The sequence below is a fragment of the Hippoglossus stenolepis genome, chromosome 4 (assembly GCF_022539355.2).
Source record: "Hippoglossus stenolepis isolate QCI-W04-F060 chromosome 4, HSTE1.2, whole genome shotgun sequence".
Taxonomy (NCBI): domain Eukaryota; kingdom Metazoa; phylum Chordata; class Actinopteri; order Pleuronectiformes; family Pleuronectidae; genus Hippoglossus; species Hippoglossus stenolepis.
In genome coordinates this window covers 20,901,138-20,973,226 of record NC_061486.1, presented here as the reverse complement: position 1 = coordinate 20,973,226, position 72,089 = coordinate 20,901,138, and the positions used below count along the sequence as shown (strand labels likewise).

At 40.1% G+C, this 72,089-nt stretch overlaps 3 protein-coding genes across 4 annotated transcripts; 1 reads left to right on the top strand and 2 right to left on the bottom strand.

Annotated features, from left to right (window-relative positions):
- Positions 1 to 11,764: 11,764 nt before the first annotated feature.
- Positions 11,765 to 25,791, top strand: LOC118105701 (POU domain class 2-associating factor 1). The gene is given in 6 exon segments (XM_035153487.2): positions 11,765 to 11,854; positions 17,765 to 17,892; positions 22,782 to 22,821; positions 22,916 to 23,205; positions 24,996 to 25,062; positions 25,065 to 25,791. Coding segments are annotated over 6 exon segments (900 nt in total). The 5' UTR covers positions 11,765 to 11,838; the 3' UTR covers positions 25,424 to 25,791.
- A 16,797-nt stretch (positions 25,792 to 42,588) lies between these two features.
- On the bottom strand, positions 42,589 to 45,335 carry linc.pou2af1 (lnc RNA pou2af1). The gene is made up of 5 exons (XM_047339658.1): positions 45,299 to 45,335; positions 45,010 to 45,134; positions 44,657 to 44,717; positions 43,793 to 44,157; positions 42,589 to 43,147 (listed from the first exon to the last, which is right to left on the bottom strand). Exons 1-5 carry the CDS (start codon positions 45,333 to 45,335, stop codon positions 42,806 to 42,808), a joined length of 930 nt encoding a protein of 309 aa, XP_047195614.1. The 3' UTR covers positions 42,589 to 42,805.
- A 3,680-nt stretch (positions 45,336 to 49,015) lies between these two features.
- Positions 49,016 to 68,650, bottom strand: si:ch211-213d14.1 (uncharacterized protein C11orf53 homolog). Of its 2 annotated transcripts, XM_035153440.1 has the most exons (6): positions 68,563 to 68,650; positions 65,657 to 65,930; positions 60,880 to 60,980; positions 53,222 to 53,261; positions 52,707 to 52,999; positions 49,016 to 50,769 (listed from the first exon to the last, which is right to left on the bottom strand). In XM_035153440.1, exons 4-6 carry the CDS (start codon positions 53,226 to 53,228, stop codon positions 50,338 to 50,340), a joined length of 732 nt encoding a protein of 243 aa, XP_035009331.1. In that variant the 5' UTR covers positions 53,229 to 53,261; positions 60,880 to 60,980; positions 65,657 to 65,930; positions 68,563 to 68,650; the 3' UTR covers positions 49,016 to 50,337. The 2 variants fall into 2 exon arrangements, with proteins under 2 accessions (XP_035009331.1, XP_035009330.1); XM_035153439.1 differs by lacking the exons at positions 65,657 to 65,930; positions 68,563 to 68,650 and adding an exon at positions 61,834 to 62,041.
- Positions 68,651 to 72,089: the final 3,439 nt, after the last annotated feature.

Here is a 72,089-nt window from a genome sequence, read left to right as displayed (position 1 = left end):
TGTGGGTAAAATGTCATTTTACAAATTATTTACAGGCCAGCAGTTATTTTTGTACTTGATGTGGTTGTCTGCTAATTAAGTTAGCATTTTATGGGTGTTGTTGCTCAGTGAATTAAGATATTATAATTGGCTGAGATGTAAAATAAAGTTTAAAAAAGCCCTAACCAGTTTGTTATACATTTCTTTATTCAAACACCGTATTTGTAAATAGTAGTATTTTAATTGTATGATTAATCATGATTAATCACAGCCTATTGACGTGATTAACTTGATTCATTTTTTTAATCGATTAACAGCACTAATTTAAACCCAAGACGAGTGAACAGTTCCTCACAATCTAACTCAGGGAGAAACACGTGTCCTGCTTTTGCAACCTGTAACACTGGTGACTTTGAACGCCTTGCCCCAGGTCTGCCTCAGTATCCTCATATCTCTCCTCAAACCACTGTCTGTCGCAGACTTTCAGGTTCCTCTGCTGGTCTAAAGCTCTGAATGGCCTGTTGTTATGGATGTGTGCTAGTCCTTCTTAAATGTCTACGAGACAGTCAGACCTCGCAGCTCGCCTGCTTGTAATATATATGATATCTGAATTGAGTATTTATGCCTTTGGATGATGGAATACCCTCATTGGGCCAGTATTTCATTTCCAAAGCAGCCCCTTTTCTGCCTTTCACATGTACAACACATCCTTTGTGAAAGAGTCATTTCATGTATGTGTTGTGCTGTAAGCCTGTTATCTTCACCCTTCTACCTTCTTTTCATTTGAATCTTCACGTAGAGCTCGGTAGACTTTACCCCGGGTTTGAGATATACTGTATTTATAGAGCTTGCCTTGTGTTGCCTAAAGGACAGCTCTACCTTCTGCCCTTCTGCCCTTCTGCCCTTCTGCACTTCTACACAAAAAATATGATATAACCTGATCCAAAGGAGCTGAACAGCAAACACAGACTTCTCAGCACCTAATGATGAAGTCTGGCTTTTATTTGGGGAATATTCAAACTTTGGCTTCTAATCCATCCCCCGATTTTTCATTAAAATCCTCTCAATGCAGTTTGCGAGTACGTGTTTGGCTGATCAGGACCGTGAAACCACGTCTCCAATGGCTGCTACAACCAAACCTACAGCCTCTCTTGCATCATCCTCCCATCAAGCTGCATTTTAAGTGAGGTGTGGTGCTTTGAGGGCAGTGGTGAACAGCTTTTGTCAAGCTCTCTGGCGCCATCGAGTGTTTCTGAATATTCCTACAAGGTCGTTATTTGCTCAGGTTGTAGTCATGAGGTTTTACCACCAGGGGACAGTAGTGTATATGAATTTGAAAAGTGTCTGTCCCTTTATTGTTTGGGACACTCATGGAAGTTCTGTTGAAATTCTTTTATTTACTCTTTATTCTTAATCAGTCTGCTTTACTATTGTGACGTTTAACTTGTCAAGGCTGTTGGCAACAGTTTAAGTAGTGGGTTTGCCTCTATACACACATACACACAATGAAACACAGGTTCTGACCGATGATAGACAAACGAAACACTGTGTGCACCACTATGTCTTGATAGAATATGAAACAGGTTGTACAGCGTGTGCAGAGTGTTAAGTCATGGTGTACTTTGTCAGTAGCTTTACAAGTCCTCACTTGTTTAGAGGTGCAGGTTATGTTCATGAAATGAGTTTTTGTGTTGCTGTTGAATACTTTCACTGCAGCCCAGGGCAATGTTTTTGAGTCACGGGTGGTTGTAACGCACCTTGCTGCTCTGTTACTGAAGCGATCCAACAACACACTGCTTCCTCATACCTGACTTAACTATCCAACCCCTTTAACGTTCTCAATTAATAAATACCTAATAACACTGTTCTGACATATAAGGACATTTAAAGTTCAAAGCGTGTGTCCAGTACATACCTAACCTTCTGTTACACAGTCACATACTAATGATAAACCACCCACCATTAAAATATGAGTCACTCTTTCACACAAACTTATTCTCACTTGCATAACAACCACAAACGTTTTTGATAAACTACTCAGGCTTTTTAACTTCAAAGCTTCACGCTGCCTCCTGACCTAATCTGGCCTATGACTCATCTGCGGGTAGAATGCTGAAGTTTCATAAAAATCTGTTTTCGCCCTTGTTCGGTGTTCCTCTGTAATAATAGGATAGTGGGACAAGTCCGTGCAGCATGTGAGCAACCTGTGTACCTGCCCTGTGCATGTGGTAACGTGGCCTGGGCAGTTCTGTGGGAAGCTGATGTTTAACCAAGATAAATTGTGAAAACACCTGGCACAGTTACTCACACTCTTACTCAGAAACCAAAAAGGGAAGTTCCATAACTTCCTGAATATGGCTGCCACCCTGGGGGATGTCTTAAAGGATTCAAGATATTACATTTAATTTTTGAACTATGAAACCTAAAGCTATTACTATGTTTTGTGTCTTGTCATTTCAGGCCATGTGTTTGTTTATATTTTATACATTTGCAGTGCTTTTGCTTGCACTGCAGGACTGCAGCATCCTCTGTGTCAAAGGATGAGATGAGTTTAGCTTGAAGACACGTGTTGATCCTGCTGCTGCAGATCCTGCTTGAGGTGGTTTCGACACAGAGGACCCCAAACACTGGTCAGAAACAAACCAAGGCCATAAGGTGGGGAATATGCCATTTGTTTAATTCAGTAAAAAAATACTGCCAAAATGTCCTGAAAACAAAATGTTACTTAAGTAAAAGTTGTGATGGAAATTCATCTTGAGATTTGAAATAATGAAATTCTCAGACTGGAGTTGCCTTTGAGTCTTTATAATAGTAAGCTCTGCAGAGGGAACTGGCCGCAAGTTCACAAAAGCCAGAACTTATTCAAAGAGGCGTTTCATAAAACATAATAGTATAAACTCTACATTATATTTTATGAGATGATTTTATGATTTCAAGATTGTAACTTAACTAGAATGTGAAGCAGTCTAATGAATTTAAAGTAGTAAAAAGGACAAACGTTTCCCTGTCAAATGTAGTGAAGTTGAAGTGTATATAGTCGAATAAAAATAAAAATAATCTGTTAGTGTGTTCTTCCTTTATTCTCTCTTACTGTACTATCAACTAAAAATGCCTTAAGAAATCATTTAAATGTTCATTTTAAATACCTAATAACTGCACTAGAGTAAATGTGCTTGGCTTCATTACACCACGACTCAGAGCAGAGGGTATTACTCACTTTGTTACTATTGCTATCATTATTAGGTTGGCTTGTAAATTCTTATTCAGCACAAAAGTTGAATCTTAAGGGCCCGGTGTGTAGGTTTTAGGAAGATCCTAGAGAAGAGAGATAAGATATTCATAATATTGTTGTCTGTAGTCTGCATCCTGTAAGTCATGACGCATCACCATGTTTCTACAGTAGCCCAGAATGGACAAACCAAACACTGGCTCTAGAGGCTCTAAAGAAAGCCATTTCTGTTTTTACGTTATTTTAAGGCCACCATTGATTCTCCTACACACTTGGGTTGGGATGGTGAGGCGATTGGGGTTACAGCTGCTCACAATATACAATTTCACCACTAGATGCCACTAAATCCTACACACTGAACCTTTAGATAATCATTTTAAGCATTGATAGACTTTTATGGCACTTTTCAGGTTGTAATTGTGTCCACTCATTTCCAAACATGAAGGAATCAGAATATTTTAAGCAAAGCTCAATATAACCCAGACCAATACAACAACACCAAATAACTTTGACTTCACCCACAAAGGTAATGTTGAAATGGAGGGAAAGCTGAACATTAAATGGCCTGAACGGCCTGTACTGCATCCAATCTGAAGGTAGAAGTATTTCTAATAAAGTGGCCAGGGAGTGTGCTTGACCATGGCCTGGTGAGCAGGGAGACAGATGGGTTGATGCTCTTTCATTTGTTTCTCTTGGATTTTCAGTTATTAGTAGCAGGTGAATATACACCGTGAATTATAATCTTTCTTTGGTTTGTCTTCATTTTCTTTCTGTTTCCATCACTATGTGCTGCTCCTTGTTGTGCTACATATAAAACAAACACTGTTCATGAAAGATTGAAGGACCTTCAATCAAAGATGAGTGATTTTAACATCTCTCTGCGCACAAGTCATTTCATTGTGTGTGAGATAAATATTAACATAGGCAATTGTCTCAGGGGACTTTCCGGGTGTGTTTCATACTTCTTTCAGCTGTTATGATTATATTTTTACATTTTGTTAAGCATTGAGTGAGGGCTAACTATTCATTTCACTGTCTCATTAGTTTAATGAACTTGTGAACTTCCAAGCTTAGCCTCTCAGAGTGTCACAAGTAACACTAGCTGCTGGATTTTCTTTTGTCTTCACTCTGTTTGACCAGTTATTTTACAGCAGCAGCTGTGCAAGCACTTTCTCTCCTCTGAGTGTTTCTGTCAGGACGGCTGAGCTCATGTCTGGATCCTCTGCACAGGTGGAGTGCCAACCAGCACTGTCATCTCACGGTTCGGCATGACTTGCACAACGTGCACATGATTGCTAAGGCTACTATGTATGCACTAGAGAGAGAGAGAGAGAGAGAGAGAGAGAGAGAGAGAGAGAGAGAGAGAGAGAGAGAGAGAGAGAGAGAGAGAGAGAGAGAGAGAGAGAGAGAGAGAGAGAGAGAGAGAGAGAGAGAGAGAGGGAGGGAGGGAGGGAGAGAGAGAGAGAGAGAGAGAGAGAGAGAGAGAGAGAGAGAGAGAGAGAGAGAGAGAGAGAGAGAGAGAGAGAGAGAGAGAGAGAGAGAGAGAGAGAGAGAGAGAGAGAGAGAGAGAGAGAGAGAGGCACATGTTGAGTCAGTCGGTAAAAGATTAAAGTGAAGCCATAGCCCCCAGAGAAGATTTGTTTGCCCTGCAGGTTGAAGCGTGTTTGTAGGTCCTGTAAGGCCTGGCATGTACTCACAGGCCAACCATGAGAGCCTGGCATGCAAACACACACACACACACACAATTAATCAAATGAATGAGCGACACTAATCTGGGTACTTAATGCATTCCATAGACCCTTACCTCAACCATCACAACTAAATATCTAACCTTACTTTACCTAAACTGACCTTATCTGCTCTGTGTAGAAGAACCTATGCAGCCTTCAAGAAATGTAAAAAAAAAGTTCTTTATTTGTTGGAGTCCATTCTCTGTTGGCCATTTGTAGGAAGTGAAACAAGCTGTATGTACAGCAACAATGACATTTAATCACCATATTATCAAAATGTCCTATATACACATTCAGCTGACATGGCATTAAAGTGGAGTCATGTTTCTAGACCAACGTTTGATTTCCTTATTCTCCACTGTCTTACATTTGTTTATATCATCATCCCTCCACTGTGTTCATCATAGCTGCTGACTGTGTGTGTCTGCTGTTTGGGGCTGAGCAGGAAAAACTGGTGCCCACCGAAAGGGAGTTTGTAAAACATTAAAGTTTCCCTCTCTAAAGCCAAAACCATAAACTGAGCGACACTACAAGTCCCTGAAGTGATGAGTGGAACTGCACAGTTGGTGCAGGTTTCTCACTATGCGACAACTGTCACATTGCACCTAGTAATTTGACCTTTGTGTTATATATATTATATATTATTATATTATAAAATTAGTTAGTGCAGCTTTTAATCGACTTTCTTTAGTTGTACTCCTATTTGCCTGAAGAATGATTAGATACTATTATTACTGTTATGATTATTGGTTCTATAAAGTATTCCTCCAAGCCTTAACTATAACGTACTGTATAGGGCTGGGGGTAAGACAGGAGCAGGAGAATACAATATGTATACTATATTCCGTATATAATTACCATTAATTTGATTAAATAAATTCTCAAATATAAAACTGACTAAAATCTACTTATAAATCTCCACCAAGAATAAATCTCACCTTACATCCTTCCATTTTTCAGATAGAATGTTCTCATTTCAAAGTTTTTAAAATCTAATCTTACATAACCATCATGAGAATCTCAGATTTTAATTGTCTGTTTTCAATAGGAGTCACTTGCTATTAAAATTATTATAAGTGACTACTGGACTCACCAGCCTTCACTTAGTCTGCTGTGTTTCCCTCTGCCTCATTAACCAATTTACATTTTTTAAGAACACCCCCAGATTCAACATGATGATATTCAACCCTGAATCTATAGTGAATCTGAATGGACACATAAACTGTTGCACTTCTATATACACAACTTATTTTTTTCAAAACTGACCACATGTCAGCAGGACAGCTCTTGGAGGACCTCTAGAGGAATGTGTGTGCACTGTTGTGTCCTCTGCAAAAAGGCCTCAAGCAGCTTCTCCTTTATGCATCACAAGATGTTATCTGATTTGATATGTTTACCTTTGACAGTGTTAAGCTGTCTTTTGTCTTTGCCATTGTAATTCATTTTTTTAAACGAGTCAGTGCTGACAAAGTGTTTGAACGCGGGGTTACACTTCTGAAGGAGTCACCTCACATGTCTTTTTAAATATCAGGTAGTCAGTATTGGAGTTATTCATGACCCACAGTGCCGTTGCAGGCGCTTGCAGTTGGCATGAGGCTGAGATAGGGATCCTGTGTCTGTGGGTCAGTAGATGAAGATAGGGGCCCAGGTCCTCAACGTCTACTGAAAGCAGCAGAGATACAATCAGTGCTAAGACCCAGCCCACAGGCCAAACTGTCAAATGAGCCTCACACTGAGAGACAACTGTTGCTCACTTTTCATGTTTCAGTCGTTCTCTTTCTACGCCTCCACTCTCTCTTTCACACACTCCTCCAGGCCGGTTATCTACACTCTGACAGACGCACACTGCCGAAGCAAACCTATACAACTGTTACATGAACACAGTTATGAACAATCACAAAGCAGAGCTCTCACATCTTCAAAAACCGCTTTGCCTCTGCTGTCTACACTGAGCCACACTCACTGCATCACTCCCAAAACGTTCGAGTGACATTGTGGAGTGATGGACTTGCTGCCATTAAGCTTGAAATTGCAATTCATATTCTTTTCTCTCTGTCTTTTGAAGATCAGAAAGGGATGGTGGCAGAGTTATGGATGTGGCAGAGTAATTTTAGCCTCCGTGCATTATCAGGAATAGGCTCACACTAACCTGCGTTACATCTTTACATCTTCAAACTGATGTAATGCATTGCTTTCTTATCATTAATGACTGTAAGGATCAGTCAAAGATATATAACATATTCATCTGTATATCACAGACGAAATAAGTGTAATTTACTTAAAACCTACAATTCAAAATATGATTCAAACTCGGCAAATCAGTTCGAGCTTATCATTCAGTTTGGCACTGAAAACAAACAGACGTATCAAGGCCAATCTCATCAAAGTGTCTGCATGTGTTTTTGGAGCGTTGCTGTTCAGTGAACCTTGAAGAACATGCAGGTGTTTCCCTCCTGCACCGCTACTGAACGTAGACCAACCCATGCGGGCCAGTTTCAGAACCCAGCATTAGCCCAAGACTGAATTTAGTCACCAGATTTTTGCAGCTGTCGTCTGTGTTGATGGTGACAATACATTTTTGAAAAGAGAAAAAAAAGGCACACAGCTTATGATGATGATGCCCTCCAGAAATGTTCTACATCGGAAAAAGTTTGAATAATTACTTATAAATCCTTAAAATTACACACCAGAGCGTTCATCTATGAATATGGAAAGATTTTTCATTTCTAATGTTAAAATGCCAGATCCAACATTTCTATGTTTACACACTGGACATGTGTAAGTTGCATATTGAGTCACCACTGCCTTCCAAACGACTTGTGACCTCACACTTGTGTGTTCACATTTAAACTCAGATTTACGGTGAGCAAGTAAAAAACTATTCATGACCAGTGAAGATAAAACTCCAGAGGACGGAGGAAAAATTTGAAAAACACATTTCCGAGTGGAGGAGGAGGGGAGTGTGAATAGATCCTGCTCAGCTTCCTCGTGTCATCGGGTGACATACAGTAGTTCTCAACCTGTCGACATGAAATAATTTTCCCCCCTCTCTTGTTTGACTAGGTTTAACTCCGGATAAAGAGATTAGACATAAAGCAGTGTCATTTTACTGTTTGAACTGAGGAAAATACTTTGTTTCTGTAATGGAGTTTGTGTAAGAGTTTGGACAGATTATAATCTAAAATGCTTGTTTTTTTCTATGATGGCCTTTACACAAATAATTACTAATTATTTTGACCTCCATAATTATCTTTTTTGAGTGATAAACATAAAATATAAATCTGGAATTTTCAATATTCAATTCACAATATAATTTCTTGTATTGCAGAGGAATCTTTGATCTTGAGCTAACTGTTTTCCAAGCCTCAGAAAGAGGAAGTTGACCACAATTAAATGACTGTAAAGACAACTGCCTGTTGCCATCTAAAAACATGGGCTGTATAAAGTTATTCTTTCCAGGGGGTACAGGGGGATAATTTTTATAGACACATCATGTATTAATGTTATGTGTGAACCATGGTCTATAGGAGACATTACAATGCATATACACATATATAGATTTACCTACAGGCAATAACTTGAACTTGAACTGCTTGAACCAAACACTTTAAATGAAAAGGAAGTTTAGTTTACTTTTGACAGCAATTGTTTTTATACCTCAACACCATATGGATTCCAATAATATAGAATGGTTTAAACTGCAAACTAATTTTACAATTATTGTTTTCTCATTTAATACATTTTTTTTCATCATCTTTTTCTGTTCAGATTTGTCCACATCACAGTGACCATCAGTTCTTCTTAGTCTAGTTTGGTCTTAATAGGTGAGCTGCAATAACCCCAGTCGTCTCTCTCTTGCAGTGGCTACATGGATGCTTGTTGAATGGATTCTGTCATCAGAATCCTCAGAGCCAGTGTCGAGTCCTCTGTTGATATGTGTTTCATCTTACTGCAACCTGTTCCTCCCTGTAACCATAACCAGTCCACGTTTGTGATCCTTACCCGAACCTCAAACATATTCTATGCATGCAACCTAAACATATAGCCGCCATAAAACCCCAACAAAACACTTTTCTTCTGCCCTCTAATTGGCTGATTTTTTTTTTTTTATCAGGCAGGCGGTCAGAGGTCTGAGTGTGTGTGAGTGTGTCTGTTTGAGACCTGGGGAGAGGTTTTAGTTTGGTGTGGTGCCTGGGGGGCCGCTGCCCATTCTAGACCCCACTACATGGAACTTGGAGAGGATCTGTGTCACCTTGTCCTCTCACTACTGGGGTCCCTCAAGGTTCCGTCCTGGGTCCTCTCCTCATCTCTACACCAACTCTCTCGTCATTCACTCACATGGCTTTTCCTACCACAGCTACATTGATGACACCCAACTAATCCTCTCTTTTCCCCAATCTGAAATACAGGTAGCAGCACGAGTCTCTGCCTGTCTGACTGACATCTCTCAGTGGATGAAAATAAATGAAAATTCATAATTTTATTGAAATTTCATGAATGAAATGTAATGTGAGCTTGGTTGCCCCAGTGGTTCCCCTTGAAGAGCATATACTACATATAGTTGGGTGAGTGGGCAGTGTGCTGCATGCCAGACACACTCTCCTCTGACTCATTAAAGAAAGCTGAAAAAATAAAATAAAATATTTATAGTGTTTAAAAAAATCTGATTAAATCATCATGTTTACATTAATCTTTGTAAAGTAAGAAAATAAAACATTTTACTCTTAATCAAAGTTAAACTTTCTTGTTTCTGGCACGATCAGTGTCTGAGTCATCCTTTGTTGGATTATACTGGCTTCTCCATGGTATAATTTTTGACCAGGTCGTGAACCTTAATGAGCACATTGACGTTGATTCACTTCTTATTTTCAACCAGAGATATTTTGCTCAACTAAAGCTTGTTGTCTCTTATCAAGATCTACTGATTGTGTAGCACGCACACAAAAGCTGGACTCATTCTCCATTCACATTCCTAAACAGGTCAGTGTGGGCAAACTCCCACAGCCAGGTAGATTCGCTGCAGGGCTCATAGCTCCCCCACGTTGGCTCCTCTCCAGTGGTGAACTCATAAATTCAGGAGTAGTTTTAAAAAGGTGCCGATTATGAACAGTGCTTCCTGAACAAGCCCCAACTTATATTAGCAAGTTCACCTTTTTGCCTTTCAAGCAGGAGTGTCTTGAGTTTTCATGTTGCACCGTAGTACCTTAGCAACACATTAGCAACCTTAGACAAATATTTCAAATGACTCAGTAATGCATGAACGGTGTTCTGCATGTGAAGCGTATCTTGCACATTCAGTCACTGAATAAATCAATGGTTTTAGAGACTTACTTTTTGACTAACAACAGTTCTTTCCTCAGCAATTCTGTGCAGTATAGGGTTAGGGTTAGGGTTATCAGTTTATTTTCCCAGATTTTGATACACATAGGCTTAATATTAACATTGCATTAAACTAAGGTAATGAATAATCCACTTATATGCAGGGATAGACCCAGTGGGGCACTGGCCCCTGCCCATTTACTAAGCTAGTTGGCCCCTGAAGTGCCCCTGACCTGTCAGTAGTCATCAAAAAAAAGAAAATAGTCACTTACAAACAATACATACAATATATTCACATTTTCTATGGCTTTTTAAATTAAACATTGTGCTTGAACAAAGATCCATTTTCAAGTAATATTCAGTGATGTGTGGCTTTGCTCAAAGCTATAGAGCTAAGAGTAAACAAGGAATGAGTTGAATGTGCACTTTACTTAATCAGGAACTGTGCATAGATGTTGGACATATAATTGGCTCCTCTGTGTTAATTCTGGCCCATTCATGGCCCCTGATATAGAAAAATCCAACATCCACTGATTTAATGTTTCCCCATGGTTCCCATCTTTATGCTAACCGGGCTAACCATGTCTTGACTCCAGCTCGACACATAGACCTGAATTGGTATCATGTTTCTAATCTTACTCTGAAAAAAGCATTCAAGCCTATTCCCCACAAATGGCAGATCAGGTATCAGTAGTTTATTACTTCCATATAAGCTATTTACAATGTCAGGTTAATGAGTTTTTTTCTTTCACACATTAGTCTTTCTAGTCAAAACATGGCACTTATATTTCCCACAATGCTACTCAACTGTTCGGTTGGACGTGTTGGGACGCTCACATCTTTTTGACTCTGCACACCCAGATTTTTTTCATTTTCAGATCCGATGGATGATTCAAAGGACGTGACTGGATGATATTTACTTCATGCAATGACACAATGCATGCTATGCTATGCCATACAATTACAAATTCTATTGAATTGAACTGAATTACCTCTAGAGCCGCACCAAAAGAAAGGCTTTACTTTTACGTAGGTATGCAATCATGTTCCTCAGGACCTGTGTACAGATCTTGATTAGCAAAATTGGTTGAGTCTCTACTCAGGTGACAAAATCAAATTAGTTCTTGATTCTTATTCACATATAAATGTTATGTTGTTTGCAACCATGAACCACTGGGTGAATTTTGTTTAACTTTGAGTTTTGAAGATGGACGGCCTGGAAAGGAAGTTGGTCTCCCAAACAAAACAACAATATTTGCACCAGGGATATTGTAATTGATTATTCTTTTTTGATCTGTCATGTATTTGAATGAATTCACACCATTTTCCATAATTCTCCATCATCTTCAGCTCTGTTTAATTTTGGCATCCCATTACTCTTTTTAAAATGTTTTATCTCTCGTACTTATGATTCAACTTAAATAGCACCAGCTGTGAAACTAGATACATCAGGGAGATTTGTGGTTGAAGAAACTGTGACATCCCAAGGGGACTGTTCGCCAGTTGTTATAAAGAACGTCAGTCAACCCGCCACTTTGATTTTCTTCAGTTTGACTATACCGCATTAGCACGATCAGCAGAATGCACTGGGACAAATGTAAGTACATCACATCATTTGTTGTTTACATGAGATACACAAACCCTAATGTTGATTGTCATTGATATAACATTTACTGATGTAAAGTGTAGGATTTGAGTGTCTAAACTAACTTTGACTTATGGGAAGATGGTAAAAAAGTTTCTAAAATCTTGTTAAGCCAGATGTTTCACCTAAACCTTTGTACGGTGTGTTAAATTCAGTTTTCAATTTGAGGTCTACATGAACTTATGATTCCTGCTGTTCTGGGTTTGTATACTCATGGTTGAATGCAGTTATTGGAAGTCGCTTTGGATAAAAGCTTCAGCTAAATGATATGTAATGTAATTTTGAGAAGCTTACATTTAATTTAAATTAATTTCTGCAATTTTATGTAATCATTTGTAGATAATGATCTGGTTGATTACTACAGGTGATGAGTTGTTACTGGGATGAAAACATTTGATTTTGCTGAACTTAATTTATTTCCATAGTTATAACTTAATCAGTTGAAACTGATTCGTTCAACACAAGTTTTTGCTTATCAGACAAATGTTGTTTGTAAAGCCATAACCTTAACACACCATAACCTTAACACACCATAACCTTAACAAACCCTACCCTACCTAACTGAATGATCTGGGGATTTCTGGAACACTAACGATAATCCTTACTGTGTTGAACCGTGTCAGGATCACTTTTGAAGCTAGTGTGTCAGACTCTTTTGGAAAGAGGAAGATGGTATTTTGAAAGTTGGCTCCATGCTGCTATTGGCTTGTAATCTTGATATGCAAAATGGTGACAGACCTCTGCCACAAAGAGGCACAGCTGTGGAGCTTCCTCTTTTGCGTTGTCCCCGTGCATGTGCCATGGGGATTTTGTCTGTGTGCTCATGTGTAAGTTTTACTTAAAATGGAGGGGTATGAAAGACAACAACAGCTTCTGTTAAAATTTCAATTCAGAGATCATATACTATCAACCTAACTTTGCTTTTGTACCATTTATCTATGGGGTGAGGGGTTGCACTGTTTGTCGATATAAATCAGTTGTCATCATAAGAACCACACCCCTGTTTGCAGTACACTCCTTCAGTCATTTGCCAAAAATCTTTACAAATCTGTTGTTAACGTTGGCTATGTGACAGCCTTATTTCCTGACTTCACTAGAGTTGGTCTTGTACCTCCACAGTGAGCAATTTTAAAATTCCACACCAGCTTCACTCTGTACCAGTCCTAAGGTGGTCAAGACTGTTCTCCTGTGAAAAGCAACACCACAGGGGATTTGTGCAGCTGCTTATTACAAACATCTTATTGTTAGGTAATCTCTAGGGGTCATAATTATGTCAGGAGCAATAGGGGGAAGTCTGGTGACCTACTATATACAGTCACAAAGTCTGCATTAGGAGGAGGTTGGTTTGGACGAATGGGTCTACAAAACATATGTTTTCACCATGTCAACAAATGTCTAATGATTAAGGAATCATCAACTGACCTTCTCCCCTGGCCTTAGTCGCATACAAAATGTCATGTGCAGTATGAAGCATTCAAGTGCTTGTTGAAGGCACTTTAACCTTCTTTTGAAAATGGGTGGGCATATCAGTATAAATAAACCAACAAAAATGTAAACAAGTAAAAGTATCATATACATTTTCTACTTTCCACTTGATAAAGTTAGTACTTGCTTTTAAATATACTTAAAGTATTAACAGTAAAAGTACTTTCTGAGTGTAGCCTATTCCCTGATACAATGGTTTACTACATCCGTATGGCTGAGTTTTGATGGAGGTCTCTTTTGAATCCATTTAAGGTGTTTCTTCATCAGTGAAGTACATTGTAAAAATGTAGTTGAGTAGAAAGTACAGATATTTGCTGTCTTATGGAGCGGAGTTAAATTGAAAAGTCCCTGAAAATAAATCTACTGAAGTAAAGTACAGATACATGTTAAATGTACTTAAGTCCAGTAACAAAGTAAATGTACTTCGTAACATCCAACCACTGTAAGGTAGCTTGCTAAAGTTGATTAAATCAGCAAAAATGACAGTCAGCACCAGACTGCTGCTTTTCTCTACCTCGTCTAAGTAGTATAAGTATACAAGTATAAACAAGTATAATTAAAGGACTGGAAAGTATTACTCTGGTTTACTCTGACTATTTGGCTTGACCTATGCACTGAACCTCTATATCCTAGGCAGCTGAAATATACTTTCAAGGCATTCCACAAACTTGTCTTAACAGCTGTCAAACACTCAAGTCCCTCGAGATCAAACCTGAGCCCGCATTCTATATTGTTTCTCATGTTTTGTTCTTTAATGGGATGCCAATATCATCGATCTCTTTCATTTTATATAACTTGGTAATTAAGGTTACTCATTGACACCTACCCACATACTTGTCCATTTTATGGTTTGGTTGAACAAACAACATACATTTTGGCTGTAAATACATTTTAAGATCATGTTGGCAACATTTAAAATAAAGTTTTTAATTAATTCTCAAGTTTATCGTTCATAAGAAAGAAGAATATTTGGAATTAATTGGCGTCATTAAATACATCCAAATTTATGCTTGATCAATTTCCTTGTTAATCATTACTCAGTTGTATAGAATTGGTAGAATTAAACAGATTTTTCTATCCACATAATTAAAAGTTACTTTTAGTTTATCATATATCTCAATATTTTTAAATTAATAAATATAAATGCTGTCAGTTTATATCTCAGCTATCTTAATATTTTTATGTAATAATTTTAATAATCTGTTGTCTTATTTTTGTGAATTGATATGTTTTTTACAGTGTAGGAGTCTGGACATGATCAGGTCAACTTGTTCTAAAGCCAGGGTATAGAGGACAGAAACAGCAGCAGTCGGGACCACAGGTCTCCCCCTCTGTCACAGGGAGAGATGGAAACAACAGTAACAGGATGAAGGTCAGAGGAGCAGGCAGGGAACTGTCATTTCAGTGAAAGTTAACAAAACACTCTGGAATTCATTCTGAGCTGATGATTGTCGGCCATATGTGTGCAATCACTGAAACAGAGTAAAAAAAAAGCTTGAATAACATTTGATCAATTCAGCGACAAAAAACATCAGATATGACAAAACAATTAATTCCACAAACGTCTGTCTGTCTCGCTGTTAGCTGTTAGTCTTTCTGTTTGTCCAGCTATTTATGGAAAGCATTTTATCAGCTTCATATTTGCATGTCTATTGTTCATTTACCAGGAAAGTGTAGTACCGAGTTTGGTGCGATTTGGACACATGCTACTTTCAACATGAGTCCAATTTGAAAATACAGGCGACCAACGTGCTGTAGCAGTCGGTGGGGCGGGGCAGTGTGGCTTCTGAATTTGGGTCTGAAGATTGAATTGATTGCTAAACTCTGAAATAGCCAACATGTGATGTCAAAAGAGAACTCCTGTCAACTTATATAGAAAAAAAAAACATGTGAAAAGAAGAAAACAGATCAGTCCAAACAGGCAGGTTTAGAACAGATGCTGCACTAGATCTGTACAATTGTAAATATGCCAAGGGGAAGGGCCTGGTTACTTATTACGTCTACGAGTAGCTGATTATTTGTACTGTAGTATGTAGTAGTACAATAGCTATATGTATTCTTGCCATTTGTTTGGGACATTTTCCGGGGCAATGCATTGTAACAAAAACACCACATTAATCTTTTCAAATTGTAATAATGCCTGACTTTACACTTGTTCAATCCGACAGCATCCGTGGTCCTGAATTCTCTCAAATATTTTGCATTTTCTTCAGCCGTTTCGACTTACTGTACTGAAATCCAACTGAAACCAACTTTATCCACAATTGCACAATCCACACAGGAGTGGAAAAGCTCATGATTAATGATTTTTGCGAGGGGAATGGTAATGGTTGAGTCAGGGGTCAGGCAGACGAGCAGAGGGAGGAATGGAGAGTCCTGGAAGCAGATTGTAGTGAGGGGAGGAAGCAGGCACGGTAGCTGGTGGTACTGGCAACAAAGTCCTGGCCAAAAGAAAGAGTATTATGAACACTAGAAGTTTGCAAGATTAACTAGACTATAGCAGTTTGTACAAAGCAGCTTATACCACCTGAGCTGGTATAGTCTGGCAAGGAATGGCAGGAGACCAGGGTATTTGCATTGCAGGGTTGATGAGCAGATGGAAGGTGTGCAGATTGACCAGGTGCAGCAGAAGGCCGCGCCCACAGGTCACACACACACACACACACACATACACACACACACACACACACACACACACACACACACACACACACACACACACACACACACACACACACAGAGACACAGACACAGGGAACACACAGGGGAGGAGGGGACACCGGGAGAACACAGAAAAACACAGGAGAAACCAACTTCCTTCTAAACTGCTTGTAATTGGTGCATCTTGGCCGGTGTGTCACTATATTCTATAATCAAAACTAAAAGCTCAGGGGAGGATGACAGCTCTTTTTAAAATTCCTAAAACAACCATATTCCTGTGCGTGCATGCCACAACATTTGTGCTGGCTTAAGTGTTTATATTTACATATTTAGAATTAAATCACATTTTGACATAATTTCCACAGGATGCTCTATCAATCTTTCATTTTCTGCTGGGAGTGAGTTCACATCAGCGATCATAGAAAATACCAAGGTAAATCTAAATAAGACAGTAGGCTGTCATATGGAAAGTTCGGTCTTTTTCAAAGACATTTTTTGCAGCTCAGCCTCAGAGAAACCGAGCCACAGGGCTCATAGTTGACCTGTAGATGGTTGGATAGCCGAGCATTTGCATATGACTGCTTATGAATTATGTTTCTTTTGGGTTCAAGTTAAATTTAGCTTGGATCTCTCTCTCTCTCTCTCTCTCTCTCTCTCTCTCTCTCTCTCTCTCTCTCTCTCTCTCTCTCTCTCTCTCTCCACAATATGGAAAAAGAGAAAAACAAGACAGGGTCAGGAAGATTAAGAAGTGGAAGCAATCAAATGATGTCCTGTAGACTGTTAATCTATTTGCTGGTCATTGGGGCTGTTTAGGCTCACATCCATCACCCTCCATCTACTGCGTGTGTGTGGGGAGGAAGACGTCATTTCTCCCATTGATTTGTATCCCTGGGCCGTACTGACCGGTGACATTGTCTGCAGGTTCACAGCTTCAGTGCTGTCGGATCTGATTTCCCCTCATGCTTATACTTGCAGGAACTAACAGGTTGTAAGCTTTGTGTGTTCTGGTGCAGGGGGACCATTTAGCCTCAGGTCTCCGTCAGTGTGGCTCCACCCGCAACTGTTGGTGTTTCCTGGAAAAGAAACTGTCAGCTCTAAAGACCGCAGGGTTCACAAATAAGCAACAACCACAGCCGATTCCTCCACAGACTAGAATACAACCAACAAAATGTTATGTAAATATTTTGTTGAGTCTGATGAAAGTGACTTTGAATAATTGTTTTGTCTCTTCTGTGACCAAGTGCTCATTGTGGGAACTGTAGGGTTTTCCTCTATATTATTTGAAGCCCCTATTGTAAGAGCCTATTGTACTTGGAACACTTTTGCAATACATATAGATATATGTATTTTGACATAGCCCCACAATGATGTCTATTAGAAGCTGATGACTGTATCATTTTATCTTCATTAGTTAATAGAGTTATGATGAAATTGTGCTTGTTAAGGTTTTCAGGTTTCAGAGGAGGCTCTTCATTTTAGCTGATGTGGCAACAAAATGAAAACCTTTTCCAACATTTTTGGCTTAGCAGCGTCTAAAAGTGACTTCTTGTCAAGTATTCCGTTTTTGGATAAAGAAGTGGAAGGTTGGGATGTTGTGGTTCATGCTCATGAACTCAATGAACCCAGAACACAGATTGGCTCAAAACAGCAGACGATAATTGGAGCCATGAACCGCCATTGTAATTCCACACTGGTCTCTTTCTGTTCCTTCTCCAGCACCAACACCAGCACTGACCAGGTCCAGACCATATCAAGGTGTAAGAGTAAGGGACCCGGTCAAAGAGCTGCTGAGGAGGAAGAGGAGTCTGGAGCCGCACAGCACCAAGACACCACTCTCTGCTGTGGTGAGGGCACTGTGACACATGACATTATACAGAGTTTCTTAAAAAGTCTATACAGTCATCAAAATGTTAAGCCTCAATTAGATTTTGACAAAGTAATGTTGCTTTTATGAAGTGATATTGACTTTAGCCTCACTTTGAGATCAGAAATACTTTATTGATCACACAGTAACAAAACAGGAACCACTGACTGTGAAACCCGGTCTGAAATGGAGCAAACTCAGGAAGGGTTTCGCAATTAGATGTGAGACCTAATGTGGTGTCTCCTCTCACAAAAAAGGAGTAAATCTAGGAGTAAATTCATTATTTCTATTTCATCTATTCTAAATTAGTTCAAGTTCAACACAATCTGTGTTGTCACAGCCTTGGATGGTCAATTCAATTATCATGTTAAATGGAATTCAATTAATATATTTTGGAGGTAATTCTGTGACTTCTTATTTCCTTCATATCCTTTTTCCAATTTTCAATATTTAAATATTCAATGTTTTGGGCCTGTATGGACTTGAAATAGGCCTACATCAGATTCATAAAGGTCTTAAATTGACCTCATAGAAACCTGTAGAGAATTACATTATTATCACAAAAACACATTAAGTGAAGTTCAAGTAAAAATGAATGATTCATATATTGTTCCTCATTCATTTTCATACTGACACACTTTTATGTAACAGCACCTCCACCTTTTCCAAAGAACCTGGACTGTTAAACGACGTTCTGTCCTGCAATATGATGAGTCATTAAGCAAATTTGCAGTGGGTGGTTTATTGTAACTATTTGAATATAGAGCAATGGTTACTTAGGGTCATGAACTGATGGACTAATCTGACACTGCAAATCAATGCTGTGTGAGATTTTCTGTGTTTGGAAAGAGCAGAGGATACAGAAAATACACTAAGAACGAGAGTTTATGAAATCAAAAAGAAGAGTTATCCTACTAAGTAAAGCAAAGCTGCAGGATTTACTTTGTCAGGTTTCTGTCTGGGAAAGCTTTGTCTTGAATTTTTTCTGGCGGGGGGGTTGTTACAACAGTCTCCATGGCAATCAACATCTTTGCCAATTTTCTGTTCAAGGGGCCCCCTGGATATTATCTGACAATGCTTCACTTCTGATAACGTTTCCTTGATTACGTTGTGATGATTTATCAACCTCATTCTCCAGGCTGACATTCTTCACTCATCTGAACCATCATGACGAAAAATAGACCCGATGATCTTTACGCTCTCTCTCTCTCTCTCTGTCGCAGACATCAAAAGATCTGCACCAGATGCAGGTTGTTGGTTGTGGAGGTGAACTCTGTTGAGTTGCTGTTGCAGAGTTGTTGTGTGGGGAGTTCTTTTACCGAATGGAACAAAATGGCATTCTGAATAACTGGAAAATCGGTCTGCGTCGGGAGAGGAGCAGTCAGGACCCCATGATTGTCCCAGAGCTGGGAGGGGGGATTTTAACCTTATATAATCCAGGTGTTTTTCCATGACAGTTACAACCATTCCCTGTATGGCTCCAGGGCTGGGCACACAGCCCTATGCAAAATAACTTGCAGCCTTGCCAGAGAGCCCTCCCACATGCTATGTATTACTCCTCCACACCAGTAGAGGACTGACACAGCACGTTCACACAAACATGCACATGCACATGCACATGCACAAACTGCCCTCATACACACCCTGCCATGAGAGAGAGAGAGAAAATCATGAAACTGGACTTGATGCTACGCCTGAAGTATGCTATGTTCCAATAGGCTCCAACACTCAACACTCAAATTTCCCTGTGAGTGCATTTCTGTGGAGCATGAAAATACCTTTGGATATTTGGACATCAGCCAAAAGGCTCCTTAACTTCAGTATATGAGCAGAATAGTAGAATTATGTCTCTGCGATTTTTTTCCATCTTGTGAAGAGGTAGATGAGAAACTGAACACCACCCGGCCAAAAAAAGCTATTGCTTTATGTCTGATTGTACATGTCACTGTGAGGCAAGTGGGAGAAACTCCAGGAATTCACTGAGCCCAGCCAAGAAAAACAATAGCTACAGCACATAACCCTCTGTAAATCTGCAAGTGGTTGTTTTTTACACCTACGCTCAAACCAATAATGTATGACATATAACAACTTAATTGAAGAGCTTTAAGGTGCCTGCAGACAATTTTTTTCCCTGAGCCTTAACACGTTGTTTTTGTGCTTAAACCTTCACCATAGGATTGTCACATCACAAAAGGCTCAGTTATTTACTTTTCATCTCTGAAGTTTAACAGTTCTATGGCATGGGCCATCTGTGGTAGTATTTGAGGAGACAGAGGACAAACAGTCCTCTTATAACTAGTGCATATGTCTGCCAAGGCTGGTTGGCCACTTGATTTTCTTGAGATGGGGTCCAATCCCAGCTGACATTGGGTGAGACACAAGTAACTGTAATACTCACCATGATAAAGAAAAGAAAATCCTGGAGCCACCCTTTCTGCTCCCCGGATCTGCTTCAAAATGTAATAGCTTCTTCCCTGGCTCATGCTCCACCCCTCCACAACATTTTATGGAAATGGATGCTGCAGATAGTTATAATCCCGCTGACAGACAGATAAAAGGCAATGAAAACAAAAACCTCTTGGGGAAGGTTAAAAGAATCAGTTTATAAAAGCAACCAATTCATTGTGCTTAAGATGATGAAATTAGCACTATTAGCTATATTTATTAAAGGGAGAATATAAAAATACCTCTTGTGGTTTCTACCTGTCCAGGTTTGACATGTGACCCCATTGCTCTGGATAATTCACAAACCTGTCATCAGTTTTCAGTTTTGGAACAACTCTTCTACTAAAGAAATACATCAACAGTAGAGTCTGCAGAATATCCATAGTAATGGGGACACTCATTTTGAAAATAAAGATGATGTTGGTTGTTTCTTTTTTTTGGTGGTTATTGTTGTTTTTATGTAATTTCTCAATGCTGTGAGAAATGCAAGCAGAACTAGGAGCATGCTCAGGGGTAGTGCATGCCCCTGCCAAGACTAACATCTTATCTTAACTTACCACAGTGCGTGTCAGGTTTCACGAACGTCTAGAGATTTTATTTACCTTGGCCTAATCTAACCAAAAGTACTTTTCGTGGATGCCAGTAATCCGCCTGGGGTGTAATGACTGAGTTTCCGCCTGCTGTCAAAGCTGTTACCCAGCTCCCCTGTACGTCTGCAGCCCTGCAGGCACCGGGACGCACATGCCCTGCTGGATGACTGCAGGTGGCTTGATGCAGTCTTTCACTGCAGCTCATGTAAAGCACCGCCCGAACACTGACACAAGTTGTCAGTACGTTGTCAGTACACTGCTGCCACTGCCTCCCTCATTACCTCCTACAGTTTTCTCACTACAGATTCTGTATTTCACTGAACCGCCACCTGTTATTCACTCACCATTATAGCGACAATACAGAACAAATACATTTTTTTCAACCATGCACACACGTGTCTTTCAGAAAGAGATTATCTGCACGTGGTTCTGCATGATGAACTTCCTGATGGGCAGGTTCAGCACAGGGAGGAAACACAGAAAGAGAGGGATTTACAGCACAGAGTCATTGAGCTTGAGGATAAATTGTGGCTTCTTCGGGATCAAAGTGTGAAATGTGCCTAACCCTAACCCATCAGTCACAGAAGCATGAAGAAAAAAAAAAAAGACTTGCCAGTGAATGACATGTACATGGGAACACAGTTGCATGATGAATGAAAATTAAATATATGGGTCAGGAAATGTAAATAACCTTCTCACAGAGTTGAACAATCTGGTGCATTCGGTCAAGATAAATGATTAAAAACAGTGGTGACATCTTTTACAAGTGTATTTTTACAAATAGCATGTTGGCAACCAACCAACAACCAACCAACCAATCAAATAATATTTGTACAGCCTATGTTCACAAATCACAATTGGCCTGATATGGCAAGGTGTGTTATCCTCTGATCTTATACCTCAACAAGAGTAAGGTACAAAATTTCCATTAAAAAACAACAAGAGACTTAGGGGGCCCCAGGCAAAACGGATCAACAGGGACCTGGCATTGAACCAAACCCGTCAGCTTTGTCGTTGCATCCCTGTTCTTAGTGAATAGAGTTTGCCCAGTTGTCATGGAATTGTTGTTGTTGAAAACCCTTAGTATCTGGGATCACTTGTCCAACCATTTCTGTAGACAATTGTGTGATCAGAAGAAAAAAAACACTTTATTAGTCCCAATATGGGATATGACTTTATACACAAGAACAGCTACTACTAAACCATTTTGCACAGTGATATTTCCTAAGCTTTAGAAGCTTTAGAAGAGATACAGACCTCTGCTTAACCTTCTCCTCAACAGACCATAATGCACCTCATCAAAAACTATGTTGTGGCAAAAAAGAACCTAAACTGAAGGTTCTCTGACTACTTTTTTCCTGAGCTTTTAACTACACCAAGTGGTCTCCATCAGAATAAGTAAGTAAGTTTGCAAAATGCAAGATTTTATTTCTATTAAATATATCGTTCAGGGTTGATGCACAGTCAACATGAATTTTAGATTATAAGCTTTACTTCCCACCTGCAGGTCGACACAGACACTTAAAACATAAATCATGTTCAAAACGCAATATACAGTATACTAACTGCAACAACGTACAATGAATCTTATAATCACACCTCCAATAATATACCCAGCCCTGCGGTATATACAATTCTTTCCCCACTCAGCCCACACACCAATTGTAATCTCTTCTGCTGCTCACACCTGGACTTGATCGGTACAAGTGTAAATAGTGCATATTTACATATCAACATGCACTCTGCAGCAGCAACATGTGATAATTGTTCCCCTGCAGTTATTGACAGGCTCAACACACTTTTTTTAGAATTGATGTCATATTTTCTTTTTTAGGATGAGGTTGCACGCAACAACCCGGCATCATACACACAAGGTATTTGATCACATATTTACCTGAACTGATTCCTGTAAGTGAAGCATGTGCATGTTTCTCAAAGACTCACACTCAGCCTCTGTTTGTAATCCAGTCACCTTTGGCTCTGACAGTACCAGTGGCACCACAGCTGAGCCCTCAGTTGCAGCTGGAGATGGTCGGCCGCAGTGCACAGGAGGGAAACCTTCATTCCTGGCCAGTGGCGCTGGCCTGCAGCCTGCCATAACACCGTGGTCCTCACCTGAATACAGCCAGCAGGAACCCTCAGTTCAGACTCTGGCCTACCCAGCCACCACACTGACGGCTGACCTGTACATGCAAACTCTGTGCCCCAGCTACACCATGCTGACCTACACACACACACCGCTGCTCACTAACTTTGGGGTGAGTAGATTCAATTTTGAAAGTGAGGAGCAGCCCTGTCTCCTACAATAGTGGTTTTGAAATGGGGGTCTGCACCTCTGTAGATCTATGGCACTCAGCCAGGGGGTCTGTGAATAGTATATGAGTATTCTGTGTTAACATGGTGAAAATATTTGAATACATGTATTATATGTGCCGTTCTCACAGAAAAAAAGTGCTGCACATATGAATGTGAATGTGAATGAGTGAATGGCCAAAAAGTACTGTAAAGCACTTTGAGAAGTCATCAGGACAAGAGACGCGCTATATAAGTACAGAGCATTTACCATATAATATAAATGAATTTTTCTCTGCATTTGTAGGAAATATAATTGCTCAGAGTTTTAAGAAATAAATGACCAAGTTTTCTAACAGTGGGAGAGTTTATAGGAGCCAGTAGGGGTGGATGACGGTAAAGACTTCATAGGAGGGATTGAAGCTCACGCCTAGACTCTGTGATTAGGTTCAGGCAACAAAAGAGCTGTGGTTAAACTCAAAGAAAGACAGTTGTTTTTGTTGGAAGCAAATAAAGACGTTACTTTTTCTGTATTAAACCAAACTGCAATCTTTCTCCTAACCGCAACACCAACACTATTTGTTGAACCATAGCCATGAAAACATTTAATAGTGCTGAACCAACAATAACTGGGTATTGTACAGTAGGATCAGATATTTTAGGGAAAACAAATGTGTTGTCTGTGATGTTTCACAGATGTGATCACAATCAACAAATTGGGGACTTGGAAAACATGTTCATGCACGTTAACAACATAACCTCATTATGTTTTGAGAATAACATCATCCGGGTGCAATCATGTTTCCTGCATTTGCTGTTGCAGTTGAGTTGTATAGAAATGTAATTTCAAGGAGACAAGGTTGAAAGTCAACAGCTACGAACACTTCTTATGTTCAGTTTCCTTTGCGACCTTTGTGCCACTTTTCACGTAAATTACACCTCGGCACGTCTCAATTTACTCCTGACCTAAATGTCATACTCAACTTTTTCAGCTTTTTGTGTCAAACACCCCCGGTGACCTTAAAAAGGTTGAAGCAAAAGTGATTCATTTGACTTCTAATTTCAAAGAGTTAGGGATTCCAATGTTCTAATGTTGTTTTTAGAAACAAAAAAAAATCATCAACGTCTCAACCACTCCAGTTGCATTAATCGGAAAATTTGACACAATACAATTCCACTTGGGACTAGCTTGCTACACAAACTGCAGACAAGTTGAGTACATGTGGTGATATAAAACAATCACCATCTTTCAATAGAAAGGGGAACTCTCAGTTTTACATATCCAAATTTAAATTTACAGATCTTTGAAAGTACAAAAAAGTAGTGTAAAGCTTTTTGTGGCTGCAGAGGGAGCGAAGTGAAACATAAACACTACATTAGATGCAGCTGAAAAAATACACCTGAATCTCTAATCTGTCTTGAGTCAAATTGAAGGTTTTGAGAAGAGAGAGGAATACATGAAATAAAAAACAGAAATAACTCTGGTTGTGCTGCACAGCTTTTGATCCTTTATAATGGTGTTATTACAGTGCAGTGTTAAATCAGTGCAGTATAGCTTCAGTAGCTCTCACTCTCTGCTCTGGAAAGTTTGAGGGAGTTGAGACACGTCGTCCATGTTTGTATACAGCCTATGGTTATCTTGTTGGGTGCACAGTATAGTCACTCACAACAATGTATATATAAAGTTTTAAGCGTGTTTGCATCTTTGCAAGTTCAACAGTAACATTTCTAGTTGCATTTGCTGATCTGTCTGCAGACCATACCGGTGGCCCAAGCACCAGGCTCCTTCCCTCAGATGGAGCTCCCAGACTCAGGGTTGACCTACCTCCCTGGACCCAGCCCCTCACCACCATATCTACTATGCCCAACCCAGGGGTGCAGTTCGCTCCATGCTCAGCAGCCCTGTCCGGCCCACCTCTGGTGCACATGCCCTTGTCCATGTCTGTGACCACCATGATCCCTCAGCTGGAGGCGCATGGTGCAGACCCTCAGCTCCAGATCCTTGACCTCCCTCAGCGTTCAGAGCTGAACCCTGAACATCAAGGCCAGTCTCTGGATGAAGATCCGGGGATGGAGCCGGGATCACCAAACCTACTGGATAAACTTCTAGAGGATCCCAAGGAGGATGGTGAAGAAGAAGACAAAGACTCATACAGCAATTCACTCTTCATACCCAATGTCTAAAAAAAATTGTCTTCATGTTGTGTGTAGAGAGCTGTATTTCTGCTCTTTGTGTTTTTTAGCAATTTCTTACATAAACTTTCTTTTATACACAGGTGTGATTTCTGATCTTAATAATGGAATGCGAGTTGTTTCAGCATTCCAGTGCTAGTGTCATTCTCATTTCAGTTTATTTCAACTTTGATCTTGATGTTGTAGCTGTGGCCAAAGTAATTTACAAAATCAATTCTGAAATACCAAATGGACAAACCGGGCAAAACTCCCGGAGCCCCCGGCTGTGTGTGTGAAACTTCCCTTGTGGTAGTTTGGTTCATTATAGATTAATTTGATTATAGATGCCATCACAGTACAATAAAAAAAGTGAACCTTGAGGTCTTTTCTTTTAAAGGAAACCAATCTTACAATCTAGTCTTAATCTATTGACTTTTGTTGAAATTATGTTTTTTTTCCCTCTGGTGCGTCATGTTTGATGACACAAACGCACTGAAAACTGGGAGCTCTCTAACCTCGCTGTTTTGCCAAATTAATGTGTTCATCCGGGTGAACAGAGTGCAGAAGACAGCCAGATGTTCAAGAGCGATTGTGGGTTTTTTGGTGGAAAAGAGGCTTAATTGACCTGGGATAGGTTGATGTGGGGGCAGTAATACTGGTTGGTTTCTGGTTGGGGAAGATGCATGTAGGAGCCAAGTCAACAAGTGCCCTCTGTTCAGCTCTTCCCACGCAGCTTAGTTTGGCACTGGCACGGATTTGGGAACACAGCAACATTGCTACAATAGGTGTTTTCAGAGGGGATGACCCATTCAAAACATTTATTTCCATTCAGTATGTTTTTGCGTAAATGACGTGGGGATGTCGTGTTCCAAATCTTTAGCCAACTGTCCGGGTTGTTGCGACTTGTGAGGGTAGAGTTTCCTACCAGAAACCAAACACTAGATGAATGCACTAAAAATTTACATATCTCCTTTCCAACTCATTTATTATCCAGAAACCCAGGTCATACAACAGCCACTTGAATTTGTTCCCACCCGAGGTGTGTGAAGAGCCATCCCTACCCTGCCTCTGATTGGCTTACTCTGAGTTATTTTGATCGTAACCCTTACCAATAATCACTCTTCATGTCTAAACCTCATCAAACATTATGGGCAGCTCTTCAAACAACTTGGATAGAAATAAAACTGTAGAATTCCAACCGTCGGCCAGCTAATTTCCCTTAAGCTTTACTATTGGCCGTGTGAAAGCAAACAGGAAGAAGCCCTTGGAGATATGTCGCGTTGATCCTCAGTGGACAATGCCTCCCAGGAAACCTGTGTGCAAACAATCAGACAATTTGCCAAATAATCTAAATTAAAAATAAATAAATAAAATTAAAATTAAAACACAGAAAGAAGTGGGTGATAAGCATTTCACAGGGAAACTGTCTACTAACTATGCCAAGAGGTAGGTCAAATTTAACCTAATAGTCGCTCTACAAAGTATGCTGGCGGTTTATAAGGGCCAGTTTGGGTAATGATTAATAGATGAACCTAATTTTCTGGTTGACCAGTTTTGTTCCTTTTTAAACCCTGGTTACACTAAATATCAGCATTTATAAGCAGTCATCTGTTTCCAAAACATGTCTCATGATCTAGTTTAGTGATTCATCACATTGAAAGATCAAAAGATCAGTTCATTTTAATCTTTGTTTTCCACAGCCAATAGACATGATGACCAAAAACAACTTTTATTAAACCATGTTCATAGTTGCACCTTGTCAATTTATTTACAATTACAGCAAAAATACTTTCTGCTCTTATTGTTTTTATAAAACATTTTTATATGCATATGAGGTGTAACAAAAAGAAAAGCCAGCAACTATTTTTAAAGTATATTTTTATGCAATGTTAACAAATCACATCCCTGTGAATGCAAAATCTCAGGGAATTTCTTAAAATTTAGTATAAATGTTTATTGGATTCAAAAAGAATGGATTAGATTGGAGTGGTTGAAGGTAAATGTCAGGGACCTCTTGTTCTTGTGAATGTGATTATCAGGAACACCCATAGTGACTTTCATTACATCTAGCACAGACATTCACTTAGACTCATGGATTTATTGATTATATTTGGGTGGTCTAAGGTCAAAGGTCATGTTATCTGACACTTCACAAAACATGTTTTTGGTGTCTTGAACATGATATCTCAAGTCAGCCTTCAAGAAGTTGACGTATGGAATCAAAGATTAACTGATTAGAGTGACCTTTTGAGTCTGGAAAACATATGTAGACTAAAATGGCTCTAATTCTATTTTGCTTTTGCTTTTCTTAAGCTTAATTCAATTTATTCACTTGATGAAGAAGAAGTTGCTGTATTCTTGATAAATATAAATTATGTCAAAGACTGGGGACCTGATAATATTAGTGCTGCCTTCATAGCCTTGAGGTATTTGCTTTGGTTAATAAATCTGTCATCATTACTGTCAGTTCACAATACTGAGCGGATGATATGAATCAAATCAAAAGAGCTTAAAGGTCCAGTGTGTAAGATTTAGGTGAAAGGGATCTATTGGCAGAAATCTAAAATAATCCTTGTGATATTTTCACTAGTGTGTTTCATCTAAATCAGGGGTATTCAACTAAAATTTAAAGAGGTCCAGTTAGAGAAAATTTCTTGAAGCAAAGGTCCAGAAGATCATAATGTCTAACTATTTAGTGTGATATATATTTAAGTAGCCTAGTAGTTGTATCAACATCTGCATGTACTAAATGCCTGACTGTCAAATCAAATGAATTCAGTACGATTCAAAAAGGTTTGGCAATATTTATTGTCACGTAACATAAGAACTGAACATATATGTATGATTGCAGATATGTATAATGTTCTCTCATTAACTAAATAAAAGTAGGGCTGCATTTCAAAATAAGAGAAAATAAATAAAATGGGAAAATTGTGCATGTTCAAATAAAGGGCTTAACTTCAGAAAAATAAAATAAAGGGAGCAAAAGCTTGAATTTCCCTTTTTCTGTTTCACATCTTGACTCAAAAGTCTCAACCAATTTTACAGATAATAAATCTCAACACATCTTAACAATTGAACAGTTTTAGAATCACTTTCTTCCCCTCTTATATCCCACTCCCCCACTTTGTTCGTCTGTTTCTCTCCCTTTCTCCGTCTCACTCCTCTGTTTCTCTCCCTTTCTCCGTCTCACTCCTGTTTCCTCCTCTCCCTCTCCTATTTCTCTCCCTTTCTCCGTCTCACTCCTGTTTCTCCCTCTCACTCCTCTGTTTCTCTCCCTTTCTCCGTCTCACTCCTGTTTCTCCCTCTCACTCCTCTGTTTCTCTCCCTTTCTCCGTCTCACTCTCCTGTTTCTCTCCCTTTCTCCGTCTCACTCCTCTGTTTCTCTCCCTTTCTCCGTCTCACTCCTCTGTATCTCTCCCTTTCTCCGTCTCACTCCTCTGTTTCTCTCCCTTTCTCCGTCTCACTCCTCTGTTTCTCTCCCTTTCTCCGTCTCACTCCTCTGTTTCTCTCCCTTTCTCCGTCTCACTCCTCTGTTTCTCTCCCTTTCTCCGTCTCACTCCTGTTTCTCTCCCTTTCTCCGGCTCACTCCTCTGTATCTCTCCCTTTGTTTTCTCTACCTGTATCTCTATCTGTCTTTTTCTTTCTACCGTCTTTTCACGTGTAACTCTCATCTGCCTGCACTGTCACAATGTTTACCGCCTGGAATGCACAGACTTGATTGGCTGAGTAGTATCACGTGGGATGGCTTAACTCGCATGCAATTGGTCTGTGCATTTCCTCATCCGCTAAACCACTACCGTAAAGACTACAAAAGCTGCGCCGGTTACAAATAGAAGCGCCCCGTCAGGTTTTAAATCATAACCTTCTGTTTTGGCTGTAGGTCAGGGTCCGTACGGGACGGCTTCTGGGTCCGGACTCGGACCGCGGTCCGCCTGTTAGTGACCTCTGATCTAAATTGTAAAAAATGTTGTTTTCTTTACCCTAGAATGGGCCCTTTATATTTAAATAATTTACATTTACATTGGGAGCGGATCCTCTCTAATGAAGGCCACCATGTTATTTGGGGATGCTTTATTAATCCTGTGAAAATGTTTTACAAAAAAGGTCATGGGCTGATAATCATTAAATAAAATAATAGTAAATAAACAAATGTGAATAAATAACAAATTAATAATAAAATGCAATGTATTACATTTCCCTAAGAATAGATCCAGCAGCACTGTCACTGGTGGAGACGGGTTCAGTGAAGCAAAGATAAGTTACCCCTGAGAGATAAAAAGTTATAGAGAAAAATAATTCTTAAAAGATCAACAAATACTTTCATATTCTTCGTGTTGTTCTGTGGAAAACATTGTGCTGCATGCTTTCATGGCACTGAACATCATATTGTTCAACTGCAGCTACATCTCTCTGCTGTATCAAGCTGCTCAACACTAACCTGCTTGGTGCAGCTTTAAACTTTGGGAAATGTTTCTGCTTAAATGAACCTTGTTGTTTCAAGCAAACCTCATTATGTCCATTTTGAACACACAGCAGAGCACAGTGAACCTGAGGTGAGGATCTTCACTCAGGTGCTCGTGCTTGCTCGTGGCAGTAAAGGCCTCTGGAGTTTTCTTCCCACCAAGGGGAAACTGACATGTTGATTGGGGCTGCAACCTATCTGTCAAATTCCACTCCTGTAAATACCTGAGATTGTATCACAGGAGAGAAAGTATTCTACTGTATGACAAGAAGTTGGGTTTGGTTCTTTTTTTTTCGTGCAGAGCTACAAATTCTGAAAACAACAAAACAAATGCTTATAGTAGCTATATGCTGAACTAATCCTGGGATGGACAGCATGAGTTCTAGGAGTGCAACCGTCTGAGTTCATGGACAGAGTGACACACAACATGAAAGTGTGTGAAAGTGAACTGGAACTGAAAGATGTCTGACATAACCAAGTGTGCTGAACAACAGAGTCCCTTTAAAACTGTCTATTTCTGGCCAGGAGGCATTGTGGAAACATGCCTGTGCAGCCCATTTGATAACATGCAGGGGCAGGAGACTTGTAGCCTTTGCACCAGGATGCCGCAAATCTTGCACCCAGGAGGGTTAAAAATGCACTGTGCAACGAGACTTTGCCACTGGGGTCTCCCAAACACAGCCAGAGACGAACCATTCACTTCCCAACATATTTTATTAACCATAAATTCAAAACTATCTACATAAATTTCATAAAACTAAACATAAATTGCCTGATTAGAGGCTCCACTCAGCCTTGTTTCTCTCCCTCTGTGGCAGCTTTCTCTGCTGCCCTTTTAAAGCTCTCTCGGGTAACTCCACGGCCACATGCACATTTCAGAATGTTCCCCTTTTACTCTGCTGTCCCCTCCTGGCAGCACCTCTTGATCAAAACTATAAAAATGATAAATGGAGTGACGCTTGCGAGCTAGTTCAGGCAGCCAACTCGTGCTGCGCTGCTCCAATCATGTGACATGCCTCACTCCCCCAGTGGTGGCTCCTGCCATATTTCTCAGGGAACATTGTTGCAATGATGGCTAAGGTTACCTGTTTAATGGGTAAATAAACTCAAGTCAGCAGACGTTGTCTCCTTGCATTACCTACATTTGCATAAATTTTGTTTTTTCCTGGTCAGCTCACATAGCAATACCCAGTGTTGTGCCAGTTCACACTTAAAATGAACTAGTTCAAAGTTCAGTTCATGCAGATGAAATGAACTAGTTCATGTTCACAGATCATTAAAAAAAATGTTTACAATATTTTGATGACAAACTTACGATCATGTGTTTAGTTATTAATCGATGGTGTCGGATCATGAATTCTTGTCACTCCGGTCACTTTAACACTGAGTCCTGCTGTGTCTCAGGGTTCCCATGGGTTCGAGGCTCCTGCCTCCTGCAGCAACAATTCCTGATTCCCATTGGAATCAAATTCTAGCAGGTAATAGGTATCGTTATTCTGGAAACCTTCAAATATATGAATATAATATATATATGTATACTTATATATATAAGTAAATATGCATATATCAAAATGAAGGATTTTACCATTTGAACAACAGAGAGTTAAAGTCGTCAGAGTTTGTTGTCCGTTTGGAGGCATTTGCCCAGAGAGATGTGTGTTAGTGTGGAGGTGGTGGAGCTCTTTTTTATATCCTTCTGAGGACTTCAAACTGGATACCCACTAACTCATATTACCTCAACTTTATTTTTCCCTATAGTGACATGAGCCCCATTTAGTTGTGATGGTTTAATTTATTGTACAGAGCTAGGGAATGCATTATGTCATTAAGTGTCCCCCAGGAGGACAGCGTGTATGTGTGTGTATGTGTGTGTGTCAGGTCAGGGATATAAAGAATTATGCAATTCAAGTTGTTTTCATGTTAAGGTAAGGTTTAAGGTTTAAGTATAATGTTAGTCTCCAGGAAATTGGCAGTAGTTTGGCCTTTTGGAAAATAAAAGCTCACAGGGATTCTACGTTGAGTAAAATGTGCAACATCTGCCATCGTGGCTGCTCACACATCAGATTTATCTTGGTTTTTGATCTTTGAAGAAATGCAGCTCTTAGGAGGAGGCCCAACATCAACAGGAGTGGTACTGGAACCAGCACAGTCATGCCAAGGCCCGTTTATCCTGCTCAGCTTTCAGACACGCTAAGTGTGAAGGTTGTTCTTCAGCAGCGCAAGAGCAAGATAGCGAGTTACAAATAAGCATGCATGTTATGTTTTCTGACATTTTGTCGTTTTCTCACCTGTTCTTGTGGACAGATATCTCTACGGTTATCTAATGAGAAGGGTAATGCCGGCAGCCCCTCAAAGCCAGGAATGTTTTGGTTAAATAAAGAAACGGTTAACAATTGTCTGCCTGTGGTGTTTTTTTTATTAAACCTATGTTCATTTGGAAACACCTGGCAGGTATAACTCTGCCCCCAGACCTTCCCCAGAATTTCACTGGGAATTTTCATATAAACGTGTCCAGCTGGTCTGCCTACCTCTGTCTGTGCAAGCAGCTATCACGTGAATAAACATCACTTACTTTAGAAAGTGGTACCGGACTCCAAACAGAAGACCCAAAGGAGTTTTGATTAACTGAGCACAGGTTGATTCAAGCTCTTTAGTATTATTAATAAATTATTTGATTTAGATGGTAACTATGACTTTACCAGTGTTGACTATCCTACTTCCCAAACAGAAAACAACACTATCTCAGGTGTGTTCACCCTCCACTTCCCGCCTGTTTGATGTGTAAATAGAACTTTCCTGTCACTTTGTCAGTGCAGCTGTACAGTGTGTTTCCTGTCGACACACACTTACTCTTATCAGGCCTAGGTGCGGTTCGCTCTTATATGCAGAATACTTGCACAGCCCTTGATTTACTCTATAAAGAAAAACCCTTCTGATATGATAACACAAAAGTGAAGGGCTCACTTATCAGATGTTGCGAAATACATTGTGATGTTATTTTCACTGTACACCATCTACTTTTTCTTCAACCGTGATGAGGCTCCATTCGAAACACCGCCAAGGTCTAATGACCGGAAATGTTTTCTTATCTTTCAGTTGTTACCTGGCACCCATTGTTGAGATTCAGTGGGAAAGTTCAGATTCGGTTGTTTAAATATTAACAAGGATGAAAGACGCACTGTGTCTAGACACAAAAGAAATTGCTGCAATTAATCTAATCATAAAACTTCAAAGGGTTAGGGTTAGTGTGAATGGTGAAACTGTACAGTAAAGCACTTTGAGTGGTCATCAAGAGTAGAATAGCTCTATACAAAATCGGACCATTTACCATTTAGGTTTGCGCAACAGAAGTGGTTCGGGTTAAGAACAGATTTTGACTCTTTGGTTAAACGTATGTAAACATGCAGTGTCTGAAGTCTGTGTTAACTTTTTCTGCATTAATAACGCTGACGTCACTCCGATATTGTTCTGCACCATCGGACAATTGTGCAGACAGCCAATGTCTGTGAAAGTTTCACTGTTGCATTCAGAATAAAGGCATCTGTGACTATAGGCCAATGTAAAGGTGGACAACACGACAGCTTCCCAAAAGTGAAGCCAAAGCATCTTGATCCCCACCTGTAGTACGCTCCCCTGTGTCTCACTCCACACCCCCAATCTTTTTCATCTTTTGTTATGGTTTCATCCATGACATATTTAAGCCTTGTAATCTTGTTTTAAGAAGCTTAGTGTGTTTTTGAGTCATTCACTTGTATTTTTATATCATTTTGACAAGGTATCACTGTGTCTTTATTGGCCCTATGTTACACAATAAAAATACTATACACTCACACAGACACTTCTTGCAGATCAATAACTAAGTGAACAGTGCTCTGTTGTAATGTTTCCTATAAATGAATAAACACAGTTTTTATAGAGATGAAAAACTGCAATGAAGAAAAAGGATGTTTTCTTTGTCGGCATGCTCAAACATTGAAATCAGCAAATAAAAGCTGATTGAGGTGCGCTGCTGACGCCTGAATGTGGGAGTTTCCTCACACTGATCTGATCTGGGGGATTTCCACAAGCACTGGTTCAGCAGGCGCATTAGGGGAGCTCGCCAACAGGATCTGTGAATATACACACACACACACACACACACACACACACACACACACACACACACACACACACACACACACACACACACACACACACACACACACACACACACACACACACACACACACACACACACACACACACACAGGAGTGAGGGTAAGTTGTAAAATGCTGCCAGGAAGGAAAACACAAAGCCCAGTTCAAGTTTCTAGTTTTCATTTTGTGTGTTTTGTTTAGACTTAGGTGAAACACTCAAGTCAGTCTTTACAGTGCACCGAGCCCGTCAGGCTCCAGAGGTCAAGGACAAATTGTTGCAGAAACTATTCATGGTTCAGCTTTCATAACTAGATAAAACTTGCCATTTTAATGATATACGACACCAGCAGAAAAAAATATATTTGACATACTTTTCCTGCTGCTTCATCAATCTGATGACAAGTCATGACACTGAGCGAAAGCCTAACGGGCCAAGTTTCAGAGTGAAACATGCCCAGAAAGAAAAAAAACCTTGATTGTAAAAGGTATCTCTGAGTTCATTTTGATGTTTTGTGGTTTTGTGTATGACTGGTCTAAATAGGACATTTTCATATCATCCACTTTGATATGAAATAGAAGTGTGTTACTAATCACATTCACTATAATGCGGCGTGCCAAAATCAAACAGAACCTCTATTAAACATTGACAACACCTGTGTTTACCTACCCCACTATTTCATGTCAAAATAGCTGCTGCTGTATTCAAATTATGTGACCCTTAACTGTCATAAAAGTCATCTACATCTCCAAACCAGCATCAAAGGTCCAATGTCAGACTTAGGCGTTGGTACAAAAACGTATTGGAGGGAGCTTCCTGTTGTTTAAAGTGAGATTTGTTCAGATAGAGTGGTTTGAGGAAGTATTCAGGGTTGTAGATTTAATTTTAAATCTTTAATACAGTCTATACTCAATAACTCATCTACCTACTTATTCCACAAACATCTGCCTGTCTGTCTGTCAGTCTGTATGTCTGTATTTGGGAGGTGCAGTGCCGAGTTTGGTCTTATTTGGACATGCGACACGCTCAATATTAATATAATAGTGAGCCCTCTCCCATTCAGTTAGATTGGCCTCTGACTTGTGAAAGGTTGTGTCAATCACAACCATTCCCCCAAAGCATTTTTGTGAACAACCAAGATTTCTCTGGAATCCACTTTCCTGACAGAATTTAAAGAACTCCACGCAAGATTTTATCTCAAAAGAAATAACAACTGTGCACACAGATGCTACATCCCATTGGTCCTTGCTCCGATTGTCGTCAGCCTAACTAACCTGCGTCTGGAGGCATTTTAGTCTGAGATGGTTAGATACGCATTCTTTGAAATCTAAAATGAACTAAAAGGTTCCACATTGATTTACTTTAACAGAGCCTCAGAAATCCTCTGTGGAGAAGGAAAAACCTGCCATAAGGACGACCATTCCAGCACCACATCAATCAAGACTTAATGCCCTTATTATAAAACACCAATGACAGCCTGCTTAGAGTTTGTTAAATAGCATTTAAAGGTCACTAATTAGATACAAATTGAAACCTATGTGCATCATCTGGTCAATACCATCCCAATGGTGAAGCATGGAGATAGCAGCATCATGCTATAGGGGACTGTTTAGTGCTGTGGTAAGGATGAATGCAGAGAGGACAAAAGCTGCTCTGACCTGGGACTGAAGTGATGCCGAAAACAATGACCGGAAGAAAACTGCCAAGACAAAACTCAAGTGACTTCAGGACAAATGTCTGACAGTCTGAGTGACTCAAAGCCAAGACATTTGAGGAGGAGGTTGGAGCGGAGAAGGAAACTGCTGCACATGAAGCTTCCAGCACAGTGACAGTCAGAAGAATGAGGTTATAATAGCTGCATTGTTTATTTGCATGAGCACGACTGGACTACTACAACGATTTTACCTGTTGCAGATGTGCAGACGTCATTTTCTGCAGCAAGAGAAGCTGCTCCAACTTTCAGTTTTACTGCCAATGAAAGTGGTTCAGATAATAAGGTTAAAACTGTTATCTTGTCACGACAATTAAGGCAGGATTACCATTCATGCAAAGCAGGCAGCTTTCCTGGGGGTCCGGGACCCTCGGGCGACAGAAACGCTGCAGGGCCATCACGTTTCAATCAGTTTGTGGTCATATAGGTATAGATGGTAGATGACTAGGAATAGTCAGGTGTATGCACTTTCTAATTGGATTTACTTGCTGTAATAAATCGTACTATTTATAAGTCCATTACTGCCCGTTCAGTCTATTTGATTGAGGGAAAAAATCCTTCTTTTGTGATAAAAAAAACCCTTCTGATCTGAAGTTATTATGAGGCTTTGGCAGACTGAGTTATGTTAATCAAGGTATGTTTAAAAGCTACATCTGTTCAAGATTCCCTCTGAAATCAGTCATTTGCTTTTCCCTGCACAATGTGGTACACATGCATGAATTCTGTTCTGGTTTCTGGATCAGTGATCACCCTCCACTAAAATCAGGGTTTATCTTTGCCCCACGCCCTTAAAAGCGAACTGATAAGGAGATGGTGTTTTGATACATTGACTTAAACTTCACAATAGGCTAGACGGTGTGAGCCACTAATTCCCTGCTTTCTCATAAGACTATCAGAGTCCTATCAAACACCTGAGGGGATGAAACATGTTAACAACAACACACACACACACACACACACACACACACACACACACACACACACACACACACACACACACACACACACACACACACACACACACACACACACACACACACACAAGGCAAGGCAGTTTTATTTATAGGACATTTATAAGGACATTTCATACACAGAGGTAGATTGAAGGTGCTAGATGGAAAATATGTAATTGACTGAGAAAAATAATAAATAAAAACAAATGAAGTAGATAGGACTGTGTAAAATAATAATATCTAAAAAATAGAGTAAAATACAATGATAGCTTGACCTTTTAAAATAGTTTAGTTGAAGGCACTAAAAATGGCAATGGATGTATCATTCCCAAGACCACCAGGCAGTTATTTCCAACACACACACACATAGCTCTGCCAGTCTCGACAATGCTGAAGGAGTGAACGTGGTCCTCAGCAGAATGCAGGCTTGTTTACAGTACGAGATCAGAGTGAGAAGCTGCAGACAGATCAGGTTTGGGTGGATCATATCTTGATCTGTTTGAACTATCCTGGTGTCAGTTAGGAGCCCCACATTCCCCATGGCTTTTAACTTGAATGCCCGAGAGCCCTGAACTCACCCCTGTCTGCAGCAGCTCGCTGTGTGCCTCTCTCGCAGGGGATTACATCTCTCACATTCAGCTTTCGGTTAGGCTCAGGGGTGAAAACTAAAATGATGCTGAAAGATGCTGTTGTCAGCGCTTTATGAGGTTAAAGGGCCACATACAGCAACACTGCAACAGGTTTAGACTGAAAACGATTATGCTGTCAACTCAACTTATGCTACCACTTTCTGGGACAAAACTTGCCTTTAGGAATTCCGTGTTGCATGGAATCTCCAACCAATGTGAGAGCACATTTGGGGTGAAAATTGAGAGCTAATACACTCACTGTATTCATCACACTCTAATTACTCAGTATTCTACCTGAGTCACAACATGAAGATTAACGACTGGCCTATGATGGGCTTTGACCCCAGGGGAACCTTCGCCAGATTTGTGCCCCCTGGCAGCAGCAGCAGCAGCAACAACAGCAGTCTCCACTGTAATGGAGGGGGCTTGTGTCTCCACTCCCTCCGTCTGCCCCCTACCCTGACCACACCGGTGAGTCTGCAGCGTGGGGACACCAGAGATTCACAAAGCTAAAACCTTTTTTCACTATGCTGCCGTTATAACAATAAACAAACTAATTAATAATGATAATCATCAACATCATTGTCTGTGGTTAATTATGGTAGTTAAAGGTCAGGGGTGCACAAGCCTGTTGCAGTGACATCTGATATTTGTTAATGGCTTAGAGATAAGAAAGTGTGACTTTATTCATCAGTGTCTTTTTCACACAAGGTGATTTTTCTATGGTGTAAAGAAACATTTTGTATGTAACTTCTATGAAATGTTTCATTAAAAATGCCCAACCGTTAAAGGAGAATATATTCACATGTGTTTTTCTTTCAATCACGACAGCAATGAAAGTCTGATGTTGATTTTGTAGTGTCTCTTTTTCTGTTTGACTTTGTTTTAGATAGATGGATAAATCCACGGCCCTGGATCTGCGGACGATAAGGCATAGGGACTCTGGGGAAGAAGTCAAGTCAGTAACAGGTATTGATGAGATATGAATTTCTTTGATGTGATATGGAGGGAGAAGAGGAAAGAGAAGCTGGGAAGAGAAGCTCCATGTATCATGTGTCCCCCAACATTTTAGACCTATAGCAGCATAACTAAGGGCAGGTCTAAGACAAGCCTGGACCGGCTCTAACTATAAGCTTTATCAAAAAGGAAGGTTTTAAGCCTACTCTTAAACGTGCAGATGGTGTCTGCCTCCCGAACTGAAAGTGGGAGATGATTCCACAGGAGAGGAGCTTGATAGCTGAAAGCTCTGGCTCCTACTCTACTTTTAGAGACTTTAGGGACGACAAGTGAGCCTGAATTCTGGGAGCGCAGTGCTCTAGTGGGTTGATAAGGTACTATCAGCTCTTTAAGGTATAATGGTGCCATATTATTAAGGGCCTTGTAGGTGAGGAGGAGAATTTTTAATTCTAATCTAGATTTAACAGGAAGCCAGTGTAGCGAAGCTAATACTGGAGAAATGTGGTCTCTTTTCCTGGTTCTTGTCAGGACACGTGCTGCGGCATTTTGGACAAGCTGCAGAGTCTTTAACGACATACTGCTGGAGCCTGATATTAAGGAATTATAATAATCAAGTCTGGATGTAACAAAGGCGTGGACTAGTTTTTCTGCATCTTTTTGAGAAAGGACATGTCTGATTTTTGAGATATTACGCAAGTGAAAGAAGGCGGTCCTAGAAATTTGTTTTCAGTGAGAATTAAAGGATAAATCAGGATCGAAGATCACTCCCAAGTTCCTGACTGTTTCATTGGAAGCAAGGGCAATGTCGTCTAGCGCAGCTATATCATTAGATAATGTATCTCTAATGTGTTTATGGCCAAGTATTAGAACCTCTGTTTTATCTGAATTTAATAAGAGAAAATTGCGGGTTATCCAGGTTTTTATATCCTTAAAGCATTCTTGCAGTTTAGTTAATTGATAACACTGTTCTGGTTTTATTGACGAGTATAACTGGGGGTCATCCGCATAGCGGTGGAAATTTACAGAGTGTGTCCTGATAATGTTTCCTAGTGGAAGCATATATAATGAGAATAAAATTGGGCCGAGCACAGAACCCTGTGGAACACTGTGGTTCACTTTGATGCGCATAGATAATTCATCGTTAAATTGCACGAATTGGAATCGATCTGAAAAATAGGATTAAAACCAGTTTAGGGCGGTTCCTTTAATGCAAATTAACTGTTCTAGTCTCTGTAATAAAATTTGATGGTCAATAGTGTCAAATCTATCTGTCGATCTAGCAACACTCCATCAGGTTTAGACTGAAAACAATGATGTTGCCAACTTAGGTGAAGATCAGGTTTTCACAAGTAGGTTCGATAAATACGTCAGGAAAAACTGCCTATGTTAAAAATTGTGCATGAAAGTTATGCTTTCACTTTCTGAGACAAGACTGACCTTTATTCATTCAACAATAGCAAAGAGAGCTAATACACTCACTGTATTCATCACACTCTAATTACTCAGTATTCTACCTGAGTCACAACATGCAGATTAACGACTGGCCTATGATGGGCTTTGACCCCAGGGGAACCTTCGCCAGATTTGTGCCCCCTGGCAGCAGCAGCAGCAGCAACAACAGCAGCCTCCACTGTAATGGAGGGGGCTTGTGTCTCCACTCCCTCCGTCTGCCCCCTACCCTGACCACACCGGTGAGTCTGCAGCGTGGGGACACCAGAGATTCACAAAGCTAAAACCTTTTTTCACTATGCTGCCGTTATAACAATAAACAAGGGAATTAATAATGATAATCATCAACATCATTATCAATGGTTAATTATGGTAGTTAAAGGGGAGTGATGCACAAGCCTGTTGCAGTGACATCTGATATTTGTTAATGGCTTAGAGATAAGAAAGTGTGACTTTATTCATGAGTGTCTTTTTCCAACAAGGTGATTTTTCTATGGTGTAAAGAAACATTTTGTATGTAACTTCTGTAAAATGTTTCATTAAAAACGCCCAACAGTTAAAGGAGAATAAATTCACATATGTTTTTCTTTCAATCACGACAGCAATGAAAGACTGATGTTGATTTTCTAGTGTCTCTTTTTTTTGTTTGACTTTGTTTGAGAGAAAGCCATCCATGACCCTCAGAAGATAAACGATGGATGGATGGATAGATGGATGGATGAATAACTGGATGGAAGGATGGACCGATGGATGGATGGATGGACGGACGGACGGATGGATAGATGGATGGATGAATGGATGGAAGGATGAACGGACATTCATAATGACATCACAAAAAAGAGGGGAACAAAAATAAAGTGAGGGTACAGAGATAACTGTTGCCCTGTATACTATACAACAAATAAAATTAAGTGGCAAATGAAAATCAAATCAAATAATTAATATACAAATGAGCAAACAGGCATAACTGACAAAATATTCAACAGTTACTGAAACATAGTAGCCGGCATTATTTAACAAACCGATAAAGATTAGTCAATTCCTTTACATTACATTACATTACATTACATTTAGCTGACGCTTTTATCCAAAGCCACTTACAAAAAGTGCATTCAACCATGAGAGTACAAACCCAGAACAACAAGAATCAAGAAAGTACAATTTTCTGTTAACATGGGAATACATGAGTGAATATTTTTCATGTAACAGTAATTGAATGCTGCAGTAACTAATATATTTATAATAGCAGCTCACTGTGTGAGGCATATGTGTTTGTTTGTTCTCACAAGAGATTGTTAAATTGGGGTTAAAATCTGCTGAAAGTGCTAAAATATGATCCTCGGTTGCACGTGAAACCGTGTTTCAGTTTGTCATTGATAGAAAAGGACACACTGAGACTTGCCGCTCTCACTGTTATGTATTGCCTTTAGGACATGTATGATTGACACAAACCCCTGAATCCAGTGTAATGTCAGAAAGCAGGATGAGGATCTCAGAGACATCGGGGCCATGGAGTTGTCTTATCCTCTCAGGTGGAAAGTAGCAGGTGTTTGAGAGTCTCTGATAAATCGATACAATAATTTTTTAATATTAAACAGTCACAGCACAATCCCACCCAGTTTAGATGTCGCTGACAAGCCACCAACCATACATTTTTCACTTAAAATATACATTTATTTATTTAACTGTTCAGTTATATTTTCTTTATGTATCACTCTAAATGGTTTGTTCTCAGACTTTTTAAAGTTTTATTATGTTTAGTTATTTTTGCTGAAAAACAGGACATTTGTGATTAAGAAAGTACAGAAGTTGCTCCAAATCTTTTCTTCAGGTCATTAAATTGCTTTAAACACATCACAAACCAGTGAGTTCACATCGTCTTCCCATATTGAGCATATTAAATCTCATTGAACAGCTTTCTTCTTTTTATCTGAGTAAAGTTTCCACCTTTGTGGAGACAGTTGTCATATAGGTGCATTTGCAACTATTAAAGCAATCAGAGAGGTGCCTGTGGGAGCCGGTTTACTCATTACAGTTTACATTTTACTCGAAGAATCCAAGAAACCTTCACAGTCACATGATCACAGCTCAGGTCAGTGATTAAATTGTATTTGCATAGTGCTAAATCATAACATTCATAATCTCGAGGCACTTTACAAAGTAAGGTCTAGACCTTTAAATTTAGAGAGAAACCCAACAGCTCCTACAATTAAGCAAAAATGTCCCCTGTAGCTCAATCTGCTGAGACACGTGACCGACATGTGCTCGTTACATAAGCTGAAGAGAAGTGCTGCAGCTCTCTGTGGTGAATGTCATACGTGTTGTATGTTTTCATGCCCTGCTCTGTGATTCAGTTATGTAGCCTCTTGTTCTTGGTGTGGACACTGTGCATGGAAATACACCAAATGAAGCTTTTTGAGCATTTTTCCAAAATTACACGCGATGCTTATACTGACTTGTTGCTGACTACATCATGTCAGTGTGTTCCCCTCGTCGACAGGTACTGTACCAGTGGACTTTTCCCCCCCACAGGTTAAATGTGACACGATTCCTTTGCTTCAGTGCACAGTTTTACAGCTAAGCTCAGCCCCACCTCACCTTTATGGACTGTGATTCTACTCCCCTCCCACATTGTGGCTTCTATGATTTAAAGGAGACATTTTGCAGCATAGATGATAACACAAGAGTAATAATAATAAGCATAACAAATAATAATAAATAACATAATATAGGAGTTGTTGAGCAGGAACAGACACTTCTGAATGTAAAAAATAACACTGACCCTGACACAGCATCACTCATCCCTACTCTTAATCTGCTTTTGACTTTATCCTTTATTTTAAGTGTGAATGCTTAACAAGTGAACATGAGCACGTTGGTGAGTTCAACACATTTTTTATTCAGTACAGCAACAAGTTGTGTGTAGAAAAATAAATCGAAGTGTCGTAAAAAACAGTATTTGATACAAAAATATCAGCCTTTCAATCTATTCAGCATTCATCATATTCACTCCATCACAGCACAAGCCCGTAAGAGCACACTGAAGAGAATCATATTTACAGCAAGAAGACAAAACCATACTGCAGACGCTCTCATCATAGTACATTGTAGCACATCTCAGGGATCTGCAAATCCCTCATTAAATAGTTCTCCTCCACGGTGCAAGTGTATGGATAGTCTGTGGGGTTGTGGTAAGGCGTGTATTCGGGAGCAGAGAAGCTCTCCTGCTGACCTGGCCAACAGTGGGGCAGGCAGTAACAGTCCTGGAGGTTGCAGTGCTGGTAGTGCTCTGAGGCGAAGCCGTGGTGGCTGGACTCCATCCTGGTGGGCGAGTCGTAGCAGGAGGAGGAGGAGGAGGAGAAAGAGTCCTGCGGCGAGTAGCTGTTGTGATCCACGGGGCTGCAGAGCTTCCGTGACTCTGGCGGGGAGCCGGGAGCCTGAAAGAGAAGAAGACGTGCAGGATGGTGAGGATTATATTTTGCATGAGTTTGCAATGTCATGCATGTCATGTGATGGACAACGAAACTGACAGTAGAGGCCACAGGCTCAAGCAGGGACGCCTGTGTTTTTCTTTTATCAATTATTCCTTTATTAAAGATATTGAAATAATTATGATCCTCAGGTGAGATGTACATATCTAAAATGACTCAATTCAGGTTTCTGTAAGTATTTTGTTACATTTAATATGCATTTGATTAGTGACAGATCTGATTAGAAGCAAAACAAAAGTAATGACTATCTACGCCAGGCCTGTATTACAGAGTCACACAATTAGACATTTTTTTAGATGTATCATTGTAAGATGTTTACCATTTCAATTAGTGTATTTCTGTGTTTTTAAAATGTGTCTGTCTTTCTTTTTTGCAGTTTCAATTGCAGTGCAGCCCTTAATTGTTGTCACCTACACATTGAGATTTAATTGCAAGGAGTAGTAGTGGTTGTTTGTTTAGCTGCTCAGATAAGACCCCAGAGATAAGTACTCCAGGTCAAATCTGATTAATAACTGATTACTACTCCTTATAAACACTGTTTTTGTTTTTTTTATTCGTGGAGTTTTGTCAGCGTCTGTGGGAGAAACGTACCATCCCATGCCCATAATGGTCGGCCTCTGGGGTGAGTCCATAATGCCACTGCAGCGAAAGGGAGTGAGAGGGAGGCAGGCAGGAGTCGTAGCCGCCGCCACCGATGTTGTTGCAGTTGCTGTAGTTGCTGTTGTTGTTCATGACGCTGCTGCTGCTGTCACTGTAGCAGGTGCTGGGATACGCCATGTCCCCAGCCTGCTTCTGGATTTGGTTAAATGCGTCGTCCTGCATCTGGATGCTGCACGAGCTGTCAGGAACCTGGAACTGGGCGGTGCGCAGCTGGAGAGCTCGCGCGCCACAGCTGCTCGGCTCAGCTGGAGTGATGGGCGGAGGGGGGTCCACATAGCGAGCTGACGGATTTACGTCTGAAAGGAAAATTGTGCGTAAATATCCAGAGAGTAAACAAAACGTTGAGGTGTATGGCCTATATGATGGACTGCGGGTTCAGCACAACATCCACGGCATATATCCCAATCTACACATCTGGCAGACATACAGATGCGTTCCAAAGTTTTAGGAGGTGCATTTCAAAATAAAATGTTATATTGTTTTTGGGAGAATAAATGGCCACGAGTGCATTCGAATAAGCTGCACGCGTCTCTGTGGGGAGATCAGACCACGGGAAGACATTTAAATAGACCTTCAAGACCAGAGAGAACGACATGGCTCCAGCAGCCAATGCGTTTGAAGAGGTGCACGACTGCATGCAAATTTGGACTTTCCAATTTGTTGGCTACATTCTAAAAATGGGCGCATGTGTCTGCTGTAGGTCAGGGTGGAGCCACGTGCGGCTGCAGATCTGTAACTTAAATGGCCTTTTTTTCAGCCCTGCACTTTTACTCTTGCTGCCACGAGGGAACTTACTTGCAAAAGTGGTCGCGCAAAGATCCTGGAGATCCAAGCAGCCCTGGGATATCTGTCCAATCTGTCCATCAGGAGGAAGAGGAGGGAGACAACTTTATTAGATATTTTGATCAGGACAATTGGCTTTGAATGAACTCAGACTCCGTGTGTTTGTCAGAATGTGCGTGATTATATGTCAGTCATTTACAGGCACCGTTTATTGTATTATCTCCTGCTTTGTAAAAAAAAAAAAAGAGAGAGAGAGAGAGAGAGAGAGCGAGGGAGAGAGAGAGAGAGAGAGAGAGAGAGAGAGAGAGAGAGAGAGAGAGAGAAGGGGTGAGGTGTGTGGGGTGTGTGTGGGGGGGGGGGTTTACCGGTCTCAGCTTTTTGCTGTTGGCCTCCCGGGCTCTGTGCCTCTGCAGCAGCTCTTTGACCGTGGTCTTCACGCGGACGCCCTGGTACACCCTCGGCTTATCTGGATGAAGAGAACAGCATGCCGCTCATGTTTACTAAGCAGCAGACAATAAGAGACCTCGGCTCCTCTCCACCACTGCTCAGCCCCTCCTCCCTCTGCAGCACGCAATCTGTTTTCTCCCCTTCAGACTGAAAACACGAAAATAAAATGTCGTCTATTTATCCCCCCCATGTCACCAACACGTTCACCTTTTAACTTCTTTCCCTCCTCTACACTTGCAGCCATGACTACGTTGCTCTATTTTCCCCCTAATAAACCGACTTTATATGTGGGGGAAATGTCGGCAACAGACACACAGCATGTTATAATAAACAATATATTGTTAAAACCATATGTGGCGCTTCGATGTCTAAATTCGTGTCGGAATATTTGGTGGGTAAAAGCGCATTGCCAGTGCCCAGTGCGCGCTGTGGCTCCGGCTACTTTTTGACCGCTTGTCCCTGCCGGAGCCCCCCTGGTGCTCCCGGCCAGCGCTCGCTCTTTACGGCAGCGCTCCGCGTGTCCTGTTACGCCGTCAGCCGAGTAGTCTGCTGCGCCCGGAGTGTGTTCACGATCCACCCGGTCCCGACAAGGAAACAAAGGAAAAGCGGCACAAAATGCGAAACCGTAAGTGTACGTTCCTGATCATAAACGCAGATCTGAGAGATTTGAATGGAGAGCTTGTAAAACCTGGACCGATCTCGGGGTTGAAATGTGTGTGGGATCGTTTGTGAAATTTGGACAAAAGCGCCGCCAAAGTAAGAACGCACAAAGACAGGGCGAGCAAAGAGTCCGGGGTAAAGCGATCGGAGGCTAAAACGTTAAACTTGTCTCTGTTAACACATCGAAGCTGAATCTGGGGTAAAGTTGTGCGCAAGAGTCGATTCTGAAGTAAAGTTGGAAACGTTTAAACCCGGTGCCGCGGCGATCCATTAAAAAAGACAGTCCTGCTCTTTACGCATAGCCCATGTCACTCCGTGCGGAGTCTTTTGGTTACAAATAGTATTTTGTGCTTCGCATCGACCACGTTGTTGTGGTTTTGTGGGGGGGGGGAAATCGGAGAACGATTTCAGCCTTATGTTGTTTATCAACTAAAAACTCAAACCCTTACCCTAATTCTCTGGAACTTTATTCAAATCACCCCTGCCCCCCTCTCTGGATATTTGACTAAAATACTGTGGTTCTTATACGGGTAATTGACTATTATTCCTATAGGTGAATCTTGATTAAGGAAACGTAGAGAACGCCTCGCATAGGTGCGCGTAATTTAGACCCAAAGGCGTCATTTAAAGCGCCCAGGAGTGGCGAGCCGTTTTGAAAAAGGCGATTTGATAAGAGACGAAGCCTCCGCTGCGGAACCTCATCTGATAAATATTCATACATCTAAACGCTACTTCGTGGTTTTCCTTAAATGTGGCAAATAGTGGGCCAAATTTACGGCGCAGACACATCCCACTTCAACGCGGTTACTTATAACCTCCTGTTACGCAGAAGCGACTCAGGTATAAACGGCTGAAATGTCAGTTCCACAAGTAACTAATGTTTAATTAAAAACAAACCCGCTGAAAAGAGCATGCACATGCCCTGACGTGTGCTAATAGACGGCGATCATGAGAATGAAACATACATGAATCTATAACAGTTGGTAAAGCAGTAGAGGAGTGTTTGAGTGAGAATAGCGGACGCTCCTGATCCGCCCAAAACAAGCAGGAGACATGTGGCATTAAACTGCAAACTTTAATCCACTGAAGTTTATTTATCTGCTGGACATTCTTTATAAATAACGACAATCTGCTATTAAATCTACATCTGCAATAACAAAATAAACCCCACTCATCTTCACGTGCGACTCTGCATTACTTTTAATTTTGCCACTAAACATTAAATTGTTCTCTTTTGTCTTTTCTGCCCCATACAGGAGAAAAAGCAACTAAAAAGTGATATCCAGATGAAAATCCGAGTTGAAAACTCACCAGACATGATGTAAGAGATCAGGAGAAACTCTCTGGAGAAGACCTATGGGGCTCCACAACGTCCTTTTCTGCCTCAGCAAAATGGCCAAGAACGAAATTTGTGCAAAAGTATTAAAAAATCTCGACACAAATGTCTTACAACAGAGCCAGAGCTTACAACAATATTGTAATATAGCTGTGGACATATTATTTTGTGATTTTCTCCCTCCATGCCTACTATTTAAAACCCCTAGAACTCATTGATTTGACAATGATTTGATTGCGCGTTACTTTCAATTTGAATATTCAGAGGCAACGGAGTTTTATCGATTTTTCACTAAAATTCACTACGCATGGACATTGTATAAGCCCCACTTTAATGTAATATATCAGAATTACACACTTTGACGGAAAAGAAACCATACTTTTATTCATTTTATCCTCCTTTTGCAATAACAGTGCATCACACCCCCTCATTAAGCACTACAGCACTGGGTGCACTTGCGCAGCTTTAGGACCGCAAGTGCACTTATATCCGCGACCATACGCTTATTTAGGCCACCCTACGTGGCGAGAATATTTAGAAACATAATTTTAAACTTTATTTCAGAGAAAAACGCATAAAAGTAGGGGAAAAGTGGGCGTGGCAAAGGGCAGTAGCCATCTTTGGCACTGCAGGCCCTCAGCTCCACTACAGCAAGTGCTCTGTGCGCACTCACCTGCTGAGGGCAGCGGGGGGACAAGTTCGGTGCGTCCCCAGCTTGTCCCCAGCCCACTATCTTTTAATATCTCTATATAATTATTTAGCACACATTTGTGCAGATTTTCCCCACTTTGTCAGGAGCCCTGTTGATGTATAAAAACAGCTCCTTTATTCAGAACCAAATCACGTTCCACCCAAGTGTCTCACGGTTGATCCAAAGTAAAACATATAAATGTTATAATAATTCATTGAAGGCTGTTTTAAGGACTTTTTGCGTAATTTGGCGCAACATGTAAATGTGATATTAGTAAAAGTAAAAAGATGTATTATATTATTTAGAAGTATCTTTTATTTTTTGTGTCGGTCGCACATGATAAGTGACTAAATGATTAGAAACTATACCAAATAAAAAATATATTTTTATATTTTACATGCGTCATTTTCATCCAGCTGAAAACATCTGGAGCAATTTAGCCTCTCAAGCTGGTTAAAGGTTATTAATCAAATCACTATTTTATTTTATTTTACATCTTAAATTATTAATGTCCACATCTATATTATTCTTATTATTATATTTAGTTGCAGTGGTGACAGTAGTGGTGGTGATAATTTCCCCACTCCAACAAAAAAAAATAATAATTGTCACCAGTGTAAAATGTTAGTGTTTCGCAGGTTTCGCTCTTTGTTTACCTGAGGCACTTTTAACAGAGTTTGCCGCTCACTGCATCACACACACACATGTGCTTCTTCTTCACTCCTCTCCATTACAGCCACGTTTCTCTCCCTCTGTCTGCAGCTCTGCGGCTCCTCTGCTCCTGAAGCCGCGGTGCTGGGGCGCCACCTAGTGCTCAAACACCACCACGTCCTCTACCCCTGTGGACATGAAGCCAACCTGAACAGTTTGTCCAGCACTGAAGCCTCATGACACGTTTACTGCAACTGATGAGAATGATATAGACACACACACACATATATATATATGTATACAGAGGGTGAGCAGAGATATATAGTTTAAGGATTGTTTGATTTTTACTGCGACTACAGGTGATTTCTGGGAAAAGGAAAACATTGAGCTCACAGACAAATAAACCATGACAAATAAGTCAAAAGTGAGTGTTAAGACAATAAGCTTGAACATGTCTGATACACATTTGTAAGTTGCTTGATTAAAACAGCTCCAGGAAAGACAATGTTTTAACATGTAAAAAAAAGTATATTATAATTTTGTATTGTGTCTATGTAGCATCTATAACAGATGAATAACGATTTGATGGATGTTTGATATCATTTGATTTATCTAATCATGTCATCTGTAGTTTCACACATACATAGTAAAAACTGGCCTGTGAATAATCTGTACACGTGTACATAATAAATGTTTTGTAACACATCTTAAATTGAGTGAATATGTGAATATAGTCAAATTAGAAATTTGTCCCCAAAAATATTTACCCTCTATCAGGATACTAAGAACATTTCCAAAAATGTCTTTAATGCTTTATTACACACATTAAAACTGTAGTTTTCTGCAGATTCTATGCATATCTTATTTTATATTCATAAAAGTATTTTTGAGTGATTCATTGACATTTGAACATACAAATAGCTCATGTAAGTGATACAGCATAACTCACTCTTTGAACGCTATATAGACAGGGTTAAAGTGTTAAAGAAATCAGAATAATTACACTTTGGTCACTCCATAACCAGGCATCTTGTGTTAATAAAACAGATCATCAAACTCTCAGGCTTTTAATAGTTTTAGTTCTCCACCTAAATTATATAGGCTAAACAAATGGAGTTCTGTATTATTGTAAATCTACCAATCTCTTTTTTAAAAAGGGCCATGATCATCTTGAACAGGGACCTGCATGCTAAACCACTGATTCCCAAGTGTGTGTTTTTTCTGATACTGGTCATTTTAACCATTTATCCATCAGCTCACTTTTCAGAAATTCCCACTAACAGTTTGTGCCGTGAAAATATTGACTCAGGGTGGTGTCTGGTGCTCATGGTGCTGCAGCGGCAGTTTGGAGTATAAAGATGAGCCTCACACCAATCTGAAATCCAACTTGTATTTTCACCTAAACACAAATACATTACAGGTATACTGTACATTTTACTAAATTGTTTATATATTTTTTCAAATTAGCTGAGCAACTCCACAACATTTCCCCATACCCACTGCAGAAGTTCCCCCTTTGGCAGAGAAACCGTGTACGTCTTAAACGAGTTTAAACATGTAACATGGCTTTTTAAAACAAACACAAACCCTAGTGTCATACATCATAAAAGTGATAATCCTATTTCATCCAGTTTACACCGCTAATGGTTTGTAATTTTTCATTTTATGGCTTATCACAAGTTATTCCTCCACTCTTTATCATATGAATCAAACAAAAATGACAAATAAATAGGAACGTTGCCATCACATCAGGCTGTAATATGGACATATGGACACCTTGATGCTATGGATGCAAAGAAATTGTCCTATTTACAAAACACGTCCCAGAATTGTCTCTGTAATGTCTGTTCAACTGTCTGTGAAACTTCCACCTTCCTCTATATTCTGAACCAGTAGCCTGTCATCCAGTCAGAAGGCCCTCCTGATCTCAAAGGGCGACCAGGGGCTCACCCCATCCTCTTTTGCCCAGGAGGCTTGAGCCTCAACATTGTTTGGGAGGCTGCCTTGGCCGTTGGCCTCCTCCGTAACCATCTTGGACACCAGATCGCTGGCAGGGCTGCTCATATATGGAGGGCAGGCGAAGGAGGAGGAGGGGCTGGTATAGGAGCTGCTGGTTAAAGAGTGGTAGTGGGCTTCCTCCAGAGAGTGCAGGGTGTAGGGCTGGCTGCCTGGGACGGAGCACATGGAGGAGCCTCGGCTGGTGGACCGGTACTGGGAGGGGCTACCCGGGGGCTCTGGACTGGGCATGGAGGGCGGGATGCTGACGGAGGCCAGGCCGTCAGGACATAGAGCCTCCACCTGGGATACTGGCTCTGGAACCGACTGCTCCCATGAGTCTCTCTGAAGTGGAAAGACAAGAGAGGAGAGGATGAGTCATTGAACCATGTATTTCCTCTACTGACTAAAGGAAACGCCCACCATCAGATACTGTAACACTGTCAGGCTCATATGAGAACAGCGGTTCTTTTGTAATAGTGTGATCTCATTTATATGTTCCCTGATTCACTGATGCCAATGAAAAGGCCATTCATGCTGCATTCAATTATGCTTTAAACTTTGGATTTTAAAGTGACAGTTCACTCCATTTGTGAAAAACAACAAATAAAACCTTTTCTGACTCACTCATTGTGCTATCAGATTGGGTTTTATTAGCCCAGATTTTAGGATATTAGTCTTTAAACCTCTATAAGCCTCTACTGCCCTGACACAGTACAGGTGAATACAATTCTGCTAGTGGTGCTTACAAGATTGAAAAAAATATTGCAGTTACAGTTTTAGTAGAACTAACTGTCAAAGGTATAAAGTTCCAGTTAACTTCAAACACTGGACTTCCATAAAGCAATGTGAGACAGATTTAAATAAGATTTTTTATAATAGCATTGAATCAAATGAAATCAGCTGAAGATATAAATGATGAATGAATAAGAGACTGTTTGCCAACACATGCTCCATCACCATCAACGATATGTTAACAACTTGTTTACACTGCCCCCAAGTGGCAAAGGATATATATCAGTTAATACAGTTTTTAAAAAGAAAGGCCAGAATCATGGTGGTCAAGCTCCGACTCAACAGTCTTTCATTCAACCGTCTCATTTCCTCCTAAATGCCCACATCTGTTTAACTGCATACCCCCAGGTTGTAACGCCAAGTTCCCATTGAAAAAAACCCCAAACGCCTCGAGCTCAAACTGAGTTAACTCTGATGACATAAACAGTTATTATCTCATACGTGTTCCTCCAGAACGCAGACATAAACGGCAGTCTTCACAGTCTGAGTAGTGCTCCTCATCATAAAGATGATACGGTTTCAGCTTTACACATAATCTTCTTTTCAAACAAGCAGGGATATTCCCTTAATCTTTTCCAAAATTGGGATAGTGGGCATAGACAGAAACAGATTAACAAAACAGCATTGACACCACCAAAACCACACATTCAGCACTAAAGTGTGGCGTATACACCGTCAAACATGTGTGACCTACAGTACTGCTGTCCTCAGGGACGTCCTGATAGACTATTGGCTAAGATGCATGTGTTTGATTCTGACCAGTGCTCCTCGCTGCACGTCTACTCTGTCACTATCTAACAAATGTAAAATGACACATACAAATGATTATGAAAGTACACATGGAACCAAATGGACCAAGACATGTGGCAAAGCACATCACCCATACTGTAGCTGTTTGTAACTTCACACTACAGAGTTGAGCTGCAGTCAAATGACGGCAGATTTGTGTTTCAGAAGAATGAAACCTGAACTCTTTCTCAAAACACGGAGTGATTAACAGTCAATGCTTTTCTCTAAATATCAGAGAAAACATATGGAGCTTTTCCCAGCATGCACTAGGTTTTAAAGAATGGGTTCATCATTTTCAAATCTAGGTTCCCATATGAACATCGAAACTGTTTTCTGTAGGCTCTCACCTAGCACACACATTCCTCACTTGCTGCACCAATGATGTGGCCAATAAATGTAGTTTCATGGGGAACACATATTTATATGCTTTAAACTAAACATGTTCATTCCCTCTTCACAGCTGTTGGGTTTCTCTTTAAATCTTAAGGTCTCGGCCTTAATATGTTATGATTTGGCGCTTAAAATTGAACTGAACTGAATACCTTTCAGTTTACGTCATTCATTTTTTGCCAGGTATTTTGTAAAGCACTTTGTAACCTTGTTTAGATAAGTGCTATACAAATAAAGTTATTATTATATAATTATCATCTAACTGCTTTATGACACAAACATGCACAAACCCTGATCCCGACTCCTACCAGAAATAGATGCGAGGACTCTCCATTGAAGGGAGGCAGCAGGGACGAGAGGGCCGACGAGGGCAGGAAGGATCCCCCAGAGCTGGAGAAGGCGGCGGCGCCAAAGGCCTCTGGGTAGTAGCTGTCAATAAGGGAGGAGTAGCCGGTCATCGTGGACGGGTCGCAGCCCAGAGGTTTACCCCCGAAGCTGGAGGAGTAGACGTCAGGGGAGAACTGCTTGGTGGATGGACAGTAGTCGGAGTCGGAGATGAAGGGACGCCTCACGCCGTAGTAGCTGGGCAACATGTGAGACCCTGCAGAGAACAATACACATCAAATCTTCATCACGGCAGCAGTACACATCTAACACACTTAAGTTGTGATTCTTAGGATGTGCAGACACCTGACCCAGAATGTTAACTGGGGTCAGCCGAGTATTACTCAGAGTGATAATGACAGATTGTGTTGGCAGATTTATTTTGCAGGCAGTGAAGAGTGAATGATGAAGATGTTCTACTTGATCAGCAGAGTCTCACCTGGCATCTGGACAAATGAAGGCGGAGTGGTGGATCCCCCCTGTGCCAAAAGAAATGGGAGTGGGAGTGAGCCATGCAACCTGGGTGGTAACTGTGATGTTTTAATAACCTGATGTGTGAAGGTGTAGATAAAAGTGTGACAGCAACATTACGAGAGAGGAGAGAAAGCTTCATTTCTTTCTCACGCGAGGTTTTAATGTTCTTAGTCATATTTGATTTCACAATTTCGCTTTTTAATAAAGTGCCACTATTCATTAAGACAGTTTTTTGTAACATCTCTTTTCATAATAATGTCGGCTAAACAACTGTTACCAAAATGTAGCCGGTTAGCGCCTGTTAGCTCAAGAAGGGGTCCCCAACAGTGCCAGAATCTTGAGACCCCCAGTAACCCTGGAGGTGGTTGAAGCACACAACGGATATTGATTTGATTTGCTGTGGTGCTGTAAACTAAACTGGTGCATCTGATGCCGTCACTGATCTTTCATAATCACCTCAGGCGTCATGTGGGGACATAGAAAACCATTTTTTATTTCTTTTTTATTTGGTTTGGTTTTATTTCTAATTTAGCAACTATTTTTTAAATCTCTTGTAACAATTTTCCCTTCTTTTGTTTTAATCAATTTCTGGATGGCATCTCGCCAAACTATCGTGTTGCTTTTCTGAAAAATAATTTCACGAATCGTTCCACAAATTTAATTTATTCATGTATAATGTTTCACACACTTTATTTATGTGGCTATTTATTTAATAATTTCTTATTCATTTATTTACTATCAAGCACTTGGAGGCTCCATAAAATGTAAATGAATCCAACTTTGATTTCACAGCTACATCCACACCTCCTTTATATACAACATGAACCTATGGCTACAGATTATAAATTCAACACCTTACACAAACGTGTGTATGTACATTGTTATACTTTTAAAAATAGCATATTTACATTTAAATTCAGATGCTTGGACAAAATAAAGACAAGTCCAGGATGTTATTTGTAATAAGTATAAGGACACCTCCATTCACACAAAAATAATACAAAAAACACTCCCTACTCATTTGTGAAATACGACCAATTTTCTCAACTTAAATTCAACATGACATGGAGATATGTAAAATGGTAAATGGTCTGTATTTATACTGCACTTCTCTAGTCCTGATGACCACTCAAAGCTCTTTACAGCACAGTTCACCATTCACACACACATTCATACAGGGCATCTACTGTATCTGCAGCACGTTCTCTATGAGAAGGGCTAATGTTGTGGTTCAGTACCTTGTCTATGCATGTGGATGGACGACAGAGGACAGTGCAGCAACTACATAGACATAAGTGTACAGGCCTAGGAATCAGCACAATCCCAATAATACAGAATAAATAATATAGATGGGGTAATTCAATTGGTATTATAATTATTGTTATAATTGTTGTTAATATTATCATCATTGTTATAAAATTAAGAAAGAAAATAATAGAAATGTAGTGACAGCACAGGGTAATTAAACAGTGACACAAACAATGACACATGTTGTCCTCTCACCAGAAGTCCACAAACATGTATGTGAACAGTAACAAGTGGAAAGTAAGATCACATTTAAAAGTAGAAGTAGAAGACGGGGGTGAGGTTCTCGCCATCTGGTCTAAATTTGTGGATTTGATCCAAATTCTTTTTATACGTTTTAACCAGAATAACAATTTTCCATTCCATTTTAACTGTTTCCTTAGATCTAATATTTATCTATATACTGTATTGAGATATATATATATATGATAAATAAAGAATATTAAATTGTTGTTACTTGCCGTGTTAATTGTCATTGAAAGGGGTTTAAACAAATTAAGTCCTACAGTATCGAAGTAAAATTATGTCTGTATTATTATTATTAAGTTTTTTTCCAGGTTTTTCTTTTTTTAAGAATGAACAGTATGTCAGATATAAGATTAATCATCGTCTCCTGCTCAGATGATACATGTCAATAATCATGTGATAATTTAAAGTTGCTCTTAAATGTTACTCTGACAGATCCAATATTTTATCTAATATTTTTAATCTCACTGTAGGCTCTTAAAAATAAATATTAAAATTCCCTGGACAACTTGTCGATTCGTTAACTTATGAATTATTTCAGGGAAATTGTAATCCTTAAACACGCTTTCAATCCGGGACAATATGAAATATTAAAACAGACAAATCCATCCTTATTTCCACAGAATTTTGCCTCAGTATATTTGGAATTTTTGGAAACTTTGTAACTCTGCATCAAAATTTTAAATAAAGTCATGAGTTTGAACAATTTTGTCAGAACATCAGCAAACACAATGGAGAGGTTAAATCCTCGTGTTCCATCATGTTTGCTCATCATTCCCATACAATCTTGAATTAACAAATATATTTGATTAACATTAATGAAATGTTCTAACACTTTCTAACATTTTCATTCCTGCAGTTTCAGTCGGAGCACAGTGCAGAGACGTGCGGCGCAGGGTCCGAAGGACAAGGTTGGCCATGACAGGCTTGTTTGCATATTGCTAGCATGAAAGAGTTGATATTAAGCCTGTGTTGGCAGGGAGGCAAGCAAATTTTGAGGGCAGAATTTGAATGTAATTTGCCAGTGCCAAGACTTCCTCATGGAGCCCAGGTACGGCTCAGTGCATCTCTGAAGGCTGCGTATGGAAATCAGCACACTCAAGCTCCGACAGTCAGACAATGTGTGTATGTTTGTGGGGGGTGGGGGTGATGATGATGGCTCTACTTCACCTTATATCACAGAAGAACTCTTCCTATACCAATGTAATTTATAAATGTATTTCATACTAGTAAGAAAACAAGCATCTTTTTAAAGAATACTCTTACTTGAAACATACAGTTCCACCAAGTTCTCAGTTTTTCACAACTTTGTTTTAGAAAATTAACCATATTACATATTGTTTTTGTTCTAATCCATTGTGTTGTATTTTATCTGACACGCTTCCATGCAGGAATAATTAGTTTCTAGATGATAAGAATTAACATTGGTGTTGCTTTCTACCACTGGAGGCAGCTCTTAGTGAGTAAAAGAATGAAGTTTGAACATGCAAAGTTGCTGCTAAACTGCAGTTTATTGGCCATGTAGTAGTAGCAAAAGCTTACATAGCCCCTTGAGTTCAGAGCATTGACGTCAAGTTTAGCCATTTGGTGAACTTTTACCAACAGAAACATCACAAATATGAGCCTTGAAGAGGCTTCTACATCACACACAAATTACTTTGTCACTGTCGTGGATCATTTATGTAATATCAGCATGTTTGGGCAGTCCACTTTAATAACGATGTTCTGAGTAAAGAGAAATGATTTAAGATCTTTATATTATCACTGAGAATCTCCGTGTTCCAACATGAGGAAACTCTCTCTGTGGTCAGAGTTTGCTCTTCTTACTCAAAGGCCTTTTATTCCCAGGGATGAAAGAGAAGCATTAACTAACAGAAAGACGTTGATGGGTGTTACTGTGTGCCTCTGTGCATCATTAGGTCTCCATGCATCATTTATAATCATACGAGTGAACGTTGCACCGAAGAGATGCTGAATTGCAGGTCAGATAGAGACGGGCGACAAATTAAAGGTGAGTGAAAGTAAAGAAACCATAACAATAGTAGAACAATAGCAATAACTGAATGGCACATTTTAGCTCAGGTATAGAAATGCTGTTCATTGCTGGGGCAGGAATGGCAGGAGCTTCATTTATGAAGATGTTAACTGTGCGTTTCAATAGACTAAAGTAACATCTGCATTTAGATTTATGGACGTTAAATAGGATTGGAAATTGTGGACAGCTGGACATATTTAATGACCATTATTGACATAACTCCTCCATTACTTGTAAATTCCTGATGACTCAAAAATAAAACGCCATTTCAGAGTTGGAACTACTTCTTTGTCCGTCTTTTGCCTATTCATACAATATTGTGCAAAATTTGACAATAATTGTGGACAGACCTACAAACTATTGACAAATTTACACTTACTGTCTGGTACTTCCACTCAGACTGCTAGGAACCTGGGTGTGACACTCGACAGCCAACTCTCTCTTACTGCCAACATTACTGTAACAACACGTTCCTGTCGATTCATGCTGTACAACATCAGGAGAACACGCCCCCTTCTCACTCAGAAGGCGGTGCAGGTTCTGGTCCAGGCTCTGGTCATCTCACGCCGAGACTATTGTAACTCCCTCCTGGCAGGTCTACCTGCTAGTGCCATCCGACCTCTGCAGCTCATTCAGAATGCAGCAGCTCGACTGGTCTTTAACCTAAATTCACTCACACTACTCCCCTCCTCCGCTCCCTTCACTGGTTACCGGTGGCTGCCCGCATCCGTTTCAAAACATTGGTACTTGCGTACCGTGCTGCAACGGATCGGGTCCAGTCTACATCCAGGACATGGTCAAACGTTACACCCCAGCCCGTCCACTCCGCTCTGCTTCGGCCAATCGGCTTGTTGCTCCCTCACTGCGAGCTAAACACTCAACAAAATCACGACTGTTTGCTGTCCTGGCTCCTAAATGGTGGAATGAGCTCCCCAATGACATCAGGACATCAGAAAGTTTACACATCTTCCGCCGCAAACTAAAAACACACCTCTTCCGACTATACCTTGAATAACATTTTTAAAAAATAACAATTTAGTAGCACTTAAAAATAGCACTTTGTAGTTTTGCTTTTTTGAAGAAATTGTACTTTCTCTATTCTTGTTGTTCTGGGTTTGTACCCTCATGGTTGAATGCACTTATTGTAAGTCGCTTTGGATAAAAGCGTCAGCTAAATGAAATGTAATGTAATGTGGTGGTGATTTGTATGCTGCACATATCGTGGAATTGCATGTCCTCTTTCCCCAACCCCTTTGATAAACATCTGTCAACTTTGGGAGCCACATAATTGTGAGAAACAGGAGCTAGTGACAGTGACAATGCTACACAAGGCAGAGTCACTAGGTCGGCTCCAGAGTGACATGACCTGTGTGTGTCCAAAAACATCAACGGACCACATAGGTTTAACTTAAAGCAACACTATGTAACCGTTACTGAGCAACAGCGCCCTCTGCAGCCACACAGTGATTATTTCTGTTTGGCTCTGTGACCGAGCAATTAAGTGGTTTTCATATGGAAAAAACTCTGAGCTAACAGACACATTTCCTTTTTCAGCTTATTCTACTCCCTGAGCTAACGGACACATTTCCTTTCTTGGATAACAAATATTTTCCATCCATGAATGTTTTCACTCTGTTTCATGCACAAAAACAACTTGTTGATCTCCCCATCAGCTCTCTCAGTTAATTCTAGGAAGCTCTCTGCGTCCTGTCCATGTACTAATGACACTGCCCGTAAGCATTTCCATACACCACAAGGAATGAATGGTTCGATTGGTAGGAAAGTTCTTGCTGTGTTTTGTCCGAGAGACATGACAGCATATACATCGCTCCCTGACCAATCACCATTTGCTGTCTCTTATGACATCATCGTAATTTTTTGTACCGCTACTTAGTTCCAAGAATGTTAACAAACATGGCGTACTAAGTGACGTGTATGATATTGGCTGTGTTTTGATTTGACGAGCCTAAAAGCCTTCCCTCTGTTTCACAGTAACAACATGCGACACCAACAACACCATTCCTCTTTCGCTTCGCCATGTCTAGATATGTGTGCGTGGCCAGTGAAGCAGATTTCTCCCATGAGGCTGGTGCCCATCCGATTCCCTACAGGTCCAGCAGCGATGGACCTGGTGTCATGTAGTCTGAACCCTGCGTTATACAGCTCTCTCCACCATCATCATCAAAACACCCAATGAGGGAATATCTATTGGAAGAAACATCTATTGCAGTTCAGAGCACTGAAGCTGCTTACTTTGACATTCATGTTGATATTTCCTTTTCTTTGTCACCCATTTCTACCTGAATTACAACCCAATATGGTGAACGATGGCCTACATATTTAGTGTGTGCCAGTTTGATTAGATCCAAGTTGTCTGTTGGAACAGTCCCAGTCTAACTGCCTTAATGTGAGACTCTGGCTGTAACAGTGAACATTAAAACATAGAGTTACAGTAGAATAAGTAGTGAACAGTCATACATGGCTGTAAATATCTAAAGTTATCCACCATTAGCTACTCATCATATTAGACTTGAGTTAATTGCTTATTAACTCAATTTTAACTTGTCAAAAATTACATAGAGTTCACCCTAATGCAGATTTTGTATCTAAAGCTGCAACTTCATTGTCAAAATACCTGAAGTAGGACACATTAAACCTTTAGTTGGAGTTTTGGAATTTTATAATAATTTGAGAGGATTTTTGACATCTGTTAAGCTGTCATTCCAGTGGTTAGAGTGGTTGTCATTCCTCTTTTCGAGACTCATAGGCACAAGCTGTTGTCTCGTCCGTGGACTCATTGACCCCTGACAGAGACAACTCTTTCCTCTCCAACCCACTGCTGCCTCCACATGAATGAACATATTATTTCAAGATGGAGCTCATCATGTTCCAAACAAGACACAGTCACAATACTCTGCTCCGTTTATATCAGAGTAGAAACTAGCCTGAGCTTGTTCAAGAGGCAGATAAGGACAACAATGCCTTAGCAATACCTTTCATGTAGTCATCTGATGAACTTTGAATCATATGCAGTTGAAGTTATTGTTATAAATAAATCTTTAGGAAAAATTCAAGAAAACCAATTCTCAGGGGTTTATAAATTTTGACAAAGAATGGAGCTCTACATCCCTCCACATCACAGTGCATCAACCTGGTGGATGATATCTTTTTTCTACATGCACTCAAGTTACAAACCTCTACATTGATATTTCTATTACATACGCTGCATTAGAGAGGGGTCATTTTGGGACTTTCTCTTTGTTAAATCTAATTGTATTTCCTCTTGTGTCCTTCACACGGTCCCCTCATTACCTGAGTGGTTAGCGGGCTGCATATCTATAGAGTGGACATGCCGATGCTAAACAGAAACCAAACAGTGAACACTGTTGTGTGAAAGCCTTTTGACAGGGAGTTTGTGGAAAATGAAAAGCCCATCTTGCTTGTGCATGCAGACGTCTATTTCTCTGACTGCATGTGTCCTGAGGCAACAATAGGAGGTTTGTCTGCGGCCTGAACACGGCAGAGGACAATGTTAGCCGGCAGGTGTGCATGGATCAAACTTTGCATAGACAGCCTCCTACATTGCCCTTTTTCTGGCTCTCTATGCTCCTGGTCCACCTCAATCCTCCCACCACACCCCTGCCTCCACCTCGGGCTGGCTTCTGGGAGATCACGGCCGTCGCCGTTGCGATCATTGTGTCAGTGTTCTTTTGTGAGGTCAGGATGGGCCCTGGCGCTTTGTGTCTCTCTCTACACACACCACGTTCTGCTATTTACAGATTGGCTTTGCGAGCACTTGAGGGGAGCGGAGACAGAGGGGGGAGGTACAGGCGGTCAATGGATCCACCATGGATCGTTGGTCCACAAAACAAGACGAAATGTAAACAAGGAGAAGAGATTCTTTAAAAAGCGACCTCTTAATTGTGTTGCCCAACAGAATGTCAACTGTGGCTGTGCTGTTTGGTTTGGGAGACAAATGAAGTGGGAAGAGACAAGAAGGAACAAAAGCAGAGCAGTTTAGAGGAGATTGTGCTTACACTGTATCTGGGCCCATTTGTCTGTCGGGATCTCTTCTCTGCCAGCAGGTCTTTGACTGTATGCTTGACTCTGACGCCTTGGTACACTCGCTTCGAATATTCTGGACAGAAAAGAAATACAAAAAGTGTGAATACACATTTGATACAAATCCAGAAACAGTTTGACCTGCAACAAAAGTTCATACAAATTTTCATCCATTCCCACAAATGTGTGTTCATTTGAATGTTTCACAGTTCTATGCATATAGGCGAATTACTCTTTGGGATTGGTGTGTAAATGTCATGGAAATTGATTTTGGTCGATGCAAATGGACTAAAAAAAGATGCAATTTACAACAAACACTCGCTCACAAACTGAATGAAGACCGGAGGGGTAATGATGGCTTTGCATCATAACAGCAGATCATTTGGTATAACATTGCTTGTCACAAATCTGAAACGTGTGCTGGTGTGATTTGGGGACATTCCTAGGAAGCAGGAGCATTAATGAGAATGCAAAATGTAATATGTAGATGGATATTGCATGCAAAAAAACCAAAGATCCCAGATTACTCTGACCTTACGTGGTCACTGAGAAAATATGAAAAAGTGAAACTAAATAGCATTCTGTAAATAGTTAAAATATAAGTTATGAATGATATTAATTAGCATGCAAATGTTCAAATATCAAACATGGATACATGTAAGAATTTAAACAAAAATTACTTTTCTCCTTGTTCATACATTTTTTGTTCTATTGAAACTAAACTGACCAACTTATTATGAGATATTAGCATCAGCAAAGGAGACTGTTCATGTCATCAAATAATTGTCAAGATACACTTTAAACTGTTCCTATTACATTTCTTCACATGCACTTAATTCATTAATATAAAAAGAAATACAGATGCTATATATATATATATTCAGCAACAACCAGAGTGACAGCAGTATATATGAACAAGTGAGTCTCACCTGTGTCCATGATGCTGTAGAGCAGTCTGATACACACAGCCACTCACACAAGTACACACATATATGCACACACACAAACACACAGGCAGGCCTCTCTGTTGTCCCTCTGCTCTATTTGCCTACAGTAGTTGAATCCCTGCGTGCAGCACCATACTGAGTGGTGTGGCGTGCCACGCTATAAGCTTTAACCACGCTGTCAGGAGGGCAGGGACACATGGAACATGCCACCTCACACTGCAGTCATGAGGAGGCAGCTTTTCAAAATGACCTTTATCTATTTGTTTAAATGCAAATGTTTGGTAGGGACGTTTTTTAGTCCATTTGCATCTGCAGTCAAGATTAGGGGATGGAAGCATCAGGAGCGTGGAACAGGGACTGGGAAGCAGCATTTCACTCCTGCCTGAGCCCACTCATCACCCAAAGTTAAGAGGACATAATATTTCCAAGATTTAATTGTAGCTGCAGTTTTCTCACTGCCGGTTTGTGGAATAGAGTCTGTTTCAGTTTGAGCTGTGGCATCTTTGGAATAAATAAAACCTCAAGAAGAACTTACCAAAGCCAGAAGTCTTAATCAGACAATTGATACAAAACTTTTTTATAAGGACATTATTGAAGAACAAACTAGAATGGCACTCAGTAGAGCACATACCTCCAGTCAGGCTGTACCAAATTCCATACACTCATCAGTCCCCTAAATATGGCTGATTTTTTCAACATGATCAATTAATTATTCCCTGGGAAAATATTGAAAATGTCCATGAAGTTCTATCTCACAATATTAGGGAAAGTAAATAGAAAAACCTGGATTCGCCCCCTAAACTGGATCTACACCAAATTATCAAGAGTTCTTTCCTGACCCACACCACATCATTCCACCAAGTTTCATGGTGATCTGTTCAGGTGTGTGTAATATTGTTAAAAAATAAAATAAAACAATGAAGAGAGGTGGAAACATAACCTCCTTGGTGGAGGTAATGAGCTGGAGCCTTTACTAAACTAGCATTAGTAAAGCTCCCATCTGACTTTTTAAAGGTATCCTGGCAGAACCTCACTGTGTTTTCTCCCTCAGACTGAGTCTCCTCTTGTAAAACTACCAGCATCAATGCAAATTCACATAGGTTTCCAATACCTACATTATTTACATTTTCACACAATTTCATATTAACACCATATACAAATTAAAGTGGCACAATTAAAGACTGCTTGGATTTGCATACAGCTGGAGTTGATACTTTTAAATAGTGATCCAAACACTGCTTCTAAATGTCACAGTGACCACACATCCTTAACGTACGCTCAGTTAAACACCTCCCGCGTCTCCCATGCTGACTGTATGAGCTGAATCACAGTGGTGCTCACTTTTTTAACACTAGGTTTATTGTTTTTTCCACATTTATAACAAATAAAAGCTGGCTACATTAAAAGATATGCAATAAAGGAAAAAACCATGAACCATGAACAAACAAACAACAAATAGTGGCTCAGATTCAAATAGGGTTCCCACATTTTCTAGAATTGGTCTGTTTTCATATTGTATGTACATGTACGGTACTCTAATGGCACCAAGTCGAGGAGCACTCTCCGCCAGCCCTAACAGTCGGCACCTTTTCATTAATCCATCGTAGTAAAATGTTCTTCCTTGCAGCATAGGTAAGGAAGCAATACAATCTCATGTTGCTTTTTGATATTACCAATCTACCTGGGAGGTCCAGAATGAGGGACACTGGGTCCATCTCCAGCTATAAACCCAATATTTTTTCCATTTCAGATAAAACACCAGACCAATACCAGTGTAGTTTACAGCATGAACAAAGACAGTGAGTTAATGAACCAGTGTCCGTTTTGCATTGAAAGCACATGGGTTAAAGAACCAGATTAAAATAATGTCTACGATTGGGAGTAATGTGCAATCTATGTATAATCATGAATTTCATTTCTTCAGTACGATTACAAACTGGAATTTATTTGTTATATCTCCAAATAACTTCCCAGTTTTCACTGTCAATTGTGACTGAAAGTTCCTTCTCCCAGGTGCAGATCAGCAAGGGATGCAGTACTCAAAGGCTTAAACTGACAGACATCCTACCTCCTGTTTCGAGTTTCAACTTCTCAATAGGGCATACTTTAGGGTTGTCAGTTATTGTTGTGTCATGTAATATATAGTGGCGCATCTGCAGATAGCGAGGGATACCAAATTTAACAATCATATGTTCAAATATCATTATCATATCGTCAGCGAATAAGTCCTTCAGTCTAACAATGCCATTTTTAACCCACCGCTTAAACCCAGCATCCAACAGCCCAGCCTTCAGTGTATTGAGCGTGACAGGGTTATCACAAATCGCTTTTATTGTTTTAACTTCATAAAAAAAATAGCAAGTCCCTTAGTGGATATTTCGAGAGAAAGGACTCAATACCCAACCAGACAGAAGTGTGCTCAGCTTGGATCCAATCATAAAGCGGAGCCCACGTAATGTATCAGATTACAGAAATGCTGCCACTCGTAAACTGACACCAATGACTGTTGAGGTAAATAGTGACCGACTGCAGCCACAGACTGGAAGTGCACAACAGCTCCACCTAGCTCAGGAGCTGACAGTACACACACTGGACTGAAGATTGTCCACGTGACTAAATGTTGAGTACATTCCGCTCCCTGTGTGACAGTGGCATGAGATGAGGGTGCAGCAGTACACAGGAACAGTAAGTAGACTGTGCTGCTCTGTACTCGCTGAACTTTCTCTGTAGGCTACAGTATAACACATTACAAAGCACTGGGAGCTAAAATCAGTTAATATATAACCAAAAGCCATAATTTGGTGTCTGCATTTTCAAAGGTTAATGATTAATATTTGTTAATGAAACTTAAATGTAAATCCAACCAGTTTGTTAAAGTTTTTTGTGTGTTACAATTTGTAAATGTGACTGCAGAGACAAAGCATTTTTAAACTGTTGAAAAATTCAGGATTCAAGAGGTTACTTCAAGTGAGTATATGAAGTAACTGTGTCTGAGCTTGTGTGTTGTGCCTTTTACTACAGGAAGGTACTACAGGCTTCAGCAGCCAGTTTCTTTTCTAGGCAAGATTGAATCTAATACAACTCACAGATACCTTTGGTCTTTTGTGGTGTGCCACGATATTTGCAGATGTCTTTCTGTATTGCCGCTGCAGCTTTAAACTATATCACTACACCAGTTGATGCTGGAGAAAATGCACGTAGTTTGACGGAGCTAATTAAACGTATATGTTTGGGGAGTATTGGTACATATATAGGTGGGAAATGGGTTTAAAGCCTTTAGTTTCACTAGAAGGAGCTGTGATGAAATCGCTTTAAGACGTGTCTGGAGACAAAGTTTCAAAATGAAAAGAATCAAGGGCGAGGCATAATAAACAAGTAAGTATAAAGCTGCAGCCTGCTCTGCATCTCTGCTGTTGGCCAGTTTGTTTGGTTATTTTAAATGTCCGCCGTTAACATGACAGTTTTAGCAGTGCAATGTTTTATTTTCTCTTCCTCCACAGGGTGTATAGAGAGTACATTCCATGGTTTTACTGCAGTACAGTTTTGCAGGTGGCAGCTGCTCCCCCAACATTTTAGCAAGACTTTGAGTTTTGAATCACTGTTCAAACAGCATCTCTCGAAGACTCTACATAGCACAGCGGGTCCCTGAGCTTTCTGTCTATTCTTTCTCATATAGAGATAGTCTTTGATGCCAGGGATTGCAGCACGCCCACGCCCCTGATCCAGCCTGTCAGCTTACATTGAACTCCAACCTGTATGGTCCCACTGGGAAACATAGACGAAGGCTCGGTCACTAGACACTCACCAGTTAGCTCCCCTCCCAGGTTCGGCTCCAGGACAGTGCTGTGGCGAGGTGACACAGTTCCAAAGGCTATGAGTCGCTCTTAGTCTGGCCTCTTCCCTGGAACAACTTTTCCAGGGGCCAATGCTCCCAACAAGTCAGCTTCCAGGATCACAGAGGCACACAAACCCCTCTACCATTTTGAGGGGAAGCTTGCACCTGCATGTCATAAGGACCAAGAAGACGCTGGACAGATTATCATCTGGCCTTGGAATGTCCCAGGATCCCCCAGGATGAACTGGAAAAGAGTATATTATTAGAGAGCATATGATAACCAAACTAGAGGAGAGCTCCTTATTTAATTTGCATTGTTTTACCTCCTTTTACCAAGTGTCATGGAAAGGTTAAACTGAGAGTCTAAACGGAGAAGCTACATGACTACGCTAATCAATTAAAAAAGGAAAAGCAGTGGACTATTTCAATTTTAACAATTTATTAATGGATTTATATTTCATTGGTAAATGTTCTTTATAAGGCCATACAAGTCACCATAGCTCAAGTATTACTGTAATGTTAATAACTACAGTCTGCCATGTGCACAATGCAGCTCGCGATTGTGTTGGAAGAAATACACAAAGATGTAGTATAATTCTGTGGACAGTATGATCACATTCATGGCAGTGTATAGGTTACACCTTGTGTTATTATCCAGATACAAATAAAAAAAATAAACAGAAAGCTGGAGGGAATTGCTGCAGATATTGTTTGGTATTTACAGTAGCCAATTGAATTAAACTACCAACTCAACATAGTCACAAGGAGGAATTACCAGAAAGCGTTAGAATTGGACGCAGAATGAGTAAATCACCCTGAGTCAAACAGTTTGAAGTGTTTTACAAGAAAAGAAAAGACAGATTTAGATCTAGAAATACTATGATGTCGTTGTAACACAGGGGCCCATAAATAAACTGGGGGAACACGTTTATATTTCACTTAACTTTAAACAGTTTATTTGCAGCATTAAATTCATTCAGTTTGATTCATTTGGGGAAAGTGAAGGGGATTTCCACAAGAAAAGTCACAATAAACACTTTCCATCCACCACAGTGTTTCCAGATCAACATTGGGTTTCCAGTGAATTTCAAGAGAAGACTTCCGTGTCGATAGCAGCATTGTGGCTCCCTGCACTTTTGTAATGGGATGACTTTATGTGTACAGACAACAGTGTGGAGTTTGTTTTAATAAGTTAATGACTCGGAGATAAGAGGGATATAACCCCCCCCCCTGAGCAACGGACAGGACAGAAGAGGAAGGAAAAGATCCAACTGTGCAGCATGGTGTCTCATTCTGACAGGGACATGTTGAGGCTGAACAATTTGACTCTCTAGACGGGCTCTTATGTCTGTAGTTTCAATCTCGGCTCTTAGTCTGGTGAATATATTACACCACCATGAAAGCTTTCCCATACGATCATGTAAATAAGCTTCAAAATCTCTGCTAGCTGTTTCATCTGGTGAAACGACAGACAGAACATCTGAGTGCACTGTAGGCAGCATGTGAACAAAATACGGTGAGGGCTTTAATAGGGGCTGGGCAATGTTCATAATTATTGCAATATCATTTTCATCAAAATGAAATAAACCTATATATTTCAATATACTGCTCATGTGGGGAGAAGGTATAAACACATAATTGATCTACTGTAAAATAACGTGTGTGTCATTCTCTGCCAATGAAGAGTTTAAAACCACAACCTTCACTCAGGAGAAAAAATCAGTCTTTAAACTTTAAAAAATGATATTGTGACCATTGACGTGATAATTGTAATAATAGTTATAATTCATTTTACAGTTTTGGGCCATATCATCCAGATCTATAGCTGTAATGGCAAAACTAATTTAAACACTGATTGAAACACCCACTAGCCAACCATGGTTTACTTTATGAAATTAAATATATACACAATATCAACTAGGTAAATGCAGGAATGCTGAAAGAAAGAAGGAAGACTGATGGAATAAATGAAGGGACCAAATCATATATTCATTTGGGATTTGATGACAGAAAACAAAACAAGCACGAGAAGTAATGTGTTACTAATGGTACTTCCATGTTACAGTTGTGCTCGTCACACTGGATCGGCCCTTTCGGACTGATCCAACCCACAAGGCTGCGTCTGGACAATTTGAATCTTTCATTACCATTTAGATTCATTCATTAGACAAGCCTATGAAATGAAACATTCCCATGTTAAAATATATATAAAACGGTAAAATCAGTGATACATAATTTTGTTGAGTTGAGTACTTACATTAAACTAAGTGTTTCCTCAAAGTAAGGTCTGTTTCATTTGGTCACATGCTCCACTGCGCATGCGCTATATCCGCAGTTATCTGCTTTATGGTTAAGTTTTTTTTTTACATTGAACTTTATATGTTTTTGGTGTTTTTAAAAGAAAATTAAATTAAATTTAACCAGATTAATTATTTTAGTCATCGGACGTCTGGATCTTCTGTTGTCAGAGAAACAAGCTCAGCAAAACTCCGTTCACTTCACAGCATCGGAGAAACACTGATTTTGAAGGTAAGTCTGCTTTATCTGGTGTTTTACTGGGTTAAATAACATGATGCATTTATTCTGATAAGCAAGTAGCGAATATGGACAATTCGGCTGAAATAAAAACCTTCGGAACGTTAAGTTATCAGAGAAACAATTACAGCAAACAGTAGCGTCACTTTGTCTCGCAGGGGGTGAGACGTGCTGTTTTCTCCAAACCGCTTTGGGGAAACACTAACTTTTAAGCTATAACTGCTCTATTCTGTATTTTTACCGGTTTTGTTCTTAGGGTCCGTTTCTGGTGGAGAGGAGGAAAACTGTGCGGTGAATTCGGCTTCAAGTAAAAGAATGATAAACACTCAAGAAATACTAACCAGGAGAAGCTGACTGCAACGACCACAGTGAAGGTGAAGACTACAACTCCCACAATTCCACGCTACTTCCCGCTCAGCCAAATGTTTCGAGAGGGACCCCTAGCGGCAGAACATAACATTTTGTGCTTTTGACCAAAGCAGTTGAATCTTGAATTGTATCACATATTTGAAATTGACAATAAAGAAATCAATCGCATCAGAAGATGAATATTCCCAGTGCAGCTGCAGGGGCCTCGTTCTGACTGCTGTGTTCATCCCTTCATTGTGTCTAACAGAACCCGGCATCACTAACACTATGGATGATTCAAATACAGTTCCAGCTGTTTAAGTCTGTGCCTGTGCTATAATGCTGCTTGCATGCGAAATCCCATCACATTATACAGAGATGCTGTCATTCATATGTGCACGTCACCAACATTCGGTTGCAACTGGACGATACGTTCAAAAAGGGCCCTAGGGAAGCACATACTTTATTCCATCAAGATCCATGAATTATTATCTGAAAAATTAACAAAGTGAAAGTTGCCCTATTTAAGTGGGGGGGAAAATCCTCGATCCACCCACTGATCCGGATCGGCACAAAGATTTTGCGGGTTCTTCTCTGACCCACACCACATCGTTCCACTAAGTTTTGTTGTAATCAATGGCATTATCCTACTAGCTATCAAACAAACACTAAAGAAAACATAACCACCGTGGTGCAGGTAGTAATGACATTGCTGTGTCAGTTCTCTGTATGAATTACTTATACCTAATTTAGTGCCAGTGTAAAATTGTCATATGTGACTTCTAAACCAGTTTGGTGCGCCATTAGTGACTTTGGTGCAATTTCTCAAAGGGGGTGAACTGATTTCAATTTGACATTTAAGGAACTTTTCTTGCCGTTCGCTGACAAAAAATACAGAAAAAGATAAAGAGAGCAGACACTAAATAACTGAGTAGAGTTATCAGACAGTCACTTTAATCATTATTTGGTGTTCAGTTTGTGAATGTGTAGTTTTCAGTTGTGCGTTTATTTTTTGTCAGTGTGGTGCTTGGTTTAACACATAAATGTCACTTGTGCAATGTGTTTCTCTGTATTATTCCAAACTGAAAATCAATTAATAGGCATTGGAAAGAAAGAAAGAAAGAAAGAAAGAAAGAAAGAAAGAAAGAAAGAAAGAAAGAAAAAGAAAAATGAACAATCGTTTGTTGTGGTTTAGAATCGTGACTTGAGGGTCCATGAACAAATGTAAGCTGACCTCCAGTGGAAACCATTAGTCATGACAGCTGAATGACTTTGCTTTGTATCCACTTGAGGGCAGTAAGAGACAGGTCAAATGAGGCTAGACACTGACACGGCACGGATGAAGAGAGGGGCTGAAAACAAGTTGACATGTCCCAAGTGAGCACAGTTCAGAAAGATAAAACAGCTATTGTATGTGGAGAAAAAATAAATGTATCCATTCACGGACATATACAGTGAACCCACACATTACATCATACGGTGAGCACAAATACATTGTCTCTCACCGCTCTGTCATGCGGGCTTGTTCAAACAGCTTTTACTTATCATGCTCTGCTGCTGAGTCATGATTTATCACTGGGTTGGTCTGATCACACATCTCCGCTACAAGAACACACTGTGCTCAGGTCAGGATGATTTATCAGCCTCAGCTTTTTATTGAAACTGTATATCAACCAGTCACTCATACAAATGCTCTTAATATTGCTGCTGCTACTACTACTTTACCACTACTACAGCTACTACTACTACTATACCACTACTACAGCTACTACTACTACTATACCACTGCTACAGCTACTACTACTACTATACCACTACTACAGCTACTACTACTACTATACCACTACTACTGCTGCTGCTACCTCTTCACCACTACTACTGCGGCTGCTATTGCTATACCATTACTACAGCTACTACTACTACTACTATACCACTACTCTTCATCTATGCTATACCATTACTACAGCTACTACTACTACTACTATACCACTACTACAGCTACTACTACTACTATTCCACTACTACAGCTACTACTACTACTATACCACTGCTACAGCTACTACTACTACTATTCCACTACTACAGCTACTACTACTACTATACCACTACTACAGCTACTACTACTACTATTCCACTACTACAGCTACTATATATACCACTACTACTGCTGCTACCTCATGCCACTACTACTGCTGCTGCTATTGCTATACCATTACTTCTGCTACTACTACTACATATGCCACTACTACTGCTGCTACCTCTTCACCACTATACTACTACTGCTACTACTACTACTACTACTACTATACTACTAGTACTGCTACTACTACTAGTATGCTACTACTACTCCTGCTCCTACCTATATACCACTACTATTCCTGCTGCTACTGCTATACCACTACTACTAGTACTACTACTACTATATCACTACGACTGCTGCTGCTTCTACTAACATTACTGTCATAATTATAATGTCCATGCTGACTTTACAACTAATAACACTAAAAAGCACTGTCTATGGTCCACACAATGATTTTAGAGGATTCAAGACAACAAATCAGCAACATTAAATGAACACGTGTACACATGTACTGAAAGCAGCAGAGTACATCATGTGTTCTAGCGACAATGTTGATGTGTTGATTTCATGTTGGAGGGAAATGACATACATGTTGTAAAAAACTAATTAAAATATGCCCGAACTAAAATCAGTGTATATGAAGGAATATTGGGATTATAATGTACCAAAGGCACCAAATCTGGGTTTTTATGGCCAATTTTTTTTTTCCCCCTTGAGAAAAAGCTGGTTAGTTTTCACCACTGGCTTGTTGCTCTGTATCCTTGTGGATAGAAAGCTCATCTGAGCTACTTCAATCAGAGCCGCAGCACTGATTTGATTCATAAGACTTTTTTTATGCAAAACTATCCACACCACCTTCAGTAATCCATGTCATTTGAGCACTAGACTGTTTACATTCTTTACTGCCTTGTTAGACACAGACGCTCTGAAGGGTGTCCTCCCTTTTCCACTGCCACCTGTTACATAACAGTGAGTTGGTGCTGAGAAACAACAAACTTCTGTCTCCTGGAGTCGGATCTCTTGGAGTCTATTTCTTTAAAAATACTGCGACAATATCTTTCAAAATTTTATTATAAAACTAACAGAAACTTGTCAATGTAATAATTCATATTGGATTTACAAACGCTTATAAAAATATTATTTATCCTTATTTTCTCTGTCACCATCAAGAATAAAACCTTTCTTAACTCATGACATGGTCTTGGAGCACTGAGTGGAATTTTCCAGTGGACAGAGTATTCGGTCTCAGACAGCGGAGGAAGCTGTGTTGGAGAGGATTCTTCTGCGGGCTCCTGTGCGTATCATGCACATATAGGGATTATTCTCATAAAACTAAATTCCATCTTGTAAAACTTTGGTACATCTCTCAGCCCCATGCAGCCACCTGCCTTTTCTTGGAAATTACAGTGCTTCGTCACACTCTGGACAAATACTATAAAT

Excerpts from the sequence above, each read along its gene's own strand:
- linc.pou2af1 (XM_047339658.1), bottom strand. The coding sequence starts at position 45,335 with ATGGCTGCAAGTGTAGAGGAGGGAAAGAAGTTAAAAG. Across the intron at positions 44,158-44,656 it reads TTGCGCGACCACTTTTGCAA|ACGTAAATCCGTCAGCTCGC; the intron begins GTAAGTTCCCTC and ends TTTTCCTTTCAG. Across the intron at positions 43,148-43,792 it reads ACCATTATGGGCATGGGATG|GCTCCCGGCTCCCCGCCAGA; the intron begins GTACGTTTCTCC and ends CTTCTCTTTCAG.
- si:ch211-213d14.1 (XM_035153439.1), bottom strand. Across the intron at positions 53,262-60,879 it reads CAAATGGGCCCAGATACAGT|GGGGGATCCACCACTCCGCC; the intron begins GTAAGCACAATC and ends CTTTTGGCACAG. Across the intron at positions 50,770-52,706 it reads AGTCCTCGCATCTATTTCTG|AGAGACTCATGGGAGCAGTC; the intron begins GTAGGAGTCGGG and ends TTTCCACTTCAG.